The sequence below is a fragment of the Helianthus annuus genome, chromosome 13 (genome assembly GCF_002127325.2).
Source record: "Helianthus annuus cultivar XRQ/B chromosome 13, HanXRQr2.0-SUNRISE, whole genome shotgun sequence".
Taxonomy (NCBI): domain Eukaryota; kingdom Viridiplantae; phylum Streptophyta; class Magnoliopsida; order Asterales; family Asteraceae; genus Helianthus; species Helianthus annuus.
The window spans coordinates 72612733-72684821 of NC_035445.2; the positions used below are offsets into that span (position 1 = coordinate 72612733).

General features: G+C 38.5%; 3 protein-coding genes and 1 long non-coding RNA gene across 9 annotated transcripts; 3 read left to right on the forward strand and 1 right to left on the reverse strand.

Moving 5' to 3' along the window:
- Positions 1 to 21750: 21750 nt before the first annotated feature.
- Positions 21751 to 28319, reverse strand: LOC110898161 (casein kinase 1-like protein HD16). Its single transcript, XM_022144918.2, has 17 exons — positions 28006 to 28319; positions 26844 to 27327; positions 26557 to 26682; positions 26394 to 26467; positions 26208 to 26277; positions 26075 to 26130; positions 25918 to 25989; positions 25740 to 25834; positions 25580 to 25646; positions 25369 to 25498; positions 25047 to 25265; positions 24825 to 24955; positions 23798 to 23972; positions 23619 to 23709; positions 22568 to 22725; positions 22279 to 22467; positions 21751 to 22191 (listed from the first exon to the last, which is right to left on the reverse strand). Exons 2-17 carry the CDS (start codon positions 27255 to 27257, stop codon positions 22132 to 22134), a joined length of 2127 nt encoding a protein of 708 aa, XP_022000610.1. The 5' UTR covers positions 27258 to 27327; positions 28006 to 28319; the 3' UTR covers positions 21751 to 22131.
- A 7513-nt stretch (positions 28320 to 35832) lies between these two features.
- Positions 35833 to 38571, forward strand: LOC110898162. 6 transcript variants are annotated; one of them, XR_004877200.1, is made up of 6 exons: positions 35833 to 36017; positions 36197 to 36291; positions 37092 to 37626; positions 37788 to 37920; positions 38240 to 38337; positions 38429 to 38571. It is a non-coding gene; the product is annotated as an uncharacterized LOC110898162 (long non-coding RNA). The 6 variants fall into 6 exon arrangements; XR_002569250.2 differs by having other exon boundaries at positions 35888 to 36100; XR_002569251.2 differs by lacking the exons at positions 35833 to 36017; positions 36197 to 36291 and adding exons at positions 36706 to 36721; positions 36866 to 36933.
- Positions 38572 to 43139: 4568 nt separating this feature from the next.
- Positions 43140 to 47094, forward strand: LOC110898164 (protein NDH-DEPENDENT CYCLIC ELECTRON FLOW 5). The gene is made up of 3 exons (XM_022144921.2): positions 43140 to 43671; positions 45339 to 45788; positions 46769 to 47094. Exons 1-3 carry the CDS (start codon positions 43168 to 43170, stop codon positions 46961 to 46963), a joined length of 1149 nt encoding a protein of 382 aa, XP_022000613.1. The 5' UTR covers positions 43140 to 43167; the 3' UTR covers positions 46964 to 47094.
- A 114-nt stretch (positions 47095 to 47208) lies between these two features.
- LOC110898163 (cellulose synthase-like protein D4) lies at positions 47209 to 52169 on the forward strand. The gene is made up of 4 exons (XM_022144920.2): positions 47209 to 47523; positions 47599 to 49368; positions 50667 to 51219; positions 51661 to 52169. The coding sequence occupies exons 1-4, from the start codon at positions 47426 to 47428 to the stop codon at positions 52069 to 52071; spliced, it is 2832 nt and encodes a 943-aa protein (XP_022000612.1). The 5' UTR covers positions 47209 to 47425; the 3' UTR covers positions 52072 to 52169.
- The last annotated feature ends 19920 nt before the right edge of the window (positions 52170 to 72089 follow it).

A 72089-nucleotide genomic window follows, 5' to 3' on the forward strand; every position in this document is an offset into this window, starting at 1 on the left:
CCCTTTTTACCCACCTAAACCTTTTTATTTTAACCCTTTCTTTTAGTAACAACGTTCGGTTTTCTTATGACTTAAAAAATATATATATATGTATTTTGATGAAACCAAATAAACAAACAAGTCCATCAAAAATAAATTTGTTTGAAACAAATGGTTCATCAAAATGAAATAAAAATGTGAAAAATAAAAAGTCTTTCAAAAACCGACGTTTGTTACGCTTTTCGCCCTTTTACTAACCACTAACCCAACCACCCACCTTTAGCCCAAGCTTAACCCTTCACCCAAAAAGTCCTCTTGATATTTACAAAGGTATATAGTTAAAAAGGAGGAGGATTGATTGCTTGGCAAGCTTATGGTAGGAGTAAGTTCCATGCCACTCTCGAGTGATTCACTAAAAATACACCTTCGGCCGAGTGTTGAGTGATTCCCCGTGAGGTATGTGAACTTGTATATAAATGAAATTTTAAAAAAGATATGTTATGCCCTAATAAGTAATTTATCTTATGAAACGTTTTTAATAAATCATGACGAATAGGATCGTAAATAAATAAAAATAAAACTTAATTAAAGAATCTTGGAAATCCCGACACTCTATGACAAGCCCAAAACTTCTTTTCTACCCATTCCATTTGGGTGTGTAAGCCACATAATAAAGAGTTTTGCTTGAGGACAAGCAAAGATTCAAGTGTGGGGGTATTTGATGTGCACAAAATGCAACATATAAATTATATCAATTATGGCATAAAACTAACCCTTTTTTAGTACTAATGTTGGAAAAAGTATGCTTTTGTCTTCCTTTTGTATTTTCAAGATTAAATGAGCTCAAATGAACAAAAGAAGCAAAAAGACAGCTAAATCTAACATAAATACAAGAAAAGGATACAAAAGTGGCATGCCCGACCTCCCGGTAGCATCTTCCCAAGCAAAACAAAGAAGACAGGAGACTGAACACGCCCCGTGCTCAGTAAGCACGGGGTCGTGCCCAAGTGGCAGCAGAAAAGACAAAGTCATAGAAGCTTCTGTTGCCCACCACGGGGCCGTGCCCAGCGGACACGGGGGCGTGGTCAACTCCCTGCAGACGCATTTATTGAAATTGCGAATTGCAATTAATGAAGAGAGAGAGTCAGATGGACACGGGGCCGTGCCCAGCGGACACAAGGCCGTGCTCGAGCTTCTGTTCAGCCTATAAATAGGAGTGTTTGGAGCTCTTGCAACTCATCCCTTGGCACACCACCTCTCTCACACTTCACCCACCACCCACCACCATCACAACACCATCATCCACCACCATCATCCATTGTCCATCGTAGAGTGTGTGAGTCATCTCGGGATCCAAGATTGATCATAAGAGTTATTGACAATCAAAGGCCATGTTTGCCTAATTCTCTTACATCACTTGGTGAAGACAAGTGTTTAGTGTAATACTTTTTATTTTTAATTTTTTGCACTTTTTAATTGGTTTTGTATTAATGACTTTAATTACTAGTTTCTTATGTTGAAGGTGATTCTTTCTTATCGTTTATCCGTGGTGTCTTGGCATTATTTTACTGTCTATATAAAATAAAAGATTTTCACCATTCATATCTCCATGGTCTATATGGAGGTATGTTGACTACCTGGTCGGGGGTTAACGGAACGGTTTGGTAAGAGTCTTGCCATTGTTTAGTGTATAGATCCTGCAAAGGACCTGGGTCAAATTTAGTAGGACCTCCTTCAATACCCAAAGGTATTGGATGGCGGGGGTCCAAACTCTTTGATCCCCTCATAAGTTAAACTACTATTAAAACTTTAACCCGTCTACTTAGGACTGTATCCCTGCTGACTCAGACTACTTAGCCGAGGGTAACGTCGCCTTCAAAAGAGGGGCCTACCACATTATGCATTAATAACTTAATTAATTATCTTTCAATAATCTGACCCTTTAGCATTGCATCCTTGCTGACTCAAACTACTGTGTTGAGGATAACGTCGCCTTCAAAAGAGGGGCCTACTACAATAACTAAGATAATCTCTTAAACAAGTGCAAAAGTGCGAAAATAATCAAAGGTTACACTACACACGAGTCGGATCCAAGTTATTCATCTTGTCTATCTGTTTTATTTTTATTTTATTTTTCAGCATTTTAGTTAGTTTTATTTTCTTAGTTTAAAAACCTTTTTCTAACATTTTGATTTGATTAGACGTTGAGGATAAACCGGTACTAAAAGCTCTAAAAGCTCTTGTGTCCTTGGACGACCTCGGTATCTTACCAACACTATACTACATCCACGATGGGTGCACTTGCCCATATGTGTGTTTAGTGTTAGTAAATATCGTGTTTTATAAATTTAAAACTTGGCTAAAAAGTGTAAAAAGTGCTTAAAATATATACCTAAAACATATACACACTTACAAGCATCATTAAGCCAATGAAGGATTTGAGCTAGTCCTTGTCTGAGGTTGTCTGTTCGAATCCCGAGCCCACCGAGGTTCTCGTTCCACCGTGTGTTGAGCTAGGAAGTTCTGCTCTTGTGGAGACATAACAACTGTCAAGTGACAGCCGACTATATGGTTTCTCAGGAGAACGCCCAAGCCAAACTCTGAAATCTTTGTGGGTCCGGTAAGACAACATAGTCTTCCCGAAGTGGGACAACAGGGCTCTCCAATTTTGAAGAGTGAGATAGCCTAAACACTAGAAAGTCGCCATTAAAAAAATTGTAATTGCCATTGTTATCGTTATTATTAGAAATAGACTTATCATTTAAAACTGTCCAGGTAAATCATACGTCATTCAACGCCCATGCATGTAGAACATACTTTTGTTTATGAAAGCCTTATCCAAACCTCGTTATTACGTACTTTTATCTGTTTGAAGGATTTTGCTTCCAAATTAAAAGATGTTAAACGAGGAAAGAAAGTATGGAAATGAGTGAGCCGACGTTCTTTAAATATAGAATTTAATCAGAGTGCTAAAAGCTAAAAAGTGGTCCAGATGACATTAATGTGTGTACTTGTGATCATCTCTCTATGGTGTCCCTCCTTGGTGTACTCTCTCTGTCTGTGTACACTGTCAGTCGACCCACCCAGTGGCGAAGCTTAAGATTTCCGACCGGGGGTTTTCTACATACCTAAAAAATTATAAAACCAGGGAGTCGAAAACGTATATACCTAAAAAAAATTCTATATGAAAATTACATACCGAACACTACTGAACGAAAAAATCAGGAGCCCCCCACACACACACACACAAAGTTGTGCCCAAGGACCCACCTTATATAAATTACGCATTATATACTTGTGGACCTACATACGGACCACACCTTTGATTTCTGAATTTCTGATCATATATCTAACCTTTAATCATCGGAGTAGATTTCACTTGTAGAGCAATATATCCTTATATAAAAATGAAGTAGCTAGAACACTCATTTTAGGTCTAGAAACCAATCGTTTATTTTGTGTTAAATGTGTGTGAGTAGGTATATTATAGGTAGGTTTTACATGGCTTTGCATAAGAACTCATGTACTTCTAGGTTTTTTTTTCTATTAATACGTACAAACAAAGAAACCATTGATCAGACAAACACTTGCATTCAAATGATTGTATTAGTTATATTTTGTGTCTAGTTTTATTGAAATTGTCAACATAAACTACTAAGACCATGTGTACTGGGGCATTATAGGGCAAAAAAAAACGCCCCCTTCCCCATTACATAGGGCATTATAGGGCATTATAGGGCAAAAAAAATGGTTTGGCGTTTTAATATGAAAACGCCTAAAATGGATTGTGGAAGGTTTGACTTTTGACTGGCCAATGAGAAAATAGTTTGCTTTTTTTTTGTTTAATGATTGGAAGGAGCATTATCAGGCATTATTCCCACTACACCACTTTTGCAATAACGCTCCATGCTGACTCGACTGCCATGTGTCGAATAATGCCACATAATGGGGGCATTATTTTGTTTAACCACTACACATGGTCTAATAAAAATTAAAATGATGGAAGACAACCCCCAAAGCAAAATGCCCTTAATTAATCTACAATAATTGCAAAATAGGCCTTACAATGCGCAATAAATTCCTTCATTTCTTCTTCACCACCCACATTATATATACTTTTCTATATACAGTAACTCTACCAGTGATAACGTATAACTTTTTTTAATTTCTATTTCATGTTTTATGCAATAAATAATATTTAGGTTTAAGTTATTTAATTATTTAATGATTTTGTTTTTATAATAACATGGGTTCGTTAACTTTTAAAAAAACTGAATACTTATGTTTAGCTTTCTTTCCTCAATGTTCCGTTATAAAGTTTATTGAAAATGAAGTTGTTTTCAAACTATAATATTTTTTCAATATTGTAAACAACACCCAATGTCGGTACTATGCCAATACAGTGACGAACTAATGAACTGGATGGATGTTGACCGGATAATATCAATACCGATCTCAGAATTATTGGAACAAATTAGTATTTACTTTTATGGATTTTGATCGATGTAAAGCACATATTGGAAGGATTGGTTGTCTGGATGTTTCCAAACTGGTCATATCTTGTATAACTAACTGTATGTTAAGCTTACATTTTTTAATTTGCCTGTAAATTAGGGTTTATTGCTACTTTTCTGTGTACCGCCACTGAAAAGATCTGAAACTCTGATGAACAATGGCTGAACAGGTATGAAACATCACATTTTCCACCTTTTCCTGTATCAATTTTGCAAAACAAATATCACCATGATTCCGGCGTTAGGTTCTAGATTTGATTCTTCAAGAACTTCAAATGAAGTTGTATGTTAGTTATTTAAAAGTTAATTTAACCTAGGTTATGTTTTCATTGAGTCAGTTGTTGTGGGTTACAAATCTGTGAGCAGTGAGCGGATTATGGCGGTCCCGGTGAAGGCGCCCTCAACGAACCTCAAGGAGTGAGTGTTTTCACACTTTTTGTTTCTGGTTTTAATTAATTTGATTAAGTTGTTTTGAGTCCGGTGGATTTCGTTTGTGTAGATCTGATTTATTATGAGGTTTTGATGTGAATCGGTTAGGTTTAAGGTGAAATTTTTGGTGTTTTTGTTAGTTGTGGTGATTTTTGTTTGGAAATTTGGATATATGATGTGAAATTTGTAGTGATTGTTTAGTGTTTTTGGCGGTTGGAACCATTCTTCTTTAGGTGTCGGGGGTGGTCGACGTTCAGTGTCGTCGATTGTTTTGCTTTGGACGATTGCCAGGTAATGTGATTTGATTTTATTTTGTATTTTAGATGTTGCTTTAGGGCTCATGTACTAGAATTTTTTTAATTAGTCTTGGTTAAACAATAAATTAATTCGCTGATAACACTTCACCTTGTATTGTTATCAAGAATAGTACTCAATCTGTTTTGAAACTGTGATCTGATCTCTCCATCTCTCAAGTGTTGGGTCATGTTTTCTTAAAAGTATCAAAGAAAAATGATCTATATCAAATACGAGCTGATAGATTAGCAAAATGCTGAGTGTGAGGTGTAGGTGATGGAACAATATATGGCGGCTGAATCTTGGGGGAACACTGTGTGTTTCACTGTTCATGTGGTAATATAATTCTGAAATGGGTTCCCCTTAAGTAATGAGTTATAATTTCTATCTAGCTTTCTATGATAGAATTGCAGCCATGGTTATTATTATTTATTTTTTTTTTTCAGAAATAGGCATGGAGGACATTATGACAGTGCATTATTTTTAAACACCCTAAAACGTTTTAAGGATAAAAGACGCAGCGGAAATACCGACTCAAAAATTCTTTCTTATATTGTCTATGTGATATACTTGAAGGTTCATTTATAATTTGTCGGACACTTCTTGAAAGGATTTACAACATTCATTCTTGATTAACGCGTTAAATGTAATACATAAATACAAGCTATGAGACCGCTCTTCCCGTACAATCCTTGCTCTTTGACTCGATCTTCAACCTCTTAGTCTCCACAATGATGTCAATTTTGTGCAACCTGCAATCACCACATACATGCACATCATTAATATTTGGTGACATCATTCATAATCTAGACATACGCAATTAAGTGACCATTCCGCATTCTTCTATTCATGCTAATTTTTTCGATTATCTTTCTGAGTACAATCTTGCATCCCAATCATCAAATCTTCATAAGGACACAATAGTATACCTGCATTTTCATTTCATTCTCAAGGCACACTATTAGTAATGTAAATACTCAAACGTATTAAAGCCATGTATACATATATACAAGCCTCGTTCTTTCATGAACAATAAATCCTACTTCATGCATACGTACATTCATACGTATATTCATACACACATACATACATACATACCTACCTACCTACATACATACATACATACACACATACATACATACATACATACATACATACATACATACATACATACATACATACATACATACATACATACATACATACATACATACATACATACATACATACATACATACATACATACATACATACATACATACATACATACATACATACATACATACATACATACATACACACATACACACATACACACACACACACACATACACACATGCACACACACACACACACATACACACATACACACATACACACATACACACATACACACATACATACATACATACATACACACATACATACATACATACATACATACATACACACATACATACATACATACATACATGCATACATACATACATACATACATACATACATACATACATACATACATACATACATACATACATACATACATACATACATACATACATACATACATACATACATACAAGCTCTTACATACCACTTACATTCCCATATGATTATACTAACATATTCTAGTCACAAACATCCATATAAATAAATCTCATACTTATCAACCTATGTGCATACTCATTTCTAACCGTACTTACCTATGGATTCCATTGCTAACATGTAGGTAAATCCATACCCATACTTATACATGCCTCTAGACTTATTTCATTCCCACACATACTTACGTACACGCTCATCACACTTCATAAACACTCTTCAATGAGTTTGGAATACATTTCGGGAGCTTAACAATGAATTCATACTCTCCCGTAGCTCACCAAGCTATTTGATTAGGTTTGGGTACATTATAAAAGTTCAGCGGGTCTTGGGAACAGGTCCATGGGGTCCAGAATCGAAGAAAATGAAGAAAACAACCTTGCTGGTAGAAACCCCACCGTAACCTACGGCAGCCACGTAGCTTAAGGTGGCTAGGAAGTCCCTACGGTGTGGAGATACTGTCTTACGGTGGAAATTGTGGCATCACCACCTACCGTAGATTACGGTGGCTACCGTAAGCTACGGCAGAGCCCAGTTCAAACAACTTTTGTTCTCTTTTACTTTCGTAAACGACCATTAGGCCCTCGAACTTCTTTCTTCCCTGTTTTTCATGCTTACATGACGTAAATTAACCATATTCAAATCCCATATCCTTCTAATTCTTAATCATACGATCAAATTAACTATTACGTCTCACCAGATTACTTTTCGTGTTTTGACTATAAGCAACTTGCTACAACATTCTTTCTCATTTACTTACCTTTCTTAATTATTCCTAGATGACTTCTAACCTTCATACAACAAACATTATTTATGTACTAAGAAGTGAAGTTCCGAAATTCACTTACCTTAGCGTCTGTATTTGCATCCGTTACCTTGCCTACTTTTGATCCGTTAGCCTTCCATGCTTCCATCCATCTTGATATGATCCATATACTTGTATGCCATCGCAATCACATTCTTGTTAACATACATGATTATGCATATTAACGATCATATCTATCACACCCGAACCGATGGCAGAAACATCGGAGTGAGACGAAAACGAGATTGCTCATCACTCATAACACTAAATTGTGACAAGTATTTAAATATTAAATTTCATTTTATTGATAAAAGAATCAATTACATTGTTTGAAATAGAATGCAACAAGTTGAAACAAATGAAATATACTACAATAAGTATTTAAAGTCTAAAATGTGTTTCTAGGCATCCTACTAAGTTCGGTGCATCATCAACATCATCATAAACCTGCAACATGTTTTAAAAGCATAGTTCAATACAAAAGTATTGGTGAGTATACAAGTTTGGTGTACTAGCATATAAGTATAAAATGAACAATCCACATGGCAAACCTAGTTATCAAGATTAATGTATAAACTGGCATGCGATTTACAAGTCAACCCTCTGATTACCGCAAGTATAAAGAATGAATAAACTTAACATGACCTCTCGTTCACGGGCGGTGCATTACTCCTATAGCGCTATACATGTTAAGTGGAGGCACGTACGAAGTTAATGACGAGTTCATCACATAAGAATCACCCAGAAAACACTAATCAAACATAACATAATAGTAAGCATGTATTGGATTGAGTTAGGTGAGTCTTAATTGCAATTTGGTGGAAGAAACACAATTAAAAACACACAGTTGACCAACCTGTGACCAGCATCAAACATTCTGTCGATCCAGAGGGGTGGCGTGGTGCGACCGAGACACCACATCTTCGTCTCGCAGCGCGACGGGTCTTTTCCGAGCACAAGTTTGGTTTTTGTCAGGTTTAGTCCTTGTAGTTTGATAAAAGGTGTGTTATAATGTGTTTTGAGTATAAAAAGCATATTATAAGGTATTAAATACATACGAGAAGTATAGTTGAGGTATTGTAAACATAAAATTAAGTTTTGGCATGTTTAAAGTGTATAAGAGGACTTGTATTTACGATTGTGATATACGAATTTATGTATGTGCATGCGAGAATAACGACCATGTATCATGTGTACATACGAATGAAAAATTAAACGAATACGATTAGTTTAAATAGAAATGTTCACATTTTACTACGAATCAAGTTATGAATTACGAAAACGGAGGTGAATTACGAGTATGATACGGATAGAAGTTTCTAAAAGTAGGCTACAAAGCAAGCTTTCTAAATATGGAAAGTTACGAAAAAGCAAGGCACTACAAAAGTATGTATACGAAAGTATTATCTAGTTCTAAGTATTCATTGTCCATTAGGATCATAAAGGAGAATCTTAGATCATAGATATAATAGCCTAAGTTTGTGATGGTTAATTATAGGTTGATTATCATCACAAATTCAGCCTTGTTTTATATAGTTTATGTATATTCATATGATAATAATATTAACCTAAAACTAAGTCCAATCATAGATAATATGTAGTATCATGTAAGTCAAGCATGGAGGTTGAGACCTCTTTATATGATTCACCACTATACAAACCATCACAAGGATGGTTCTGAGGGTCTTGAATAACAAAAATAAATCTAACTAACATAAGCTCAAGTGACCAAGTACTCTCTAACCCGGGTGTGCCAACACGACATGGAAAGGTAATCCTAAGTGTCGGAGGCTAGACGGGGCTAAGGTACTTTGATTCTAGTAAGTCATTTGAGTGTTTATACACAAAACTCAAATGAAAGAGTGGAACTAGTTTGGAAAGCCTAGGCTCCCATTGTTCACACTTCACAAGTCACAAGTTCATCATATGAAAGATGATGACTTGAGCTTGCTTTCATCATTTGATTTTATCATGTATAAACAGAAATATAATGAGTGTTTGAACTCATAACTTTGATGGTAATCACCTCAACACAAACCCACAACCATAGACTTGATTGTGAGCTTGGTAGGCATAAGATTCCACCAAGTTATTAACAAGAATATGAGGATACAAAAACATATAAACAAAACAGAAAGTTTGATGCACTTTGGGCCTCAAATGTGGTGAGGTTTCACCTTAGATTACCAAGGTAATCTTGTGAAAACATTCCTAGAGGTTATCCAAGTGCTAAGGAAGAAGAAATGAGAAGGAAATAGCTGTAGAAGTGAGCTAGAACTCACTTTGAATCACTTGAACTTTCTGCTCAAGTTCTGGAAATTTAGATGAGATTGAGAGTGTTTAGTAGTTTGTAAAGTGGTAAAAGAGTATGGGAAGTGTTAGTTATATAGTGGAGGGATTAGGGTTTGAGTTATGTGAGTATTAATGAGATTAGGTGAGAGTTATGACCAAAACAAACACAAAATCGCCCAATCAAGAGCTGAAAATAAACTTTATGTGGATCCGACCCCTTGGCGGACCGCGACGGAAGAGTGGTGGGGGAGTCGTGGGGTGTGGTGGCCTCCATCCGAGTAATTTGTTTGTTCTTTGTCAAGTTTGGCCCTTGTGGTTTGTTAATTAGCACATATATTGCATTTTAAGTACACTAAATTACTTAGAATCTTGCATAGATCATGTTCTATATGGTGATTCTAACACATATACATGATTAATTTCATACAATTTTGTGGATTAAACATAAACCTACTTCATACAAGATCACCAAATTATAAATTACAACTTACCACAAGTGTATTAAGGCTGGATGGTGAAGAATCTTCATTCATGCAAGAGATTAGCTTCCAATTTCACCATCAATTTCTTCAATTTATGGGGTATTTGGAGAAGAACCCTTTTTTCTTCATATGTGTGTATATGTCGACACATATACATACATCCATATAAAAATGCAGAATCTTATTAAGTTTTCCACCTTTCACTTTTGGTCCCTCTTGTCACACCCCGAAATATCAGAGCTGGCATGACTGGACCGGTATCTTCATTGCACAGCGGAAGCAAATAAGCTAAGACTTCTAAACAATGAACGCCAGCTAAGTACTCGAAATCCCGTGGGTTCTCCTATTCCAACCGTTCCGTAGTTTTGAAAAATGCAACCTGAGAAAGAACATGCGAAAAAGTCAACATAAAGTTGAGCGAGTTCATAGTTTGTTTTAAAAAGATTTTAAACAAATCTTTTTGTGTACCGATTTAAAAGTTGTTGAGAAAGCATAGTAAAATCATTTTCTCGGCATGATATATGAAATTTGTGAGTCTAGCCCACGAGAGTCTTTGTAAGCAGGACCAACTCGTCCTCTTACTTGTACATAAGTTGAAAACATTATCAAAGTTTGTAAATACATGTATTATGAGTTTGCGTCAAATGAATATTAAAACATTTGAAAGTTATAGTGTTGTAAGTTGGTATGTAAAGCGTCTATGAACATGTTGATCATTAATGTTTCGCAAGGACATTAATATATGCGACGACATAGGAGGTACTCAACCCGCGTAGGAAAATTTTTAGTGTCGAATCACCTCGACTGGGACACAACAGCACTCTAAGTGGTCACCCATGGACCGTGAGTGGGGCTCGCCCGTACCCATTAGATCTAACCTTTGTTCCTTGGTCCTCAAAAGGATTAATGGCACCTCAGTTACAGCCTATGCTCACATGATCTAAGAGTTCATTCCATAACTTAATCATACCTAAGTTTGGCATGTATTTCCCCCGAAAGTTGTAAACCAAAACGTTGAAAGAAAAGGGGGACATGATCTCACTGAGTTGTCTCATTTTTCGTACGCAGGCCAACCCAGTCCCGTTGTTGTAACTAGGACATTCTCGTCACTAGTCATGAAAATCATGCACGTTTGCGAAAATACGCGTTTGTTTTGTAAAACCGGTACGTTTAGTATAAACCTTTCGTAAACCTTTCGAGTTCGATGAAATTCATTTGCAACATAGTTTATAAATATGTGTTTTCGTTCATCGAAATAGTGTTTTCTTTTGCAAAAACTTGCATGTCTTTCCACCCCCAAAAACATTTATAAAAATGTAAAACAGTAAAAAGTGGGGGTTATGAACTCACCTTGATATCCTTGTGCAAAGCTAACTACATGTGTTTCCATGAGGTTGTTCCAAGAACTTGAATTAGCTAGCGTGCAACTATAGGATTCCTAATCAAGGAATAATTATAAGTTTTCTATTTTAAACGTAGCTAAACTACGTGTCCGAGCTCTACCGAATCGTTAGCTAAACGACTCTAAGGTAGTGTTATGATATTGACTTAGAATAACCAATCTACGGTTGTTTGATCCCATTTAATCGAGACAAATACTAAGTATCGAAAACGACTTATTATTCCGAATAGTTTATGATATATATATATATATATATATATATATATATATATATATATATATATATATTCATATATAAATATAAATATGCTTACATAGTCGTATTAGTCGTCGTGAATTAGAAGGCGTAGGTGAATAGTTGTACGACTCTTTGTAGCTTTCGTAGAACGTAATGAAGTAAATATAAACATTATATTTATCTTATAAAAATACATGACGTAACGACGTTTGAAATAAATATAAATCGTTATATTTATTTTATAATGTACTCGGAAGTATCGCCGCTCGAATAAATATAGATAATTATGTTTATCTAAATAAGTGTCGGATTTCGTTAAGTTGTAAATTAAGTTTGTCAGAATATTATAACTTGTTTTGAAATTTGTAATACGTTGCCAAAATAAATATACTTTCGTATTTATTTTATAAGAAAACTCGAACTTTGATATGTGCGTTTATACCATACAAATATATTTGATATTTCGGATTTTTACGGAAAATCGGGCAGAGTTTCCTTCGTTTTTTGGACGATCCCGACAATAAAAGTGTCGATATTTTTATCAAGATTCAACAAATTTTCAACAACAATTTATAATATTCTGACAAACTTTATTTACAACTTAACGAAATCCGACACTTATTTAGATAAACATAATTTTTACGGAAAATCGGGCAGAGTTTCCTTCGTTTTTTGGACGATCCCGACAATAAAAGTGTCGATATTTTTATCAAGATTCAACAAATTTTCAACAACAATTTATAATATTCTGACAAACTTTATTTACAACTTAACGAAATCCGACACTTATTTAGATAAACATAATTATCTATATTTATTCGAGCGTCGATACTTCCGAATACTTTATAAAATAAATATAACGATTTATATTTATTTCAAACGTCGTTACGTCATGTATTTTTATAAGATAAATATAATGTTTATATTTACTTCATTACGTTCTACGAAAGCTACAAAGAGTCGTACAACTATTCACCTACGCCTTCTAATTCACGACGACTAATACGACTATGTAAGCATATTTATATTTATATATGAATATATATATATATATATATCATAAACTATTCGGAATAATAAGTCGTTTTCGATACTTAGTATTTGTCTCGATTAAATGGGATCAAACAACCGTAGATTGGTTATTCTAAGTCAATATCATAACACTACCTTAGAGTCGTTTAGCTAACGATTCGGTAGAGCTCGGACACGTAGTTTAGCTACGTTTAAAATAGAAAACTTATAATTATTCCTTGATTAGGAATCCTATAGTTGCACGCTAGCTAATTCAAGTTCTTGGAACAACCTCATGGAAACACATGTAGTTAGCTTTGCACAAGGATATCAAGGTGAGTTCATAACCCCCACTTTTTACTGTTTTACATTTTTATAAATGTTTTCGGGGGTGGAAAGACATGCAAGTTTTTGCAAAAGAAAACACTATTTCGATGAACGAAAACACATATTTATAAACTATGTTGCAAATGAATTTCATGGAACTCGAAAGGTTTACGAAAGGTTTATACTAAACGTACCGGTTTTACAAAACAAACGCGTATTTTCGCAAACGTGCATGATTTTCATGACTAGTGACGAGAATGTCCTAGTTACAACAACGGGACTGGCTTGGCCTGCGTACGAAAAACGAGACAACTCAGTGAGATCACGTCCCCCTTTTCTTTCAACGTTTTGGTTTACAACTTTCGGGGGAAATACATGTCAAACTTAGGTATGATTAAGTTATGGAATGAACTCTTAGATCATGTGAGCATAGGCTGTAACTGAGGTGCCATTAATCCTTTTGAGGACCAAGGAACAAAGGTTAGATCTAATGGGTACGGGCGAGCCCCACTCACGGTCCATGGGTGACCACTTAGAGTGCTGTTGTGTCCCAGTCGAGGTGATTCGACACTAAAAATTTGCCTACGCGGGTTGAGTACCTCCTATGTCGTCGCATATATTAATGTCCTCGCGAAACATTAATGATCAACATGTTCATAGACGCTTTACATACCAACTTACAACACTATAACTTTCAAATGTTTTAATATTCATTTGACGCAAACTCATAATACATGTATTTACAAACTTTGATAATGTTTTCAACTTATGTACAAGTAAGAGGACGAGTTGGTCCTGCTTACAAAGACTCTCGTGGGCTAGACTCACAACTTTCATATATCATGCCGAGAAAATGATTTTACTATGCTTTCTCAACAACTTTTAAACCGGTACACAAAAAGATTTGTTTAAAAACTTTTTAAAACAAACTATGAACTCGCTCAACTTTATGTTGACTTTTTCGCATGTTCTTTCTCAGGTTGCATTTTTCAAAACTACGGAACGGTTGGAATAGGAGAACCCACGGGATTTCGAGTACTTAGCGGGCGTTCATTGTTTAGAAGTCTTAGCTTATTTGCTTCCGCTGTGCAATGAAGATACCGGTCCAGTCATGCCAGCTCTGATATTTCGGGGTGTGACACCTCTACTTTTGAGCCCTTGGTTATTTACAATCAACACCATCATCTCATTTATACTTAAATCCTTATTTATTTAACTAAGTTAAATAACTTAGTTAGTACATTTCACACCCCAAACTTGAAAGCATTATATTAAATTATAAATTCGAGTTTTGGGGCATTACATATTTGTTTGCTGCAAATTTGAATATTGGTCTTTTTGTATGCAGTGCTGGACTAATTTCTTATGTATAAATTATTATCTTTATAATGCAGAGAAGGTGCTAGGGTGGTCTGGAGCTACGTAGACAGAATATTGGAATAACCATCACTAATTAGGGAATCATATAGAGGGAGATATCCATGGTCGGGTCTTTTTTCACATGGGTTAAGCACTCTTATCAGATGGTGGACAAAACGGGTCAAATTCTCTAAATGAGAATGCATTTGCGATGTGTTTCTCAATCCGTCTCAACAGAAACGAATTCAATTACCTTACAACAATGATGATTAAGGCATATGTTATGTGATCACTTCTTCTCTGCTTAATCATCATATCTTTAAACAAAAGATATCAAATTAGAGCGATGTCTTCAATTCGGTTGAGTTGTGTAGTTTAGGGGTAAAATATTATTTATTTATTGTTATGTTCTATCTACACATATATATTTTCTTAATTTTAATTGTCGTAATTTTGTTTTCCAGAAAATGATATATATCCGGTTACTGGTAATTTTGCGCCCGAAATGTGTGAAATTGACGAGTGTCAGGAACTATGCGTTGAGGATTCGAGAAATGGCCTTGGAGAACCTGAAACGTACTCATGCCAAGGAACTTTTTGTGTTTGTTGTGTGAAATAAATCCTTATATATATATATATATATATATGCTTATACTATATATTAAAGTAAACCTATGGGGTACGCGTATTATTTATTGGAGCTATCTATTTTTTGTTTTCCCGCCCTCCAATATATAAAGATTAATTAATGATAAAGATATTGATCAATGAAGATAAAGAAAATATCAATTTAGATTAAATTTAAATTAATCTTAATCTATTAAATATTATAAATTTATTTACAAAACAAATAAGCTTTACCTTCTATACAATATATAAAATTATGAACTATATATTGACAGGGCCGGCCATGAGCATGTGCCGGGTGTGCCACCGCTCAGGGCCAAAAACGAAAAGGGGCCTGCAAAATTTTTTGTATTTATATATATATATATATATATATATATATATATATGTACATAAAAGGTTGGGCAGTGGCGGAGTGGTGGGTCTCGGGGCCCCTAATTTTATCCGGAATGTTGACCGGAATAATTTTCCGGCAAGAAGTAGTTGCAGGAAAGATTTAAGAGGGCAAAGATGAAGAGGATGGGGGTATTTAAGTAATTTAATAAGGCTAAGTAAGGGTATCAAAGACAATACATAGATAATAGGTAACCTTTTTAGTTCTGGCACACTTATGTCCTTTCAAACTTTGACCTATTTTCTTTTAAATTTATTATATTATGTTAGGTTATACATTTATTAGTTTATTTAATTTTTTGATTTTTTTAATCTAATTTACTAATATTCTATATTTATCTATTTTTACCTTAGTAAAAAAATATATTATAGTAACAAGTATAGAAATATATGTCAATCTGTTTTAATACTAGAAGTTGCAGAAAAGATCTTAAGAGGGCAAAGATGAAAAGGATGGGGGTATTTAACTATATCAATCTGTTTTAATACTAGAAGTTACAACTATTTTAAAATGGCCAAAATTTAAACCCAAGCTAAATAACTAATGACAAAATATCCCACTCAGTTTTAAAAGACCAAAATTTCAAACAACTAAACCCAAATTAAATATTATATAATAATAGATTTAGGGGAGGGCCCGATTTTTTATCTCGCACAGGGCCAAAAAAATTTTAAACATTTTCGGAGACGGCCCTGTATATTGATACGTGGATAAATGTTTTAACTAAACCCATGTGAGACGTTTAATTAACTTCAATGCCTTATGCCCGACATCATTAATCAATTTGATTATATATGACAAGATTTAATCCATCGAAAACCTAATTAATAAAAGATTATTTCATCGAATAATATTAAGTTTGGGATAATTATCTTTAAACCAACTATTAAAAAAATAAGATCAAAACTAATCTATCTATATCTATAACATATTGTTTAGTATAACGGGTTATTTTTTAATACTATTTTCAATGATTATTGATATATAATTATTTTATTTTATGTCTCTAATTTATTTAATATTTCTTTTCTTTAACTATTTCTTTTGTTTTTATGCTTATTAATAAGTATTTAATATTTCATTAATTAAACCACGTGTAACACACAGGTTTCTAATCTTTTAATAAATAAATAAATAAAACATAATAAAATGTTATAAAAACTATATAGTACACCATAGTTATTTTTTACCAAAAACATATATTGTCGATTGTGTGTTAAGCGATTACATTATATGTATTCAAGTCGTGTAATACATGTGTTTATAAAATCCGTGCAATGCACGTGTTTTTAAATATTTAACTTTTTATTAGTTAATGTATAAATTATATTTATTCAACTTGTGTTATATTGAACATTATATTGAACAGCAATCAAACCCTCAAAATACTTTTAGATGTTGTATATATAATTGACATATTACAAAAAAAAAAAAAAAAAAAAAAAAAAAAAAAAAACCCTCAAAATTGGTTTTAACCTTTTGTCAAGATAAAAGTTCAACTTATTATTTTTGTAAAATTTGAACTATATAATAAAACTAGGATTTTGACCCGCCGCCGCAACAAAGTTAAAGTCACTCGTATTTATACTTTATATTTAACCCGACTCTTTACTGAAAAAAATTACGTCGCCATCGAATGAAAATGTATTATATTTGACCAAACCCGCTTTCGAATACAGTTTACGAACGTACATAAAATAAGTATAAAACATATTATTTTTTAGCTGACTCACTTGAGAAAAAAGTTTATGTCAAAACGTGAATTTAAAATGGCAGGTACGTTAAAACTGCGATACACAACACACTACGCCGGCGGCACCTTAGTTGTTTATAGCGGACGACACATTATGTGATGCGTTGACCATATAAAACACGTTTTTGATGTATCCGATCAAACTCAGTGTAACCTATATAAGCATTTGTGGTTACAACGTACAATGATGACAATAACGTTTGATGCACGCACGTGACATTACACTTTTTTACTTTGTTACACACAGTACGTTCGTGACATTAACGCCATTAAAAATATATATATATATATATATATATATATATATATAGTATGGCTCGATCATTGCGGTGTAAAGTTGTAACAATATTTTAGACAATCGTGCAAAGTCGTTAAAGTAATTTAGAAATTAACATGGTTATACATAGATAAAAAATAGTATAACAATGTGTGACGTTATGGTCTAAAGTCGTAAAAGCAATTCAAATAAGATGAGACGTCAAGTTATTAAGTAGAAAAAGTTAGCGGATCAAAGTTGTCAATTACCAAAAGTTAGAAGTGAATGTGTAACTTACTTAATTTGAAAGTGTGAAGTGAAAAAATTAAAAGTATAAGAGGTTAGAAAGTAAAAGTATTAGAGTTAAAATTATAATATATGAAAATTGAAAAAACATAAATGTTCAAGGGCTAAATGTGTATTTTTTATAAATGTTTATGACTTAAAACACAAAAGGACTAAATGGGTACATTTTGTAAATGTTGAGGACTTAAAACACAAAGTCTCCACCGACTTTGTGTTTTAAGATGTTATAGAATTGGTATTATAAATAGGGGGACACTATTTGCATACTTGGTGTGTACATAGTCAGCACACCCTGCAGTGTCGAGCTGTGGCCAAAGCGCGGCGTTTTGGTCCGGTCAACCAGACAAAGACAGAGAAAGACTGGCGGGTGTCTGACAGGTCTTTTGACCGGATCAAAACGCCGAGCTTTGGCCACGTTTTGGTCCTGTCAACCAGACACCTGGTCAGTCTTTTGTATGGTTGACCGGACCAAAACGCCACGCTTTGACCACAGCTTGACACTACAGGGTGTGCATATAGAATAAAAAGCCCCTTTTAATGTGCATATAGACATTTGGGTGTCCAATAGGTAGACCCAAATAATATATTTTTGTTTCTTTTTCACAAGTACAGTTTGTTGTTCTTATATCCAAACACATTTAGGGTGTAAGGGGCACTCCCCTAAAAGGGGAGTCCCCTCTCTTATGCATAACCAATCCTCGTGTGCCACGTCAACTCCCCTCTTAAACTCCCCTAACACCCTAAATTGATGGCGGCACTCCCCTCTTAGGTGACTTGGTTTTTATTTAAAAAAAAAAGGAAATTTCTCATTGATCCAACCCTTCTCTCTCTCCTCCCTCTCTCCTCCCTCTCTTCGGTGAATCCCCACCGATTTCTTCCCTCTCTCTACCTCACCGCATTGATGGCGGTACCACCACTCTTCGGTAGATCCACTCCCCGCATGGGGTTACCGCGAACACCCCCTGCACCCTTATAGACTTTAATGATCCTCTGACATCCTCTTGGTCTAACTGTGTAGCGCCTAGAACTAATTAATCGTTATGCGTTTGTAACTTTCTTGATTTTTAGCACATGACTTTATAGTCTAGTAGTATCTTGTGGTGAGATAAGGTTTTGAGACCAATAGGTTTTGGGTTCGATTCTCACAAGAGGGTTTTGTCCATATTTATTGGGTTTCCTCCTGAATTGGGAGATGGATATGATCGGGTGGTTCCCCTGGTGACACAATGATACTCTAGTGGTCTGTCAATGATCCAAATTTGCCGTTCAAAAAAAAGTGTTGTGTCATTTGTGGCTTACATACTTGGTAAAGACTACCAGCTCATGTGTTCAATTTTATATATAATTAATCTGTTTGGTATGCTTGGTTGAAGACTGCCACCTCTTTTGTATCTTTTATGTCAATCGGATCAAGATTAGTACGTCAAAAATGGTTTGAGTTGAAACGGGTCATTTCTTAGCAACACGCAAGATTGGGTTCTCGCCTTCTCAGTTGACCCACAACCTTTTTTTAGTAATAGTTAATACGTTAGTTATGATTGAAAACAATATTGTCCATTGCAAAAATGAGAGCTGGGACTTTGGGTAACTTTCAGTGCGTTTGACCCATTTGACCTGTGTCTGTTCAATTCAATCTAACTTTTTTAGTTAAACATGTTTGCGATAATACACAACCCGTATATTGTTCAAGATTACGGATTATCATCGTTTTGCTAAGGAAAGAAGGAGAAAAATTCTACTTTCTGGGTGATGGTACTGTGTTCCCCAATGGCGTTAGTGCGTATGTTTGATTTAATGCAAAATCTAATCCCGGGGATGAAAGATGGAACTGTCGGTACAACCATTGATATCGGTTGTATTTACTTTTCTATCAGATGACCAACACTAAATATTATAGTTATTGGAACATCTAAACTTAATGTGTTCACTAAATTGATTACCTTTTAAGCTCACATAAAAGTTTCTTAAGTCGATGTAATGGTCTCTCCATGCATCTATATATAAATAGTATAAGTTCAATATCTAGTTTTAATGCATACAACTCCTAAATTATGGTATTCAAAGACTGTGCAGCTATTTCGTTTTTGTATTCATAATTCACACATTCATTTGTGAACACACTTAATAGAGCAAGATCTGTAATGAATGCGCAAGATTGTCTAAACTCATGCATGCGACAAATGGCTAACGAAAACAACAGATCAATGTATATCTTTTGCAGTTATAGAGAAATAAGAAAGATGATGTTAGGTTGGTTGGTATAATATGGGACTCTTGCTGATTGAAATAAGGTACTAAATTAGATTGCAGATTTTGGCTTTGCCAGGTAAAATAATGCCAGAACTATGTTGTTATATATGCCCAACCCAGCTTTAATAGATTAAAATGTAATTGTATTGTTATTTTCTAAAGAGACATGTATTCAAATGATGTACATCATGCCAATTTTTTCTTCGCTACTAACAATTCTGTTTTTCACTATGCTTGGAAGGTACCATGGAAGCATGGATGCAATTGTTTTATTTTTATTATTATGTATTTATATTTTAATCATAGTTGTCAAAGGCGCAAGGCGCACTCAAGGCGTAAAGGGTGAAACTTGGGACTCAATGCAAGGCACTTAAAAAGCTAGGGATTCTTTAGGCGAGTTGTTTAGCATAAAAATACAACTTGTAGGGATTTTGGACATGTTTAAGGCTTCTTTAGGGCTAGTTTAAGTTGTCTTAGGTTGTTTTCAGACTTGTTTAGGGTTCTTATAGTTGTTTCAAACATGTTTTGTTTGAATTTGGCCTGAAAATACGTCTGAGGGCTTGAAAGTTGGGCTTTTGAAGCGAAACAAGAAGGCTGAGATGGGCCTGAAAAGTGGGTTTAGGTGCTCGCCTAGATGAGCCTTGACAACCGAGATTTTAATTATGTAAAAACAATTATTTTGAAACTTTAAATAAATTGAAAAAAAAAATAGAAGTACGTTGAAAACCCAGGTTACAAATAACAAGATCAATAATTCTTTGTAAAGATAACCAGTATACAAAATAATAATAATTAATTACAAAACAAATTTGACACATCCTTGTACTTATTTGGTTCATTTATAAAATTCATCGGAGTAAACATTTACCCAAAAAACAAACTATATAATAATAATTAATTGGAATAATGGATTTTAATAATCCTAATTATTAGTCGTTTGCTGGCAACAGTCTCAACTTAAAAAATAACCGGTGGTAGCCTCACCTTTTCATATATTATAAACCAATGAACCTTTACTAAACCGAAAATGATAAGGAGACAAAAATAAATTAAGGTTCCACTGGTAAAGATCTATTAGTTTACAATATGTGAAAAGGTGGAACCACCACTGGTTATTTTTAAAGTTGGAAAAGTTGCCGACCAACGGCTAATAGTTATGATTATTAAAATCCATTATTTCTAATTAATTACAGAACAAACTATATAATCATAATTAACTATAAAACAAACTATATAAAAACTCAATTTGATTTGAGTCAAGTAAATGTAGAAACTAATAGTTTGATAGTTTATTAATTGGGTAACACCATAATCGGGTTCATGTTAGTTTTATTCGGGTCAGTTTCCGGGTTTCAGTTAAAGAAGCACCCCTACCGAGACGACGGAGACCAACTCTTTCGTCTGCACACTAACTTAACAAACAACCAATATTCAAAGTTTTATAAAAATTTCATTTTGGCAATTGATAAAATCTTGGAAGGGTACACAGTAGTTATGAACAAGACCTGACGACAAACCAAATGTTCTGTTCATCTGCACCCTAACTTAAATTCATATTTGACACACATTTCTCTTTATAGTTTATACTCTCTTTTTCTTTTTCTTTTTCTTTTTCTTTTTTTTTTTTTTTTTTTGGTTTCTTTCTTATCTTTATCAACTCTGTTATGATCTTACATAGTAATAGAGCACGGCCATCTTTACATTACGCCAAAATTTTCCGTTCACACGGAATCCCAGTTTGTAAAACCCCCCAATGTATTCAACTCCAGTGGGGGTTTTCAGTAAAATGTAGCCTTTGTTACCAACATCAGTCAGCATACGGTTCGACCATAACACATGGATGCAATATAAAGGTTCTTTGACCATTTTTCCTGCAGAATGAACATACAAACAAAAATATTCATAAAAAAAAAAAATATATATCCCAGCAATTACGGGTTTTACTATTACGGTTCTACCTTCACATGGGTACTCGGGAAGGCGGATGTTCTCAAGGTTTCTTGTGTCTCGTCCATTATTTTACGCCTCGGGATACTCAAAATGAACGCTGCTTGATCAGGTGTGGCAGCCATAGATGTTATCCTGTACCCATTCTCCCATCTACGATGTATTCCTTCACTTGGGTAAAGAAAATCAAGTTCTACAACCTGTTGTAAATTGCCAAAATATTAACGATGTACATTCAAATTTGCGGATTTAACATTCTGCTATGACTTTTAGAGGCTCGATGAAAGAACGTAATATTACCTGGTCGGAAAATCCTGCGTTTCTTGACATCACGACACCCCAACGACTGCCAGCTGTAGTCATTGAAGTGACGTGAAACCCTTCTTTCCATTTTTTACTGATCCATTTATACGGAAATGATTCACTCACTTTATACGATTGTTGAGTATAAGGTGTTCCTGAAAAATACATAAATATAAAGATATGTAAAAGAAAGTAGAAAAGTAACCATTTAGTTCTTTCCATAAAAAGGTTCTAAAACACTTAAAAGTACAGTTTATTAGGGATGCAAACGAACCGAACATTCAGCAAAGAGTTCGTGAACCGTTCGGCGGGAAGATCGTTTGTGTTCGTTCGTTTAGTAAATGAACGAGCACGAACAAGAAATTTCATTCGTTTAGTTAAATGAACGAACATGAACAGAGGTCGCGTTCGTTCATTTATGTTCGTTAACGTTCAGTAACGTGTTCGTCAATGTTCGTTTGTTTTCAATAGTTCGTTAGTGTTTTTAATTTTAATTTTTATATTTTATTCAAACACCGAAAATTTAAACAAATATAATACTTAATAAGTATCAATGTATAATATATTTTGTTCATGAACGCTTGTTTGTGTTCGTTTGTTTTCATTTGTGTTCATGACCATTAGTTTGTGTTCTTTTGTGCTCATGAACGTTCACTTGCGTTTGTTGCCTAAATTTAACGAACAAACACAGACGAAAAGAACACGTTCATTTCCTTAGCGAACAAACAAGAACAGAAGATCTCGTTCAATTAGTGTTCATGAACAGTTTGTGAATAAATATATTTCCTTAACTAACGAACATGAACGGTTAGTGTTCAAGAACAGCTCGTGTTCGTTCGGTTCGTTTGCAGTCCTACATAAAACGGTTCTAAAACACTTAAAAAGTACACTTCAGGTAACTTTTAAACTGTTTAGCCCATTCCATTTTAAGCCATTATTTTTATTTTACCTGTTTACATCAAATATAACCTAAATTGACCTATTTCTACACAAGTGGGTTGAAATTGCAAAATAAAACACACTACAATAGAAGCAAATCTAATCTAACCTCTTGACATAACAACCAACGAGCTTCCGTTAGTTGTACCAGCTATTGAACTGATGTAATAGTTTTTCTCCCACTGTTCCATAATCCATTCCTGAAGAACAATTAATATATTCTCGTTAATAATACAAATAAAATTATGAAATTTAAACAGCTAGAAGATTCAACACGATTTGAATAACCTTGTGAAGGAAAACCGGTGAAACCTCATAAACTTGGGAACTAAATCCAGTTCCAGCGTCCATAATTAAAGCCCAAAGATTTGAGGCTGACGCCACACAGCTTATGTATAAACCATCTTCATTACCCTTTTCTACATGCTGACGGAGCCGTGCGTCAGCGACATTGTAGTGATATCTGCAACCGAAATATGTTTTAAGCAGAAATATCAAATGTTCATAATTGCATAGGCCTTTTAACATATTTATTATTTAGTTGATATTAAGTAAGAACTAAAAACAGAGATAAACCGAGAATTGTATTGTATATTGATTGTGTTCATAGGTACATAGGCCTTTATATATAGCGTTAGATGTACACATACCCTCTAGACTATGACAATGATAAAAAAGAACATAAATAGTCTAACATTCATGTGCAAGCTAAGGACGGAGAACAGCTTGTAGCTTGGAACGAAAAGAGATTTTTTTTTTTTTTTTTGTCGTTCTTTTTTTTCTGAACTGTTTTTAGGGTATGATATCGGGTCGGCAACTCGGTCAAACCTCTGCTTGTACATAAAGTGAAAAAGACCGAATTGCTCTTTAAGCTAACAAAAAAAGACGGAAATACCCCTGACTTAACAGGGAAAATGAATGGAGTTAACAAGCCAGATGAAAGTAGCAATATTTCAAACCTTTTGGATCCAGATGCGGAGAAACAAACCTTTGGACGAGACTCAATAAACTGGCCAAACCTCAGGGACAAAAATGGCATTTTACTCTTTATTTTTAATGGTAAGGGTATTTTGGTCATTTCACAAAAATTAACTGAGAAAATCTAACAGAGTTAGTCAGTTGGACTCAAATAGGTGCAATTAGAAAAACCAGGTGCTCAGATACTTAAATATTTAAGAATTAGACTCAAGTACTTAAAACCACCAAAACACAAGGACTCGAATAGTAATTTACTCTTTTTTTTTTGTAAATGTTAATATATACACACGATAACATGTCTTTGTAAATATCATCAAAGTATAATCACAGAAATCACCTTTGCTTCATCGGCCGACGCGCATTATAAACAGAAATCCATTGTGTAGCAGGAGTACCTAATCGTACTTTCTTTTTCGGCTGTTCATCTTCTTCCAAATTAATAAGCAATCTACCTCGTTTCTGTCCAACCTAACGAGACAAGGCCACATAAAAGAAAAGAATTACATTGAACACTCTAGTCTCCAAAACTATATAATAAAAATTAATAAAATGCAAAAACCTTAAGTGCCCCGTCAATTCTGATTGGTCTTAATGACGTAACCGGTTCAATAAGACTCTCAAATAAAGAAATAAGCTTTGAATAATTAGGCTCCTCGTCAAATTTCAAATTTGTAACTGCTTCAAGAAAATGTTTAAACGGAGCAGGACAAAAGCAACACATCAACTCGGGTGACGTTGCCATTTTCTTTTTACTAACAAGAAAACTCTTGTTATCTCCCTGAAATATGGAATTACAAATACACAAGTTAAATAAGACAATGAAAAACTAAAACAAAAGTAATAAAGTGAAAAGGTGAAACAGGTGAAAAGACGAAACTGACCTGATAACCCTGCCATGGCAATCTTCCTTTAATAAGAAATATTAATGTGTATGCGAGTGACTCAAGGTCATCCCGTCTACTTGCTGTTCGACCTAAATGTGCATGTACACTTGCGTATCTTATTGTACCTCTGTCAAATAACGTTTTTAATGATAATTTATATAAAAAGGAACTAATCGTTAAACAATAAATACACACGAAGAAATCTAACCTGAATATATCTGGCCGTTGATCATACTCAACATGCTGACTAGATGTGGACTCTTTCCATTTTGATGCTAAAACATCGACAAATAATGTAATAATGTGTTAGTGACACGACCAAAATTTTAAGGATAGATTTAACAAAGATATAATCATGAAAAGCATACCTAAACCAAGATCAATAAGATATAGTTTCTTTTCATCTACAGATCCTGGTTGACCCAGTAAGAAATTTTCCGGCTTCACATCTCCATGTACAAATCTAAAAGAAAAAACAATGAAATGATCAACCGTCAGCAACAAGTGTTTTTTAATTCGTCGCTATAATGTTTAGAAATGCCTTACCCCTTCAAGTGAAGCTTTTCAAGAATTGATATTGCCTCAACGGCAATGCAAGCCACTATACTTGGTGACATCCTGTACAAAAGAAATAAACAATTAATGAAAATTATGCATGTTGAACAGAAATCCAAAAATATTCAAAAATAAACAATCAACTTACGATTGGCCTAAAGAATTCCAAACATCCCAAAGACTAGGTCCAAGTATATCCATAACCTTGCAAAAAAAAATTATAAATACAAATTATTCAACTACAAACTGAGTAGTTCATGATGTCAAAAGGCGAAACTCACCAGAATGTAAAAATCGCCTTGCCGTCCCTTGTAGTGAACCCACGGAATCCCGTAACAACCATTCAACGAGCTGTGGTAACGGAAATCTATAATTAGATCATAATGTCGAAACTTGAGGTTCATAACCTCATATACGAGATTACTATATTCCTCTAAATATGCTAAAATAAACAGATTATTAAATACCTGTAAACTTGCCACTCGTACGGAGGACCATAGTTGCAACCCTTACTACTACGATGCTCAAACTTTAATGCTACCTAAAAAATAGAATCTCAAGAGGATCCAAATTGTTGATGGTATGAACGAGCAATTGATAGGAAAAACTTCTATTATTGTTTTAGCATACCTCAACTGCATCGGGCCCTGTTCTTTCGGTTCCGCCGCTTACCCTCCGACCAACATAAACTTGTCCAAAACCACCCTTACCCAACTTTCTATCGGTCTTATATATAGGAGAATTACCTACTTGTACCTGCATCAACCCATCAGCACATGTTAATTTACAAATCTTATAAGAAATATACTAAATGATTATCTGATTATTGCGGCTTCAAATCAAAAGAATCCGTTTTTAATGTTTGTACAAAATCTGCTTCTGATTATCCAAAAGTTGAAGAAAAAATGCGTATTTACCCTTTCGGGCACGGCAGGTGTGTTTCCATCTTCTTCAGCTCCGATAACTTTATCACCACTTCCACCGTCCATTGCTATATCTTTATCTGCAACCGCGCCGATTCTATTAAATGCAGGCTCACCAACTCCACGAGCTACAAGTTCAGGAACAACTTCACACGGTGGTTCCTGGTCCAAATCAATCAATCTAACACCTCTGCCTCTACCGCCAGCCGTCGTTCTACCTATCGTTGCCGCCACGAGCCCTTTTCCTACACCTGCAGCATCACCTCGTCCCCTTCCACCACCCGTCTTCCTTCTGGTTCTCGTTGGTGCAGTAACGTTTTCCGTTTGGTCAATCGGTTGAGTAGCAGGCTGGAGATTAAGATTAACTAACCGTTTTGATCTCCTTGCTCCACTTCTCAGCTGTGGCATCGTCACCCATGCAACTTATATCAAACTCGTATCCCCAGACCCCAGTGGCCAGTTTAACGCCTCGAAATATCTATAAAACAAAACAAACCGACGTAAAAACAAGAAACGAACTGAAAGTTCGAAAGTCTGAAAGTTTGAACCCGACAATAATAGCAAACTTTAATAACAACAAAAGCAAATACTAAAAACAATGCAGCTAGTAAAACAGCATGATCTCAAATTCTCAAAATCTACAATCATCACATAATAAAAACAAAACAAATTACCAGAATGAGACTGGAAAAGTTACTCAATCAGGAACCAGCGTGTGTCGTAATCGTACCATTTTCAGCAAAAGCACTTAAAAATATTTATAAAGATTCCACATTTTACTTCAAATTTGATTCTTTTGGGACCAAAAATCTAGTAATCCAACAGCATAAAACACATAGATCCAAAAGCAAACCACTATTTCAAATTCAAATCAATTTTAATCTCTATAAATGCATAAAAACACATATTTATACAGATAAATCCACAACAGTAGTATCAATTTTGAATGAATTAATATCAAATCAATTTTAATCTCTATAAATGCATAAAAACACATATAAAAATACAGATAAATCCACAACAGTAGTATCAATTTTGAATGAATTAATAATCAGATAACAATCTGCAACAGAATCAAACAACTCGATGATCGGAGCTGCAAAATAACAATTATAACAACAATAACTATAAAAATGAAACTGTAGATCGATTATACCTCAGGAGCTGCAAAATTAAGACGATCGGAGCGAAATGTTTGATGAATCGGTGATTTTGAAACATGAAAACCTAATTTTTGTGAATCGATCGGGTGTGAGATCGTTATGGTAAACTTGTATAAGAAGAAAAAGTGTAGTTTGTTTGTGATGAAGAAAAAAAAGAGGTGTGAATTGTTGTGGAAGAAAGAAGAAAAGGTGTTTGTGTGAAATTGGGGAAGAATGAATGAATAATTTGAAATGAAAAAAATGCGATGAGATGTTTGTGTGATTCTTGCTTGCGGCTATCTCTCTTTCTTTGTGGTCTTGCCCTGGTGTCTGTGTCCAAGACCTTTTTATATTTTGTAAGAGATTGTTATTTTTATATTTTTTTATATTTTGTAAGAGATTAATATTTTTATTTTTTTTAACGACGACTTTCTTGTATTAGCTTATTGTAGTCTCTAAAGTATCAGTACCGTTACATGTACCTTAATTGACTGAACCGCTAACATAGGTACCGATATTTATATTAATATTTATTTTTATGGTTTTTGGTCGATACAAAACATATCTATAAGACAATTATTGTACAATTGAATTATTGTAAAAAAAAAATCTTTTTTATTTTACAAATGGGTTTTAACATGAGAAGTGAATAAATTTTTTTTCATCTCCTTAAACATGATGTTTAGTTGCAAATTTAAAAAAAAAAAACGTGTATTTACTGTAGTAGATACTTGTATAAATACATATTTTTTCTAGATTTTTAGAGTAAATATGTGCTTGACAAGATTTGAAAAAAAAATATATCTCCTTCACTTCTTATATTAAGACTCATGTGTAGGGAAGTCTTACTATTCGGTCATAAGGTGTACTCTAACATCTAGAGCGTTAACAATGACATGGCATGTTAACTAAATTGCAAACCACTCCCTCCTTGTGTTAAAGGGCACTAAATGGGTTATATGTTAACATGTTAACCCAATGTTAAGATACTAAATTAATTATTATTTTCTTTTTTAAACCATTAAAAGATAGGGTTGGATGGAGTTTATGGGATTAAATCATTTCCTTGGAGTGAGAGTGAGACAAAGTGAAATGAGGAAAAAAAGTTGATGTGTCACCTAGGTGGAGTTAAGATAGGTTAAAGTATATCCAAATGGCTAAATTATTATTATTATTATTATTATTATTATTATTATTATTATTATTATTATTATTATTATTATTATTATTATTATTATTATTATTATTATTATTATTATTCAAGACCTGTATTACGAAACAAAGGAGATGTAAGGTTGATCAGTATGGGGACCGGCCTAGGGCCGGTGGGCTCCGGCGCCGGGCCAGCACACCGCCCCCTAGGGCCGGCCCCGTCTTCATCGCCGTCTCTTCGTAAATACCTACGTAACGGGAGAACTACCCTCCTCCATACCCATCATTGTAAGGCTGCACGGTATGGCAGCGTCCCCCACCTCCGTCTCGGCCCGGCGCCGGCGTCGACCCATCCCCCCGTCCCCGTCTTCAACGTCAAGATATGGACGTCCAGGACGATCCAAAATGGTGGGCCAGCTTTGTTTGTTTGTTTGTGAATGGGTTTTGTACATTAGGCATTAATACTTGTACATAGTTTTGTGGGGTAGGATCATTTAGGACCATCCTCTCATACCCTTTAGTTTTGTGGGATGGACCATCTTGAGAGGACTATGACGTGACGTTTACATAGCGGATCATCCTTTCTTGAAGGACCATCACCCTAAATAACATGAATCATGCGACATGTGATCTTTAATATGGACCAATTATTATTCTAGTGATTTTGAGATTTGAAAGTTTCTATGATCAATTTTAAATTCATTGGTTGAATCAAAAGGGTCTATTGACCATAAAAATTCGTGAGAATTCCTTTTAAAACAATTTTTTTCTAGACATGGACACTGGGAATTGTATTCCAAAAATAATAAAACTTTATACATCTTTGATCAAGAAGTTATAGACCTGTCAACGATTAATTAAAATTTATTTTTAGAGTACACGGAATCTTGTGATCATCTTTTCCTATATTGTCATTTTGCTAAGACTATATGGTAAAATAACATAATTTGGTATAAATCCCCTCTGTCATATATGGTAAAATAACACAATTTGGTGCAAAATCCCCTCTGTCATAGCTTTGGACATCAAAGATCTTTTGGGGCTCCACGGATTTAGTTCGGGTTGACAAAGAAGAAGAAAACTCTTTTTGCCATCGTCCTTACTGTACTATGGTGTAGTTGGCGAAAGCAAAACGATGTTATTTTTAACCAAGCTCAGCCGGAGGTGTCCAAAGTTTTGGAAGAAACGAAGTCCTTGGCTAACCTTTGGGTGAACAATCGTTCAAAGGAGTCGTCCTTGACTTGGGAAGATAGGAGAAAGTTTAATGTTTTTGTTTAAAGTATAGCATTGTTGTTCCAGTTTTGGTGGATTTAATAAGACTTCGGACTTCCATTAAGTATTATATTTAGACTATATGTGTGGTCATGACCCCCATGGTCATCATGACCCTCCCACATCAGGTCATGTCACCCACTTTTAATTCATCATCAAAAACCACTACCCTAAGGATGTGATCATCCAAAACCACTATCCGGCCTAAGGGTATGGTCATGATCCAAACCACTATTCTCTTATTTTAAATTATTTTTGTGAAAAGCAAAAGGAAATATTAAAAAGGAAAGGAGACTCATGGTTGCCATAGTTTAATCCATGCCAATCATGGTGGATGAGACAAGAAATGGCCACCAAGAGGCGCCCCGTCCTCCCTTGTAATTTAACTATCATCCTCTCTTAATTAAAAAGTTGACAAAGTTGTCATGGGCGCCTGAATTTGCAATGATAGTCAACAAATATGGTTAATGTGGCCTTATATAGAAGCTAGCTAACCTCAATATGGAAATATCTTTAGCATCTCTCCTTCTGTCATCTTAATTTAAACTAAACACATTGTATTAGAGGAAGGTATGTTTAATGACTTCACTACTTTAAAAATTCTGACTCTACCCACCAGAAACCAAAAGTGTCTTTAGTTTGATAATGAGTTAATAGGTTGGGCTACAATGTACAAGTTGGTTTTCAAAATCATAAAAGGTTTCTCACAGCCGATGAGTTATTGAAAAACCCATGTACTTAAGTTGACAATTTTCATATTTTGGACGGATTGTTGAGAGAGTATATTCAAAATTATTTCATACAAAACACAATCACAACCACAAAAACGAAGCATTAGACGGGGTTCGGTATTTGCTTTAGACGAGGTTTAACCGTCTTAAAATCAATAACACATAAAAGATCAAAATAACCTCGTCTTACATTCAAACCGGTATATTAATAAGAATGAAATTGATATTCCAATCACAACAATTTTACGAGCCAAACAAACTAAAAAAATTAAATTTGTGCGAAGTGAGCACACCTTCGTTCTCATATAGACCAGTATCAGAGGGAATGGAGTTGATCTCCTGTCTAGTTCGGCCCCGAGTGGTAGGACACGAAAACACCGCCTCATGTCTTGCATGTTACACACCAAACAAGATAACTCAGCCCAAAAGACTAGTCTGGTGGGTGAGAGAGCCCATTTGGTATATAAATCTCACATCAATTGCACATACAACCAATGTGGTACAAGTCTCATACCTTGCAAAGGTTTTGGTCCATAACAATCGACCCTCCTTAAGGGCCAACGTTCTCATTGGTCACGACTGGCTATTTCCAGGCCACCACTCCGAGCCTCGTTGGTCATGGTTGGTTCTTTCCAGGCCACCACTCTGAGTTTTGGCTCCGATATCAATGTTACATACCAAACAATAGAACTCAATCCAAAAGACTAGTCTGGTAGATGAGAGAGTCCATTTGGTATATAAACCTCACATCAGTTGCCCATACAACCGATGTGGTACAAGTCCTATACCTTGCAATTGTTTCAGTCCATAACATGGGGTCCGACAAAAAAATGCCGAGCGGCTACTCTCCCCGTGATGTCCTGAATTGAATTCAAGCATATGACCGTATGGGCCGGTGTTGGGCTTTGTAACTGGGCTGCAATGGTTAGAAAAGAAAGTTAGAAGCAACATGGAAGATTGGAAGGGCTGGAGATTAAGTGGAAATGTGAAATCTTTGCCTATAGGTTTGGAATTTTGGATTTTGGAAGGGATGAAGATGATGGGCCTTAAATAAACATGAAATTATGTTTTATTATCATTATTTATCTTTTAAAAGTGTTTAAGATGGGGTGGGGCTTTGTGGGATGTAATCTTTTTTCTTTGAACTAGTATGGAATTCGTGCTTCGTGACGAGATCGTAGAAGAGTGCTGACAAGAGTATGTATTTGTTATATGATACATTGATGGGTTATTATAGACCATGTAGGCTTTAATATAATCGATGGTAAAAATTAAATAATCAACATGGTTAAGTAAATATGTATAGAGTTAAAAGTTAGCTTTACTTATAATAAAGTAAACATGAAAATAATTAAATTTGTTACCTGACATATTGAAAGGTTTATTTAGACTTTGTAGACTTTTAATCTATATGATGGTAAAAATAAGCAAGCAACACAATTAAATGACATATATATAGTCAAAAGCTAGCTTTAATTATAATAAGTTAAATAAATAGTAAAAAATAATAAACTTATAAAAAAGACAAAAAAAAAATATTTGTTAAAAAAAGAAAAAAAAACTTTATTAAACTCAAGGGCCATATAGTTTCTTTATTAAAGTTCGGGGGTCAAACCATAAATCATTTATAGAAAATAATTATTATTAAGTTTCCGTATGATTAATCTATTAAAGTTCAGACTATAAAATCGTTTATAAAAAGAATTATTAGAGTTTAGGGGTCGTATATTATTCTATTCTATTATAATCCAGATTTAAAATGTAAATTAATTAAAAGAGAAAAAGAAATCATTAATATTGCATACCTACTTAGGCCAATAGTGACCAACATTGGATTATTTACTGTTCACGATTCAAAATGTTATTTGTATAGAACTAGCAATAAGACCCGCGCACGTTGTGGCGCGTGTACGTCGTAAAAATCGAATGAATTAATTCAAACGTTATGCGATGCGTTAATCATATGAAAATGTGTGTTTCGACGTATCCGATTAAACTCCATGTAACCTATATAAGCATTGTGATTGGATCAAAACGTAAAGTAAATCGAGTTTATATCGTATAATCGTAACGTATTATATGTAATCCAACTCATACATAGAAAACATAACGGGTATAAAGGAAAAACTGACATGTTTAATCAAAAGGGATTAATTAAAGCTTTTGAAAAAAAAATAAGAAACCACAATTTGACTCCACTCAGTTGGAAACAAAATTTACGAAACATCCATAAAATAAGAACGACAACATATTATATTTGACCTAACTCATTTCCCAAAAAAATTAACGTCCAATCGTAGACCAACTCGAATTTATACCAAAACGTACATAAAATATGCACGTAACAATGTTTTTTTAAACAAAAAATATATTGTATTTGACCTGACTCGTTTCCAGAAAAAGTTTACGTCGAAATGTAGAACAAATCGATTTTATACCGACACATACATAAATATATGCACGTAAAAAGTTAGTTTTTTTAAGTAAAGGAAGTACAGGGTAAACTCAAAACAAACTATTAGTAAAAAACTTAATACGTTAAAAACGTTTGTAAAACCGTGCCAAGTTGCACCAATGCCACACACTGCCAGCGACCACCAACAGCGCAAAAGCTTGTAAAAAATAACAAAAAGAAAGTAAAACCAGACGAAAAAACGTTGAACCCCACACGCACGTTGTGGCGTGTTAACTCGCAAAATTTAAAACGAAACGTAAAACGAAAAACTTGCTAAAGATGAAAAGTGTGGGGACAAAAGTTGAAAATAAAAAGTGCTGGGGTTAAAATTAATAAGATGAAAACCTTTGTGTTAAAAGTAAAAAATCAATGGGTTAAAATACAAAAATAAAAACCTTTGGTTTAGAAATGTAAAATCAACTTTATTTTTGAAAAACTCCCGATGCATAAAATATAACACCATATAGCATACACATGTTACTAAATGATAGTATGGAAATTTTTGAAAAACTCCCAATGCATAAAATACAACACCATATAGCATACACATGTTACTAAATTATAGTATGGAAATTAGGTGATGCTCAGCCCGTGTTGTGAGGTGATGGTCGAATAATTCTCAGCCAATTAAAAAAAACAGTACTGTAGTTTTGCTAGAAATAAAAAGTAAAAGGAGTGTTAGGCAGCTCTTTGACACGATTTTTAGCTGCGAGCAAAGTCATATTTTTATTTTTACTTGGGGGGAAAAATCAATTTTTTCCCGAGGGTAAAATCCTAATTTTTAGCTAGGGGAAAACCATACTTTTATTTTGCACTGGGGGCAAAAACGTAATTTTGAATTGAGGGTGATATTGTAATTTTGAACCGAGGGGTAATTCGTAAATTTTAGTTGGGGGCGAAAGAATTAATTTATTTTGAATTGAGAGCAAATACGTAATTTTAAACTGTGGGAAAAACCGTAATGTTAAAGTAGGTATAAAATAATAAACTGGTGTAAATTCGTAATTTTAAGTCGGGGGAAAAAGAAAATTTTATTTTGAACTGGGGCGAAAACGTAATTTTGGTTGAAGGTAAAAGCGTAATTTTTTTTCCGAGGTCGAAATCGTATTTTTTAGCTCGGGGCAAAAGGGTAAATGTATTTTGAAGTTGAGACAAAACCGTATTTTTTAACTAGGGGCAAAAACGTAATTTTAATGTGGATATAAAATAATAAAGGGAAATTGGTCTGTAATAATCCCACCTAGACCTTATTGGCCATTAATAATCCCACCTCACAATATTCCCCCCACCAGTCCCACCTTTCACCTATTTTTCCTACAATGGTCCCCCGTTAAAAAAACTTAACAGAGTTTAGTTTTTTTCCAAATTACAAACAGATTTTTTAGGACTTTTGATTAGAAGGATGATACAAGTCCATTGATATAAAACTTGCCTTGAAACGGTGCTCCAAACGATGGAAACGGCGCTTCAATTCGGGTGTGTAAATTTCCAATTAACCAAAATTAAGTCATTTGGAGCACCATTTCGAAGTAAGTTTTACATCAATGGACTCGTATTATCGTTCTGATCAAAAGCCCTAAAAAATCTGTTTGTAATTTGGAAAAAAAGCTTAACTCCGTTAAGTTTTTCTGACGGGGGACCATTGTAGGAAAAATAGGTGAAAGGTGGGACTGGTGGGAGGAATATTCTGAGGTGTGATTATTAATGGCCAATAAGGTCTAGATGGGATTATTACAGGCCAATTCCCCAATAATAAACTGGGTGGTCCAAATGTCCAATAGGTATTGCTTGCCGATCATTTGATCCAATGGGAGAAAAACACTATTGCAGGGCAAAAACGTAATTTTAAAGTGTGTATAAAATAATAAGCTGGTTGATCCAATAAGAGAAAGGCGACCACCCATTTAAACCAATAGCAGCAAAAAAAATAAAAAATAAATAAAGCTAGCCGCCATTTTGGCCAATCATTTGGTTTCTCTATTCCTGTGGACAGATTCCAACTTGTGTTTGTATGTATTGGAAATGGAAATGGAAATGGAAATGAAAATAGCATAATAATTTTTAAGTCTAAATTCCATATATTTTAACAGTGAAATCGAAAATCTATTATGTATATTAAAACAAAACATTTTAGTGCCACTTGGCATTTGCTTAGGCTGGTTGATGCCACGTGGCATCTCATCCTCTCCATTTTTTTTCCTTTGAGCGGCAATATTTCTTCCTTCCTAAGCTTTTTTTTGTTTTTGAAACCGCCTGAATTTTGGAAACTAATCAATTCTCTCAATCAATTGAAATCATTCTCCACTCAAACCCTAAATCATTCTTTCAGCCGTTTCTCTCTGGCTTCACTCTACATCCTCTTCAAATCAAACTTGGATCCATGGATTATTTTCAATGAAGAATCTAACTGATGTTGGTAATACTGATTCGTTTTATAGTGAATCGGGGATTCTTCCATCATTTTCTTGATTTGATTATCCTTAACTTGATATGCTTTAGGTTGTTTTCGTGATTTATATGTTACAATATTTATGAACTAAACCCTAGATCTGTTTGTTGAAAGTGAAATATAATTTTAATCTATGTTTTTTGAAGCTGAATGTTTGATATCCCTCTCTAATTGCGAAGCATTGATACGACTCCATCATACATCGATTTTGTCTTCATCATCCTTCGAAACTGAAGCATCAGTAAGTGGATTCCATCTCTGTTTGTGATTTTGTAGATGTAATAAGAAAACCCTAATTTTTTTGTATCAATTGTTATGTTGTTGCTCATGATTAGTCCGTTAATTGTTTTTATATATGTGGTTTTTAGGACTTCATTGTTCTAATTTGAATATAACTTTGTGTGTTTTTTTTGATGTTATTATAAACCCTAATATTTTTTTTGTCTCAGTAAATAATGACGATATGTTTAATTTGCAGTGATGTGTGTGGAGTTTAATCCTGTGGATGATAATTATTTCATTAGCGATTCCATAGACGGCAAAGTACGCATATGGGATGTGTATGAAAAGTTTGTTATCTTATTTATAGGTGAGAGTTTAACTAGGTTAGGATCTACAGGTCGTCTCACAAAGCTATATTGAAGCACGACGAAATTGGTGCCTTCCATATGGTTTGCTCTCTTCATGGTCCTTTAGTTTTGAATTGGTTAACAAGTGTATTCAATTTTAGAGTTAAATTGAATTTCTTTATGCATGTGATGGATTATTTTACGAAACTGCAAGTAACTTTTAATTTTCTAATTACTTACATTCAGTGATCTTTTTTGTTGCTTACAATGACGATGAATGGTGGGGGGGGGGGTGTTCTTGCTCTTGATGAGAAGTAAGCACCCGAAACTTGTGGATAATACGTTTTTTATTGAAATGAACTGTTTGTTTATGGGTTTGCTTGTGGTTTGGATAATCAATCGCATAAGTGTAATTCACATATATTTATGAGATTTTGAAATCCTTATTATCGTAATTATTGATCGATTGTAGCATCAGTGGTCGTATTCTGACAAAAGGCTTCCGGCTACAAGTGGCAGCTCCCGGTGCATAAAGGCAGCATTGAGTGTTTGTTTAATGGTGGAAATGGAGAATCTGGCAACCCAGACAGCAGAGCCGACTGATTTAGGGACCAGCTATGTTAATCCAGCAAGCACGGTTATCATGTTCTTTGTTCCAATTTGCTAGATCCAGAGTTTAAACATTGGCTGATATTTATTATTCTTGTGTTTAGAGGCGTTGGTGTTGATTAAGATAAGATAATTTTTATTGTGTCTAACTGTATTAACCATATAAAAACTTTATATATATACAGTAAGTTACTACTTGTTTGATTCCGCTTGATGAATAATGTTGTATGTTGCTTGACTAGGTTGCTGGACACTTCACGTATGGTGTAATGGCAATTTCGGCTACCACATTTGTGTTTTGGAGTACTGTTGGTACACGTATATTACCGGTCGCTTTTCAGCAAGGAAGTGCCATGTCATTAGCATTGCAGCTCTCATGCATCTGATGAGCATTTCGAGTGAGTATTGATCTGTATATTTACCGAAAAAAATATATCAGGATCCTATATGATATTTTGTTGCATCAGAACTTAGAAGTTTTCTACATATTATAAACTTGAATATAATTGAACCATGTATAAGATGCTATTGAGATAATGGGGAAGTAACTATGATGCAGGCTAAATTCAAATGAGAAATGGTCTGAAACCGATGTACTGAAGCTAGCTGCTGCAGTAGAATCCAACACACTTCATCCAATTGGGAAAGCTATTCTGGAAGCTGCCCGGGCTGCTAAATGTTCTAACGTAAAGGTATTTACAAAAAATGGAGTTTTAGGGCCAACTCATATAATCTTACGGAAAAATCTAAGTGAAGTATGAAAGTTTATAAACTTGCTCATTTGAAGTCATCATTCTGTTCCGTTTTGCAGTAAACAAGACACCATTGCTATTTGTTATTTCGTGTTAGGTTTGAATAAAATGCACCTCTATTCTATTGAGATGGTTACCTATAATAATTATGAATGATTTTGTGTATATAGTTCACTGCATTTAGATAATTGACTAACATAGTTACGTCGCTTTTAACTATGTTAGTGTCAGCAGTTCATAAGTTGGTGATTATATGCAGGCTGATGATGGAACATTTATGGAAGAACCTGGATCTGGTGCCGTAGCCTCTTGTGGGAAGAAGATGGTTTCTGTCGGTACATTGGAATGGGTTAGAAGGTACTTATTATGTTGCAACTTGTAACCACTCTGCTATACGAAGCTTTGCATATAATTGCAGTCGTCATTAGACACCGAATCTATAATGCAGGCATGGAGTTGCTGAGAATCCGTTTATAGAAACTGAAGAATTTAAAAATCAATCAGTTGTGTATGTCGGGATAGATGGTGTGCTTGCAGGTCTTATTTATGTTGAGGATCAGATAAGAGAAGATGCTGCAAAATCATTCTTGCGTTCAAAAGATTCCAACCCATGACCTCCATATATTAGTATATGTTATATGTTTGTGTTAAGTCACCCGCGAAGCTCGCGGGATCTTAGGCTAGTGAAATATGTATAAAATCAACTTTTTCATTAGTTATTGTGTTTGTATATATTGGAAATAGCATAATCATTTTTAAGTCTAAATTCCATATATTTTAACAGTGAAATCGAAAATGAAATATGTATAAAATCAACTTTTTCATTAGTTATTAACTATTTACATTATATTAATTTATGCTTATTATGTTATAAACTAAAATATATGCTATTTATCTTAACTAATTAATTTAAATCAATTGTTCAGGAAAAAAGTTTAGGGAAGTTTAAGAAACTCCACCTCACCTTGTTTAGGGAGTGCAACAAAGTTTAAGAAAAAAATAATTGAGTTGATATTCTTTGATCGGTTAATGAAGAGAGTTGAAATATAGACTTCTATCTCATAACTTTTTTTGAAAGGTATAATGATGAAACAATGGTTAATCGGGCAGAGTTAATTCACTGGTCTCGTCAAGAAGGGTTAATCCCTTCCTCTCGAGTATCGCTGGCTGGATTATCCGCCGGTTGATCTCCTGCGCGACCCCTGTTTCGGTTGGGAAACCGACTGTAGAATGGGGTACGTACGTAATCATGTTAAAGTCGCCTTGGGATTCTCTCTCGAGGAGCACGTCATATTTGGAAGTGTGAGGTAAAACCATGAAGTTCACCTCTTCTGTTCGTGTGTGCCTTCCGTTAGTGAGGCGCACAGGAAAAGTAATTTGCCCAGGGAAAAACAGTTTCCCCTGCGAACCCGGACAACGGGTAATCCACCGTTTCCAACCGATCTTTGTCCTCCTGATCGAATTGGTTGAAGCACTGCTTGTATATGATATAAGAAGTACTGCCCAGGTCGATTAATAATCGCTCGGTGCAGTAATGAGCCAGGTAGCCTGTAATAACGACGGCGCGCCTGTCGCGCGGGCCGCCTCAGACTTTTGGAAAGACGACTTGCTCGTCTTTCCAGTCATTGTCCGGTCTTCTCGCCGCCTTTCGCGGCCTTCCTTTGCCTCCGTTGATCATATGGGTTGAGGCCACATACATGGTCCTCTTCCCTGTGGAGGTGCCCTCGCCGTGGGGGGTGATGCGCTTGGTGGGTTTTTGCCCACCTGGAAACAGATGTTGCAGCTTCCCCTTCTTTGGGGCTCGTTCAATCTCCAGCCGGAGACTGATGCAGTTATTTGTTGCGTGGCCCGAGTCCTTGTGATAGTCACAATAGAGTGTGAGGTCCTGGTTTTTCTTGAACTTCATCGGCTGGGCTGGTCGCAGAAAATGTGCGTCCATAAGGAGGACGTCGCTTGGTGATTGAGTAATCTCGGTCCAGGTACGGTCCCGAGATTGTTTTTTCGACGCCCGGTTCTCACGTTGGGCGTTGATGGTTGCCCTTGCGTCGGGCTGGCTGTTACGCGGGACGTACGGCTTGGGCTCGCTGCCGCGATTCCAAGTGTTCATGTTGTGCTTATTATTGCGCTTAGGCTCTTGGTGGGAGGATTGGCTTTCCACTCGAGGCGGTGCCTTGCCAACATGCGGTTTGAGAGACCGCTGAGTCTGGGCGTATGTCTTGACCGCAGGCATGGCATCTTCCCATTTCTTTGGCAAGCCGTCCTTGCCGGAGATAGTCATAATCATCTGTTCGTCTCTGACGGCTACGATGAAGTGGTTACGTGCCATTTGGTCTGTCACGTCACCTATCTCCAGACATTCTTTGTTGTATCGGACGACGAACGCTTCAAGCGATTCGTCGTCCCTGCGCCAGATGTTAATGATGTCCATGGAATCACGTTCATGGCGTCGCTGCTAGCTAAAATGCGCGAGAAACTTGGCTTCCAAGTCCTCAAATGAGGCCAGTGATCCTACTGGCAAAGAATCGAACCAAGCTCTTGCCGTTGCTCATCAACGCCCTTACGGGTCTGAGGGAAAAAATGACACCAGGTGGGCTCATCCCACTTGCCGTTGCACCCCGCGCCAATGAATATATTTATGTGGTCGTCCGTATCGGACGAACCATTGTATTTCTCAATGTTCAATGGGAATTTTGTGGTGTTGACGTCGGCGTGGGCGATTCTTGGGACGAACTTGGAGTTTTCGGCCACAGATTTGGGCCTGTAGGGTTGGCTCTCGGAGAGCTTTGCAGCGCGGAGGTATGCGTTGCGGGGGTGAGTGAGAGGAACATAGTGGCGTCCTCCCAGTCTGTTGCTGGTAGCGTGGGACTACCCGCGGTATGTATCGTCGTCCGGATCGGTACGACCATACCCTTCGTTCTGGGACTGCGGTCCCAACCGGCTATGGATGCCGGAGCCGTGTCGGGCTGTGGACTGTCGCCTTTCCTCACCGTGATGGCCTAGGCGACTATGTATTGGGCCCCTACTGCGGGACCTGTATGAGGAATCATACCCATCAATTGTGCGGACGTCACAGTAAGAGGATCCGCGGTCCTCACGTCTACTTTGAGAGGTTGGTCGTGAGGGTGCCCTGCCGTCGTATTGCAAAGTACGATCCGCAGGTGTATATGGGCCCGGGGTAGGCCCGACCGGTATTTGCGCTTCTGCGCAAGCTCGGTTGTATGCTGGGGGTAGCAGGGTTGCCTGCTGGTCGTACCAGGCATGAGGATTCATCTCTGAAGGGATCATAGATGCATACTGTGAAAGATCGTGTCCAAACGTAAGGGATGCGCCCCCTTGCGTTGATGTGCCAATGTGGCCAGGATTTAGGGTTGGAGGAGTAGTCCCAACAGGCCCTGGGTTTGCGGGGTTTAGGCTATCCCCAGTGGTGTTGTTTAGACGAACAAACATGATATTTTGAGAGGGAGAGGGATGGTTGAAAAAGTGCTAAGAGTAGCGGTGGGCGCCAATGATGAAACAATGGTTAACCGGGCAGGGTTAACTCACTGGTCTCGTCAAGAAGGGTTAATCCCTTCCTCTCGAGGATCGCTGGCTGGATCGTCCGCCGGTTGATCTCCTGCACAAGGAAACAAGCCGTGACTCGTAACAAGGAGGATGGGGTGGGGGTGCTCCTTGTTACCACTCTCCGGCGTGAGAATTAGTAATTTGCTTCGGAAGCAAAGTGTGGTAGTAGTAGTAGTGAGAGAGTTGTGAAGAGATACCTCAAACCTGGTTTGGGGTTGGTATTTATAGCCGAGAAGTGAAGGAGCTGAAGGGACGGACTGACGACGTGCTACCTCTTTGCAGGTGTGGCAGGCTTGTCGGTTGTGGAGGTGAAGCCACGTCCTACTGCAGTGTCAGTCCGTTGCTTACGTATGGCCTGACAGACGACTGCCAGTGGTGCCACTTGCTATGTGGTGTCAGTCCCACTTGCCTAGTGGGCAGGATGCGGTGCGGGCCGCATCGCTGCCTGCGGTAACCTTTAATGTTCCCGCGCTCTATGCTTTGACAAAGACATATGCGGGATGCGGTGCCAAGCCGTATCGCCGTCTGTGGTGACTGTTGCTGTTGCCCAGATCCCTTGTCGTGACGAAAATGTCCATATGATGCGGTGCCAGCCGCATCGCTATGCACGCCCGCTTTCATACACAAGATAAGGCTTCTTCTTATCCTTTGACCTATTGGATTCGAAGGATGCGTCCGCGTGGACGCAGTTCTTTGCTGGTGGGGGTTTTTTGATAAGGGTAATGGTCACTCGCGGTCAGCTGGCGCGAGATTTAAGACCATACCCCTTCATATACTTTATTAAAACAACCTCTCACCTAAACCAACAAAAGAACACAATTACATGTACAAAAGAAATTTACATCAATCCTCCTGATGAGAAAATTTAAAGAAATACTTATTTTTCAACCAAAGAAAACCTCTAGACTTTCCGCGATAACATCTTGCGGCCTACCTCATAACTAAAAGAGATAAAGCGTGTAAGCCGCACAAAAAAAGTGAAATTGATAACCTTAATCGTTTTATGTCCGTATGATTGTATCCATCCAATCAAAGCACTTATAACAATTAAAACTTTTAACAACGAAATACAATCAACTAATCAAAAATAATGCCATTAAGTTATCAATTGATTTAGGAGGAGTTAACCTCATGACCTTCCAATGTTCATGGATTGTAGTCCCACTTAATGCAATTTGCTTGCAATTTTTTCACTTGGCTAATGGTTTTACCATAGTCGGCCTTTAGACAATAAATTTCCTCTAAAATGGTGGATGAACTGCTCACCAGCAATGAATTTGCCCATATGACATGTTAGTACAGTATTCGCTTACCGTTTAAAAAAAATCAAACATAATTCTTATTTTTTAGGGCATGTTTGGCTAAGCTTTTTGAAAACAACTTATTGACTTATTGGCTTTTTAAAAAAGTCAGTATGAAGTGACTTTTTGAAAAAGTCACTTTTCCTCTCACATACACCCTGGTTGCCAAACATCATTTTGAAGCTTATGACTTTTTAAAAATCCAATAAAACAATAAATTGTTTCAAAAAGCTTAGGCAAATTATTCCATAAAAACTAAAATATCTCATGAATGAATATCAATAAATGTAAAGGAGTAATTAAAAAAAAAAAACAAAAACAAACAATGGCTATGGTTCACACTTCTTCCATCTTCTCAACAAACTTGATCCATCTCCAACCTTCAACAAACCCAAACCCCATCACCAAATTCACCTCCCCCCACACAAGAAACAACAACTTCCGACCGCCACGTGTCGCATCCATTCCTTACCCTCCAATCAACGTCGACTATCTCCAAACAGAGTTCAGCGGCCATGGCGCCTCCTTCACGCGCCTCGGCGAAACCTGTGTCGTCAGGATGGGATTGGACAACGGCAGCGTCGCCACTCTCATGCTGCCAAGTGGACTGATTACGTCATACAAGGCGCCTATGTGGCATGGTGGGTTATTAGAGTTGCTGCATACGTCCGTGTCTGAGGCGGATGACGGTAGTGGTGCGGTTGTTCGTGGTGGTGTTTCGTTAGCTTTTAAATGTGACGGTGACGGTAACGGTAACGGAGGGGTTTTGTGGTCTCCGAGTGTGTGGAATCTTCGTAGTGTTGGTGGGAGTCCTGATGAGTCTATTCAGGTGAATGTGTTATATGTTTGAACTCTCATGCAAGTTTAATCCAAAAAGTTAATGGTCGTTAACTTTAATCCAAAAAGTTAATGGTCGTTAACTTTGACTGTTAAATGAGGCATAAAAAAGTAATTTTTCATTTTTATTTTCTTTTTCTATTTTTTACATGTCTTTAAAATGATATATATACGGATAAAACAAATTAGAAAAAAATTAAATTGCCTTTTTTACCCCTCATTTAACGGTCAAAGTTAACGACCGTTAACGGAAATGGTACAAATTTCAAATTTGATCTGGACCGCTGGACCAGCATAATTGAACAAACTAAAGGGATGAAAATGACAGTTAACGCTTGAAACTTTTGTATGTTTTAAAGCGTAAATCGTGTTTCACCTTGACCCGTTATATGTTTACTTATGGATATAAATAATACCTAATAACTTAGCATTTTCCATATGTAAAATCTAATTATTAACTTTTGCAAAAACCCTTAAAATGGTTTAACATGTCATCTCACTTATTAAACGAGTCGTGATCAGGTTGGCATGTTTAATAAACTGGTTGCGTCAGACGACCCAAAACCTGTTTTTTTTTTTTTTTTTTTTTTTTTTTTTTCCGTGTAGTGTTCTAGTCGTGTTAGGAATTGCTGCCCCAGTCAGGGGCGGACCCAATGATATAGTAGCCGTAGCACGGGCTACGGCTCAAGTGCGTATTCGTAGTATATTTTTATTTATTTTTTTTCGGTTTTATATCAAGGATACCCTAAAAATAATACAAGGATACCCCTAACCAACCCAAAATAATATAAGGATACCTCTAAACAACCCAAATTGGGTTCATCGGAATTTCATTCTATCTTTGCCGAAGTTGCAGGGTAGGCAAGTGATGTGAGGTGAGGAAGACAATTGGTAAGATGGTAAATATATTAGTAAGCGAGGGGTATTTTTGTAATTAGCCATGTCCAATAAGAGAGAGATGCTACTATAGTCAATGACCTACTGACATTTCTTGTCAAATTTAATAATAGTTTAAATAGTTTTTCATTTACTAATTACTTATTATTTATTTTTAGTTGTTAGTTTAATTAATTTATTAATTTAGCTTACAAAATACAACCAGCTTTTATTTTATTTAATTTAATTTAGTAGACTTACATAAATAATTAACTATATATAATTTTATTTAATTTAGTAGGCTTACATAAATAATTAGCTATATATAATTTAATAATAGTTTAAATAGCTCTTTTTATTTTCTAACGTTTTTACTTATTATTTATTTTTAGTTGTGAGTTTAAGTTTTTTTTTTGAACGGTGTCTTTCTTTTTTAGTGACCCAATGTAACACCGCCTAAACGGCGGCCCTAGCCAAGATCTGCTCAGACTACGTTGTCTTAACCGGGCCCGTGCTAGGTTGGTCAGACTTGGTTATGGCACTGTTAATAATATAACTGAAATTGTGGCCCAATTAGTTAGGTATTTGTTTTATTTTATTTATTTATTGTCGTTTTTTATATTGTATGATTGCACGGTAAAAAAAAATTTTTGGGATACCCCTGATTTAATGGGCTAGTTCCGCCACTGGCCCCAGTGTACAAGTATATTATGTTGTTACAACGGTTGTTTTACTTGAAATTGGAGTTTTGCCCATGCTAAAATTGATTTGATTATATACTAGGTTGAGTTGATCAGTAGCAATTCAGAAGACAAAATTGAATTCAAACACATTGTAACACTGCAACAAGATGCCATAAGCTCAGAGGTTGTGATTACCAACTCAAGATCATCATCACTCAAATTAATGGGCTCGATCATTGGTCACTTAGCGATAAGCACGCCAGAAGCAGCCTATGCAATCGGGCTTGAGAGCTCCAATTACTTTGTCAAGCCACCAATTTTCTCAAACTTCAGCATCGTTCCTCCGGATTTCGACAAAAATGAGTCGGGTTGGTTTAAACAACTTCTATCAGGATGGGGACTTGGAAGCCAGCAAGATAGTTTGAGTGATAATAACAGGCAAGAAGATGAAGAGATTGAAGGTGAAGAAGAGGATAACTACAAGCATTTAACTGAGAAAATGAGCATGATTTACACCAGTGCTCCTAGAAATTTCACCATCATGGACAGGGTAATTCTCTTAAATCCTATCTGGTATTTTTATCCTTAAAATAGAAAGTATAACTCACAAAGCCATAGTAAAAATAACTTATTTGGTACTAATAAGAACCATGTTTTATAATTGGACTCCAAAACCAATCGAACCGGTTTCAAAAACCAGATGGTGTCGTAAATAATATAAAAAATAATATATGGAACCTTTATCTTAGATCTACACCGTTATCATTCCACACCGTTATCATTCCACACCGTTATCTTTGGGTGTTGATTTGCAATGTTAACAAAATATGAAGCCTAAAACTAAAAAAAAAAAAGAAGAATTACGGAGCACAAAGTAGTAAATAATTAGGGGTGCAAACGAGCCGAGCTCGAGCTCGTTTAACTTATGAAGGCTCGAGCTCGGCTCGTAGATAGTTTTTCAAGCTTGAGCTCGGCTCGCTTAATACTTATAAATTAATTTATATTAAATATAATTATTATTTTATATATAATTTAGTTATTTTTTCATAATATTATAAATAGTATTTATTTATTATTGTTTAGATATATGTTTAATATATATTAATTAAAAATTGTATAATTAGTGGGCTTGTGAGCCGGCTCGAGCTCGATAAGTGAAGCTAGGGCCAGGCTCGTTTCCTAAACGAGCTTGTTTTTAGGCTCGGGCTCATGCTCAGGCTCGAGCTCGTTTAAGCTCCGCTCGTTTCGAGCTTTTTTACGAGCCGTGTTCAAGTAGCTCTCGAGCTCATTTGCACTTGCACCCCTATAAATAAATCAGGAGATATTGGAAGGTTAAAAAACTTGAAAATACGTTTCTGCCACCGGTCTGGTCGACAATTTTACCCGGTTGGTGATAATTGGGCGGGATCAAATGGAGGCGGTTCAAGAATACTCGACCGGACCAATTGTGTAGGTAGTTCCTGGTTCGACCGGCTGGTCCGGTCCGGATCTGAAAATAGCGTAAAAACTCATAAGCATTGTACCTTGCAGGGTAAAAGGAACTCAGTGGGGGTGGGTAGAGAAGGTTTTAATGAGTTGTACATTTTCAGCCCCGGCTCGAGCCACAAACCATATGGCAAGTACTCATATCTATGCGTCGGTCAAGCCGCATTGCTCAAACCAGTGACCATAGGTCCCGGTTCTGAATGGAGAGGTGCACAGCACTTGCACAACCCAAATCTTTAAGCATGTATACATTTTATATTACATGTGATGTATAAAAACAGTTGCTTGTTTTAGAGTTTAGAGACTGTTGAATGTTGATAAATGTTTTCAACCCTTCATTTTGTTCCTAAAAGGTTTCTGTTAAGTTACTATTTATAGAAAGCAACAATAACCAACCAATTGTTTTGGATTAAATCACTAAACGAAACAATAATCGACAAAACCGGATCAATTTGATCAAAGTAAAATTTGCGCGGCGGACTGCAAGTGGGCGTTATGTCAGCTCATCAAAAGACAAGGTTGATAAGTCCGGTGAGGCATCGGAGGATTACACAAATTACACGGTTCATATCGCGGACAATCGACCTGAGACATCAGTGGCTACAAAAGCCGAAGAACAACAATACGTTTCTATTTCACTTTTACCGGAGGTTTCAATAGAGCATAGATAAAGCCACTGATTCGGAAGTGACCCACCCGCAAATGGCGGGACCCAAGGGCCCATCGTGTGCCAGGCCGGCTTGTGATCGCGAGGTTATGAAGGATGAGTGGGGCGTTGATATCTATCCTTGCGAATGCCGGTTCGTAACTCGTTTATGTCTTGTACATGGCGTAATGAAAACCATTTGATAACTCGTTTTTTGTTGTGTTTACAGGTTTAAGATCTGTAGAGATTGTTTTTTAGATGCACAGAACGAGACGGGATTGTGTCCGGGATGTAATCAACCATATAAAACGAACGATGGCGTTGGGAAGAGCGGCCGCGGCGGTGGTTTTGAAGATCCGGCTGATAAACCATGGCAGCCGCTCACCCAGAGAATACCGATTCCATCGAATATCATCACTCCGTATAGATTATTAATAGTGGTTCGTTTAGTTGTGTTGGGTTTCTTTTTGACATGGCGAGTTACGCACGTGAATGATGATGCGGTATGGTTATGGTTCATGTCAATCGTATGCGAGATATGGTTCGCGTTTTCTTGGATCCTTGATCAAATCCCGAAACTTTGTCCAGTAAATCGGTCAACGGACCTCGAGCTTCTTCGTGAAAAGTTCGAAACACCCGATAAAACAAAAAACCCCGAGGGTCGTTCTGACCTCCCGGGTCTTGATTTTTTTGTATCAACCGCTGACCCGGAAAAAGAGCCGCCGTTGGTCACCGCCAACACCATTCTCTCGATCTTGGCTGCTGAATACCCGGTTGAGAAGCTTGCTTGCTACATATCCGATGACGGTGGTGCACTTCTGACGTTCGAGGCAATGGCCGAGGCGTGTGGGTTAGCCGATCTATGGGTCCCGTTTTGCCGAAAACACGACATCGAACCACGGAATCCCGATACTTATTTCTCGTTAAAAGGTGATCCGACGAAGAACAAGAGACGGAAGGATTTTGTTAAAGATCGGAGGAGGGTGAAACGGGAGTATGACGAGTTCAAGGTGCGGATTAACAACCTGCCGGATACGATAAGGAGAAGATCGGATGCTTATAACACGAAGGAGGAGATGAAGATGCTACACACCATTCGGGAAAGTGGTATTGACCCGACCGAGCCAATAAAGATCAAACGGGCCACATGGATGGCCGACGGCAGTCATTGGCCCGGTACATGGTCTAACCCTATACGTGATCACGCCAAAGGGGACCACGCTGGCATCTTACAAGTAATGTTGAAACCTCCGTCCCCGGATCCATTATACGGGTCAGGGGACGGTCTTGTCGACTACTCAGATGTCGATATAAGATTACCGATGTTTGTATACATGTCACGAGAGAAACGTCCCGGCTATGACCATAACAAGAAAGCCGGGGCGATGAATGCACTTGTACGTTCTTCCGCGGTCCTATCAAACGGTCCGTTTATCTTGAACTTAGATTGTGATCATTATGTAAACAATTGCATGGCGGTTCGCGAAGGGATTTGTTTCATGATGGATGGTGGTGGTGAAGACATTTGCTACATTCAGTTCCCGCAACGGTTTGAAGGAATCGATCCTTCTGACCGTTACGCCAATCATAATACGGTCTTCTTTGATGGAAACATGCGTGCACTTGACGGGATACAAGGCCCGTTTTACGTGGGAACCGGATGTATGTTTAGACGATTTGCATTGTATGGATTTGATCCACCGAATCTCGGCTTGTTAGCGTCTGGAAAGAAGGGTGGTGATGGTACCGAATCGGCTTCGGAGACACAAGCATTGAAGGCTACGGACTTTGATCCAGACCTTAACGTTAATGAGCTACCAAGACGGTTTGGAAACTCGATACCTTTGTCGAATTCGATACCTGTAGCCGAGTTTCAAGGTCGACCGCTTGCTGACCACCCAACGGTCCAGTATGGTCGACCTCCTGGCGTCCTTCGGGATGCTCGTGAACCGCTTGATGCCACTGCAGTTGCCGAAGCTGTCTCCGTAATTTCTTGTTGGTAATGTCAAATTTCGAAGTTTGAAATCTTGTCATTTTCATCCAAAAAGTTTGAAATCTTGTCATTTTCATCCATGAGGACCAAATTTCAAGGGATGAAAGTCGCAATAAATTGTTAAACTCAAGGATAAAAATGACATAAAACGTAAATCTAAAGAACTCAAATGCACAAAAAAGTCATTTTGGATGAAAATGCATAAAACCTAAATCATTGATTATCCTTGTCACTTCAAATATTCTAAGAAAAACTAATACTTTTCTGAAAAATTAAAAATCGATCCAAAGCAAACTTCAACCCTCAAAACCACTAAAGTTGGCCTACCCAGCAACAATGACGGACCCAGAAAATATTTTTAAGTGGTGCAAACGAGGGGTTTAACCAAATTTTCAAGGGATGCGATTGGGATTTTTTTCCCTAGAAAACGCATCCCTTGAAAATTTGGTTAAACCCCCTAGAAAATTTACTAATCTTTTTTTTTCAAGGGGTGCGCCTGCCCACCCAGACCTCTACCTAGGTCTGTCCCTGCCCAACAAACCCGACTGGTTTGATTATGTCATTCCTCAAAACCATAATTAATAGTTTGGCTCATAACTTTCATCAAAACCGCTCGAGTCAAACAATATAAGGGTGAAGGGGGTGCTCACCTAATAGGTGAGTCCCCTCTCTTACGTCAAACCAATCCCCGTGTGCCACGTCAACTCCCCTCTTAAACTCCCCTAACACCCCCATTTGATGGCGCCACTCCCCTCTTAACTCCCCTTATTTTTTTATTCAAAAAAAAAAAAAAAAAAACAAAGAAAAGCTTTGATTGGTTGAAAGTGGGCTGGCCCCACCACCTTTCCCCTCTCCTCCTTCGGTGAGCCGCCACCGGTTTCATCCCTCTCTCTCACTCACCGATTGAACGGCGCCACCCTACCGCTCGGCAAAACCAGTCCCCGAAATGGGTTGCCGCTTACGCCCCGTCCCCCCTAACCGAGTACTATGTATATAATGTATAAGAACCAAAAGAATATTAAAAATAATAGAGCAATTTGCAATTTTCATCCACGAGGTTTGGCCTTTTGCGACTTTCATCCAACTGCTTGTTTTTTCGCATGCGAGTCCTTGTCGTTTCAAAATCTTGCCATTTTCATCCTTGAGGTTGGCAATTTATTACGACTTTTGTCCGTTGAAATTTAGCCCTCAGGGATGAAAATTACAATATTTCAAACTTTTTGGATAAAAACAAACATTTAGACAAAGTGGCAAAAGTAATATATATAATTTATAGACTCATGTTGTTGGTTTAAACAACACAGGTACGAGGACAAAACGGAGTGGGGTGATCGAGTGGGTTGGATTTACGGATCAGTAACCGAAGACGTGGTAACCGGATACCGAATGCACAACCGCGGGTGGCGATCAATCTACTGCCTAACAAAACGAGACGCTTTTCGCGGGTCTGCACCCATCAACCTAACCGATAGACTCCACCAAGTCCTCCGCTGGGCCACGGGCTCGGTCGAAATATTCTTCTCAAGAAACAACGCATTTCTAGCATCAAAACGCCTAAACTGGCTACAACGTTTAGCATACCTCAATGTTGGCATTTACCCATTCACATCACTCTTTCTCATTGTTTATTGTTTTCTCCCAGCACTCTCATTGTTTTCGGGTCAATTCATTGTTAAAAATGTCAATGCCACTTTCCTTATATACTTATTGTTGATGACATTGTGCTTGATCGGTCTCGCGGTGTTGGAAGTCCGGTGGTCCGAGGTGTTGTTGGAAGATTGGTGGCGCAACGAGCAGTTTTGGTTGATTTCTGGTACGAGTTCCCATTTAGCGGCCGTCATTCAAGGACTTTTGAAGGTGACGTAGGGATACCCTTCACAGTTTTCTCTATATTAATTATCAAAACATTTTTCATTTTTCATTTTTGACCACAACACTTTTTCAGTTTCAACTTTGCTCCCCTATACTTTTCATCTTTTATAAATTTGTCATTTTACGTTTTTGTCTAAAATTTTCCAATAAACACGTTGCAATGCACATGTGTCAACGTCTATTTTTGGCGGTTTAACGACCCCGTCACAAATTGCCGGTCCTGAGCTAACTTAGTTAATTTTTTATGTTTTACGGTTCGGTCTAATTTTTACGAGTTAACACGCCGCAACGAGAGTGCGTTGTTCAACGTTTTTACGTTTGTTCGATTTAATGGTCGAGCCACAAAGTGCTAGCTTTAAATACTAGTTTTATAATTATTTGTATTTAAAGTTAGTGAAAAATCATTTCCAATATTCTTTGCAACAGGTGATTGCGGGAATCGAGATCTCGTTTACTTTGACGGCGAAAGCGGTTGAGGATGCTGACGATATTTACGCGGAGTTATATTTGGTGAAATGGACGTCTCTCATGATTCCTCCGATTGTTATCGGGATGGTTAATGTACTCGCGATGGTGGTGGCGTTCTCGAGGACGATTTATAGTGTAGCGCCACAATGGGGGAAGTTTGTTGGTGGCGCGTTTTTTAGTTTTTGGGTGTTGGCTCATTTGTACCCATTTTTTAAAGGGTTGATGGGGAGGAGACGGAAGACACCCACGATTGTGTTTGTGTGGTCCGGGCTCATCGCCATCACCCTCTCGTTGTTGTGGGTTGCTATCAACCCTAGCTCCGGCCCAGCTGATTCCGTTGCAGGAGGATCTAATTTTGAATTTCCATAAATGACTAAAATGTTTGTTTGTAGCCTATGACTTCCAACCGGTAGAGATGTTGGAAGTTTTTAGGATCATGTTTAGTTTTCCTTTATGGTATTATAGTAGTGGTGTATTTTTTGTAACAATTTATATACACTAATGTAAACATTTATTTTGGGTAAACATTTATTTTAAGAAAACAAAAAATGAAAACATAATATCATGTACTTTAAATTTAATTTAGCTTAGTGTAAAGTAATTTAGATTTTCATCACAATAAACGGTCTCTAAACAATCTCAATAAATATATATGCATAATTTTGCTAGAGAAATTTGACATTTCTTTCCTTTCTTTTACACACAATCACATAAGCTTATTTAACAAAATAAATAAATAAATAAATAAATTCGTGAAAAACTTGGTGAATGTGTGAATTTAATCATAATCCAATATTTTTTTTCATGAAATTATTCGTCAATAATCAATTTTTTTAGAAAATCTTTCAAAAAAATGTTGTGTGATAAAAGTATAATTAAAGAGCATAAAGATATGATATTTAATAGAAAGTTTTTATGTGTAAAGTAATATAAATTAAATAAAAATATCCATTTTGACCTAGTATATTTAACAAATAAACTTCACTTTATAAAATAACTAAAACTATGTAACACCTCGTGTTTCGAAAGTCAAAGTCAAAGTCAACATGAAAGTCAAAGGAAGAAAAGATTGCTAATTGCGATCTGTCACTCCTTGCTCAACTGTTGTTTTGACTTGTAGATAGCCTATTTACTTTGTGACGTTAGTTGTATTATGTGAAGTACTTATTAATAATCGAGGTTTAATCGATGTTTATCACTTGTTTTATCGCTTATCGAAATCGCATTCGCAACTCGAAGAATGTGTTCTGGATATTGTTTTACGTGTGTGTGCTACTTATGTGTTACCTGTGCATGTTTATTTATGTTTATGTTGTGGTGATTAATCGAAGCGCAATCGCAACGCTATCGCAATCGAATCGCAAACGCTAAACGCGAGATATTTAGGATGATTGTATGTTAGATATAGTAGTTGGGATTAAAAGTAATTTGAAAGGGGAAACTCTATCGCATCGCAACACTCAACACGCAAATCAAAACAGCAAAACTCGTCACGCCAAACACTCGAATCGAGTGGCCGACCGATCGAGTGGCCAACCGATCAGGTTGCCACCCGATCGAGCTGCCACCCGATCGACCAACACTTTCCCCACTTTCCATTTTGGGAAACCCTATAAATACCCCTCATATGTCACATCACTTGATGTGACAGCTCTCACTCGATCCAGCTCGCTCCAGCCCACTTTTCTTCCGATTTCTCGCGATTCTCGTAAGTTTCCGACATAAATCTTGTACTTTCTTAATCTACACGCACTCCTACACCTTTCTATCTTTTGAATCTTAACTTTTAACCATGAAATCACTAGATTTGAGGTGTTCTATGATGATGTCACCATGGAGTTCTTATGAACTTCATGTTTTGGCTTCAATCCACCAAGAACAACTCAGATCTGAACGATCTCCACATGAATAAGCAAAGATCTTGCATAGATCTAAACATATTTAAAGTGTAAAGGATTGAAAGATGGTTTTCTAACTTTCTTTCAACTCTTTTACACTCAATGCACTCAAACCGATAGAATCGAAACTTGTTTTGATCTTCTGCTCCTTCTTAGTGATGTGTTGGTTCAAGATCTAGATTCTATCCAAGAGATTTCTAAATTCGGGTTAAACATGAAACACCGTCTCGAACAGTTAAACTGGTCGGACTAGGGTGATTCCTGTCCGATCGGGTCACTAAGTCTTGGAGAGGTTTCTGCTGTTTGGCACGCTATCAAACCGTCTCGAGAAAATCGTAAACTATCAAAACAACCAAGTGAAAGGACGATCAGGTCGACTGGGACGGATTGTCGTCCGATCGAATTGCCACCCGATCGAACAGCCACCGATCGGCTTGTACCTTGGTCCCACCTTTAACCTTTATTTTCAACTTTTTAGGTTTTGAACATCGAACGGATTGCCGTCCGATCGGATTACCACCCGATCATGTGAGGTTTGGACTTCAACACTTAAACAATTTTCAACATGTTCAAAGCATTACCAGTTCTAACGGATTGCCACCCGATCGGATTGCAATCCGATCGAGTGACAAACTGATGTGAACTTGTTCTCACTAAAGTGTCCTACCAATCAGATCGTCGCCCGATCGGACCGCCGTCCGATCGATCGACCTGAAGGGTAGAGATACTTCTCTGTTTTCAAAATGCTACAACGAAAACTTCAAAAGACAAGCCATCATACACAAACACATCCATCCCAAACGAGGTAACAATCCAATCGAATGGTCACCCGATCGGATGGCCATCCGAACAGATTGTCACCCAATAGACTGGCCATCCGATCGGATTGTCATCCAATCGGATTACCGTCCGATCCATTGACACTTTACACCTTTTTACGCGCTGGTTATTGTTTATGCTATCGTTCTGATCAGGCTAAACTCACCCTAGCGCTCCCTTCAATCCATCATCGCTGTGAGTATACTCGAACCCTTTTTGTTTTACGCACTTTTGGGTGTTACATACGTTACTTATTCTAAATCACATCGAACACACTACGCAATACTTTAACACTAACCGCTACTGCATGTTATACGTGACTCAATGAATGCTTGTTTGTTATGTTTACACATGGATTGCTGTCTACCTACCTTAGCAACGATAGTACTATAGTTTGGACTCAGCACCTGTTCACTCAGGGGTTGTTAAGGACAATTAATCACATGATTCATAGTGATGAACATGCATTACGAACTGCCTTGCGCAGTCAACCCGCAGTCATTGGTATTGATAGGATCATGTCGATAACTTACGTGCTTCATTTCACGCATTGTACGTGCTGGTTATGCGTAAACGATTTCGAACTCTATTATATCTACTAAACTTGTATGCTCACCTTTACATTATGTATGTTGACTTTTACTTTAACGTATATGACAGGTGCTTAAGATGATTAAATGCTTGGCTTGCTGTGAAATCGAGGCTAGGAAAGAGTCTAGAAACAAAGACAATTTATTTTTATTTATTTAAATCTGAGTTGTCGGAACATGCTTTTGTTTGAAGAATATCTATGTCTGTAATAACTATATTATCTTATGGGTCATGGTATGGGACATGATATTTAAACTATTCAGTAATTTAGTCGTTTTGGAATTTCTTTGAACAATCTGTTTCGCTCAGTGCCGCGCCCCGAGGTTTCCGCCTTCGGTTGGGGTGTGACAGATTGGTATCAGAGCCATAACTATAGGGAATTAGGCAAGACTCGACCTAGTCCGGGTCGATGTCTTAGAGACGACCTAGTCTATTGTAAGTACCAACAGACCGACTTGTGCATATCCTTAGGGGATTTGTATGAGCTTACTTGCTATATCTCGCTATTCTCGCCCGCACTACACTATTTTCAAAAATGAACAAGTGATTGGGTCGAGATTAGGTGTAAAAACCGCAAACTCTCGACTAAGTTGCTCGTTCGACTCGCATTATTATCTATAAACACGAGAATTTGCGTTGAATCAGGAGTGAAATCCATACTTTAACGCAAATTTTCTTCTCTATTTTATCAAAACAGGAACGGAGTTGTTAAGTCAGGGGTGAAACCCGAACCTTGACGACTTATTCCGATCTCTATTTTTGTTTTACAAAACTCTTACCAAAGACTCGATGGATTCCAAGGACTCGAGTGCTTGAATAGCCGAAAGGATGGGTACCGTTCACCGCACGTCGGTGATAGAGCACAGTCTATTAGGTCAACAAGGACTTTTGAGTACATCCTTGTGAATAGTCGAACCACTTTGGGTAGTCGATGTCTATCAGCCGCAGACAATCTATTCTCGATTTTTATGCGTTTCGATTCTGAGGTCGCAACTGCCGACTCTGATATTTGTCGATTTTATGTGAAATTTTATGTGTTTTATATGGTTTTATCTGCTTATGTGTTTCGATTTTTGGTGAATTTATTCGCTTTTAGTTTCACTCTATCTCAAAACCCCAACAAATCGCTACTATTTGGGGAATGACTTTACGCTATGTTGATCGCTGTGTACTCGCTAATCGCAATCGCTATTCTCGAACGCGTGCGAACTGTGAATGATAGGTTTCTGTATTCTGACTGCTTCTATGTGCCTCTATGTGCCCTACGTGTCCTATGTGCCTTACGTGCTTATGTGAATCTGTGCTTATGTGCCTACGTGTTTATGTGTACATGATTGTGTTCCTGAGCTTTAGTAGTATTAGGTGTGTGAGGTGAGATTCGATTATGTTGTGTTTGAGTCCTGTGGCGAGGTCTGTTGCAGACAATGTTGTCATCTGGATCCCTCTACTCTCGAACTGCTCGCCAAAACCAGAAAGACAAACGCCTTGCTGCTCTCGTCGCCAAATAGATCGCGAAAGTGATCCCTCAAATCGTTAGCGACCTGCAAGAGAATACCAGCAAGTCTTTTGAAGAGTCCATGACAGATTCGCCAAAGTCTGTTTTTAGCTTCAAGCAATTCAAAGCTTGCGGTCCGAAAGAATTTACTGGCGAAGATGGCCCTACGGCTTTGTTTCAATGGTTTGATTCGATCGAGGTCACCCTGCGCCAGAGTGGCTGTCCTGATAATCTCCGTACTCTGAATGCTACCGGCGTCTTCCAGTCCCGCGCTTTAGACTGGTGGACGGCCGAGAGAAACAAACGCGGAAATGATGCAGCTTACGGTTTGACATGGGATGAGTTGAAGAACGTCATGATGGAAGAGTTCTGCCCTCCCCATGAGCGCCAAAAGTTGGAGGACGAATTCTGGCATATCAAGCAGAAGGATGGTGACAATGCTGCTCTAACTGCTCGCTTCAAACAGCTCAGCATTATCTGTCCTGATCAAGTCAAGACTCCTGATGTGACAATCAAGAAGTATATCCGAGCTCTGCCGGATTGTGTTGCGGATTTTGTGCAAGCTGCAAAACCAGCAACCATCGAGGAAACTTATCTGCTCGCCGCTGAAATCAATGACAAGCGCGTCAAGGCTGGTGTCTGGGACAAAGCCTCGAAGAATCTGCATCAAGCTACCACCTCCGCATCTGCTGAAACCGCCACCGCTGCTCCGCAATCATCCAAGTCCTCTCGTCGCAAGAGGAAGAATGCTAACAAGAATTGTGCTGTTACTACTGCTACCCCACTTCAAGCCGTACCGGCTCAACAACAACAAAACCGCCAAGCTGCACCAGTTACCTATGCGCCGCTTGCAAAGCGTGCGTATACTGGTCCTCACCCTGCCTGGCCGACATGCACTTATCACCACCCGGTGGGTATAGCCTGCATATATTGCATGCATTGCAATATGTATGACCACTTCACCGCCAATTGTCGAACCGGTCCCCGCAACGCCGCAACACCAGCTCCTGCTCTGCAAGCTCTTCTCACTGCCCCTCAGGGTCAACAACAAGCAGCTCCAGCACCCGCGGTCCATGCTAGAGCGTGCTTCGCATATGGTGAGCCCAACCACTTTACGAACATGTATCCCAACAGGGTGGTCAAACAAGAGCCTCAACAGCAGCAGCCCCAGCAACAACAGCAATAACAGCAGCAATAGTAGCAACAAGCAGCACGCGCCCGAACCTTCAACATCAACGCGCGCCAGGCCTAGGCTGACAACAACGTGGTCAATGGTACGTTCCTTGTGAATGGTATATATGCTTCGTGTTTGTTTGATACTGGAGCCGATAACTGTTTTGTGTCGTTCGAATTCGAGAAGCTCCTTAATCGTAAGCGCGCCCATCTCCCCTCGTCGTTCGATGTCGAAGTTGCCACCGGAAGAACCGTCGCCGTCAATTCTGTTCTTCGTGATTGTACTCTCAAACTCAGCAATCACATCTTTCCGATCGACCTTATACCGATGCAGCTCGGAAGTTTTGACATCATAGTAGGCATGGATTTTCTTCGTGAGAATCGTTCTGAGTTGTGTGTTTCGATAAGATGATTCGCTTCTCGCTCGCTAATGGTGATTTACATGTGTTTATGGTGAAACTGCTTCGAAGGGTCTCAAACTCATGTCATATGTTCAAGCTAGCAAGTATCTCCGCAAGGAATACAGAGCTTTCTTGGCCAACATTGTAGTAGCAGAGAAGGAAAAGAAAGGAATGAAAGACGTTCCCGTTGTTTGTGAATTCCCCAACGTCTTTCCTGATGAACTTCCATGTTTGCCGCCAAGTCGTGATATCGACTTTCGTATCGACCTCATTCCTGGAGCAAATCCTGTTGCTAGAGCTCCTTATCGACTCGCTCCGTCCGAAATGCGTGAACTCTCGAGTCAGCTCCAGGAATTACTTGATAAAGGCTTCATTCGCCCGAGCACCTCTCCTTAGGGCGCACCAGTCCTTTTCGTCAAAAAGAAGGATGGGTCGTTTCGAATGTGCATCGACTACTGGGAATTGAATAAGCTAACAATCAAGAATCGCTATCCCCTGCCTCGAATCGATGATTTGTTTGATCAGCTACAAGGTGCTTCGTGTTTCTCGAAGATCGATCTATGCTCAGGCTATCACCAATTACGCATCCAAGAGGAGGATATACCCAAAACCGCTTTCCGCACCCGATACGACCACTATGAGTTCGTTGTTATGCCTTTTGGTTTAACCAACGCACCCACGGTTTTCATGGATCTGATGAATCGCGTGTGTAAACCATTTCTCGACCGCTTCGTCATCGTGTTCATCGACGATATCCTGATTTATTCCACGTCGAAAGCCGAACACGCGCAACATCTACGTTTGGTTCTCGAGCTATTCCAAGGGAATCGACTCCATGCCAAGTTCTCCAAGTGTGAATTCTGGCTGGAGGAGGTTCAATTCCTCGGTCACATTGTCAATAGTCAAGGTATTCATGTCGATCCCGCGAAGATTAAAGCTGTTAAGAGTTGGGTTACGCCTAAGAACCCGTCTGAAGTCCGTTCTTTTCTCGTACTAGCGGGCTACTATCGTCGATTTATCGAAGGATTCTCTAAAATCGCCGTGTCGCTTACTTCCCTCACGCATAAAGACAGAGCCTTTGTTTGGGGAACTGAACAGGAGCCTGCCTTCCAAACCCTCAAGCATATGTTTGCATTGCTCCCGTCCTTGCTTTACCCAACGGAAACGATGACTTCGTTGTCTATTGCGATGCCTCGAACCTTGGTCTTGGTTGTGTTCTCATGCAACGGGACAAGGTTATCGCTTACGCGTCTCGTCTCGTCAGCTCAAGATCCACGAGAAGAACTATACAACCCACGACCTCGAGCTAGGCGCAATTGTTTTTGCGTTGAAGATTTGGCGACACTACCTGTATGGTACAAAGTGTACGGTCTTCACTGACCATAGGAGCCTACAACACATATTCAGCCAGAAAGAACTTAATATGCGTCAACGCCGATGGGTAGAACTTCTCAATGATTACGAATGTGAGATTCATTACCATCCTGGCAAAGCAAATGTCGTTGCCGACGCTTTAAGCCGACGAAGCTATTTGCATAGCGCCCATAATGTTCAAGCCCAGCATCATCTCGAGTCTCTCATCCGCAAATCCCAACATGCTTGCTTTACCGAACGAACCTTGAAGATGGAAATGATCTATCACGATGGAGCCCATCTAGTGAATAAGTCAAATGGGATATTCCATTATCTGGACCGAATCTGGATCCCTAAATGGACCGATTTACGACAGATTCTGATGGACGAAGCCCACAAATCTCGATATTCTGTACATCCCGGTGTCGATAAATGTACCAGGACCTTTGCTACAAGTACTGGTGGCCAAGCATGAAGAGAGATATCGCTCTGTATGTTTCGAAGTGCCTGACTTGCTCGAAAGTCAAGGCCGAGCATCAAAGACCCTCTGGCTTACTTGAACAACCCGTGATCCCTATGTGGAAGTGGGAAAGTATAGCTATGGACTTCATAACGAAACTCCCGCGCACGCCCTCAGGTCACGACAACATCTGGGTTGTCGTTCACCGTTTGACCAAATCTGCTCATTTTCTGCCAATATGAGAAGACTTTAAGGTGGAAAGATTAGCCCGAATCTACACCAACGAGATCATTTGTCGACATGGCACACCTCGCGACATCATCTCTGACATCGATGGTCGGTTTACCTCGCGTCTGTGGGAAACGTTTCAAGCTGCTCTCGGTACTACGCTTAATCTAAGTACCGCATTCCATCCCCAAACCGACGGTCAGACTGAAAGAACGATTCGTACCCTTGAAGACATGCTCCGTTCGTGTGTCATCGACTTCGGTGGTAATTGGGACGCGTACCTACCTTTAGTCGAATTCTCTTACAATAACAGTTATCATTCCAGCATTCAAATGGCACCGTTTGAGGCATTAAACGGAAGAAGACGTCGGTCGCCTATTGTTTGGCATGAGATCGGTCACTTGCAACTAACCGGTCCCGAGCTACTGTAAGAAATAACTGACAAAATCCTCCAAATAAGAGACAATTTGCTGAAAGCTCGGAGTCATCAGAAAAGTTACGCCGATAGACGACGCAAGCCCCTTGAATTTGACGTTGGCGACCACGTACTCGTAAAGGTATCACCTTGGAAGGGTGTGGTCAGATTCGGCAAAAGAGGGAAACTCGCGCCTCGATATGTTGGACCCTTTAAGATTCTGGAAAGGATCGGAAAAGTGGCCTACAGACTCGAACTACCGGAGGAACTTAGCAACGTCCACCCAACTTTCCATGTGTCTAACCTCAGAAAGTGCCTGGCTGAGCATGATTTGTACGTACCTCTAGAAGATCTTCAAGTAAACGAAATACTACACTTCGTGGAGAAGTCTGTCGAGATCATAGACCACCAAACCAAGCAGCTCAGACGCTCGCACATTCCCATTGTGAAGGTTCGATGGGAAGGCAAACGAGGCACAGAGTTCACTTGGGAACTCGAAAGCGACATGAAGGCGAAGTACCCGTAGTTGTTTGTTACGGCTGAAGCCTAAATTCGGGACATCATTCCCTTAATAGGGGGAGGCTGTAACACCCTGTGTTTTGAAAGTCAAAGTCAAAGTCAACATTGAAGTCAAAGGAAGAAATGATTGCTAATTGCGATCTGTCTCTGTAACACCCCCAAAATTCCACCTGCGGAAACCCCGCGAGGCGTGTTACGCATCAGAGTTCGAGCCACCAATCACATTGAACCAATGGTAAATACTTAAATAAAACATACCATTAATTACCAATAGAAAATGTCTAACATGATATCAATTCTCAAAATGTTGTATAGTGGAAGCATGTAATAAATCGTTTAGCAACTGTTTCATAATAATACTTAAAACCAATGTATCAAATGTGAGTTAATCCAAGAGTCTCGATCCATGACCACTCCAGCACTCCCAGATAGCAAGTCCATGTTCCAAATGTTAACGACCTACAAGCATGCAGACAAGTGTGTCAGACGACGCTGGTGAGTTCAAAGTTTTCTTAACGTGTTTTGTTACCAGATGTATGTTAATGCGATTCAATGTTGCGATACGATGTTGCCCATGCTAGATACCCTAGGGAGTGTGCCCATATGTATCCGGGGAGTGTGCCCCTTAACAACCCCAATGCTCCTAACCAAGCATTGGTAATGATGCCCAGATAATTATTGATTCCATGTTCAATAATCAAAACCCAATTTAAATGTTTACCCAAGGTTCCCTTCCAAATGTTTACTAGTTGTCCCAAACCACCGGGACGCATGCTTGAGAAGTGCAGTGAACTCACCTTGGTTTGCTCGGTATGATACACAAAAGGTTCTTGAATTAAAGATGGTCAACCACGTCCTAACAGGGTTACCATACGAGTCAGGTTTTGGTTTCAAGTAATGCACATAGGTTTCACACAAATTAACACGTTACGAACACGTATAGATCATGGCAACACTTAACAGTCAAACGACACATTCAACTTGTGCGATTAAAATAAGTCCAAAAGTAATCGGCCCAACATGTTGTGCGATCCACAACATGTTGTGCGATCCAACAAATCCCGGCCCAATTATAATTAAGCCCATCATAAAAATACTCGGTCTAACTAATAACATGTAAATGCTTTGTGCGATCCAACAGCCTTGTACGATACAAACAGTTGTGCGATCCGAACAGTTGTGTGATTATGATTTGGGCTGTTCGGCCCAAATAACGTATCAAGTTCAATATCAGTGTGTGGCCCAACATCTTGTGCGATCAGCACCCGCTTGTGCGATCCACAAGATGTTGTGCGATCATGCTTAACTACATCATCTTGTGCGTCCGGCTTGTGCGACCAGATCAGGTCTTGTGTGATTGGGGCTCTTGTGCGATCAAAGCCCCTTGTGCGATCCGTTTAAACATCCGATAATCTTGTTATTCGGTTACAATTACAATCAATTCGTTTGACCCAATTGACAGTTTCCAAACTTATCATTTATCAATTAACAACTTCTATTCTAGCAATGATCGATCAAAACAGATTGTTACAACCAATTCACATAAACCCTAATCAAAGCATGAACACTAAGCTATCGATTCACATGAACATGTGGCCGATTATATCAACATAACCCGATACACTAGCACATCAACAAGCTAACAATCCGAATCATAGAACATCACAATGGATTGACATCTACATCAAACCGATTCACATCATAGCCGAGTAACATCATATCACAGCCGATTACTATGTGTTCGGTTCTAACTCTAAATCATGCAATCCAAATTGTATGAACATTATCAACAATCATGTATCATTCAAGCAAATCATAATAATATATCATCATGTGAGCGTATAAAACATAAAATCATGGAAGCAACTAGTTACACACTAACCGGTTAGAGGATGAACAAGGCTTTTGATCTGAATAAGGGATGATCTTCAGTTGCCTTGCCGTCGGGTTTGAACGAGAGAGAGAGAGAGAGACAAAGAGCTAGGGTTTTGTGAGTGTGTGGGTGTTTTGTAACAAATGAGAGGACAACTACCTCATGTGTTTTGTACGTATAAGAGAGGTGGGCCGGACCCCTCAATGGGCCGCTCTTAAGATCCGATTACAAGGATGTGGCCCAAATGGCCTTGTGCGTTCAGGTTTGTGTTGTGCGTTCGTGAGTCTTGTGCGGTCGGATCACTTGTATAAACACACATTCACATATAATAAAACATAACATTCATACATTCATTCAATTAACATAGTTCACGTAAGCACGTAACGTTACACAAAGTAGGTTCGAATTACGAGTTGTCACAGTATCCCCAACTAAAAAGAAATTTCGTCCCGAAATTTGGTACGCACTCACTGAGAAAGCTAGGTAAGTTATATCGTTCACTGGTTTTCCTGGGGTGTCACATCCTCCCCAACTTGAATGGGAATTTCGTCCTGAAATTCACTAGTTGCATCAACATTAGGTTTGCTAGGTTTTGACTTGTCTTTGGGGAACAAATGTGGATACTTAAGTTCCATCTGACCCTCGCGTTCCCACGTGAACTCTGGGCCACGTTTTGAGTTCCAACGAACTCTCACAATCGGTATACGGCTGTGTTTACGAACTTTAACTTCCCGATCCATAATCTCAATTGGTTCTTCGACAAATTGCAATTTGTCGTCTATCTTCAGCTCTTGAAATGGTACAACTAGTGTTTCATCAACCAAACACTTCTTTAGCTGTGATACGTGAAACACATCATGGACATTACCCAACTCAGCAGGTAATTCCAACCTGTAGGCCGCTTTTCCAATTCGTTCCAGAATCTTGAATGGCCCCACATAACGAGGGTTTAGTTTGCCACGTTTCCCAAAATGCACCACACCCTTCCAGGGTGAGACCTTTAACATGACGCAGTCATCAACTTCGAATTCCAATGGTTTACTACGCTGGTCAGCGTAGCTTTTCTGGCGATCGCGAGCTGCTGCCATCCGGTTTCGAATCTACACAATGTTTTCCGATGTTTCAAGCACAAGCTCAGGACCTGTGATCTGACTATCACCCACCTCAAACCAACAGAGGGGTGAACGGCATTTTCGTCCGTACAGTGCTTCGAACGGAGCTGTCTTTATACTAGTGTGGTAGCTGTTGTTGTAGGAGAATTCTATCAACGGCAAGTGTTTCTCCCACCCTTTCCCAAAATCGAGTACGCATGCCCGAAGCATATCTTCAAATGTCTGGATGGTGCGCTCGCTTTGACCATCAGTCTGCGGGTGATAAGCGGTACTCATGTCGAGTCGTGAACCGAACGACTTATGCATTGATTGCCAAAGATCAGAAGTGAAACGCGGATCTCGATCTGAGATGATAGAAGTTGGCACCCCATGCCTAGTAACTACTTCCTTAAGGTAGATTGCTGCCAATTGCGAAAACTTGTCTGTTTCCTTGATTGCCAGAAAAATGTGTTGATTTCGTGAGGCGATCAACAATCACCCAAATGGTGTCGTTTCCAGCCTGAGTTCTGGGTAGTCCTGTCACGAAATCCATGGTGATCTGTTCCCACTTCCATGTGGGTATTTCTGGTTGCTGCAGTAGACCTGAGGGCTTTTGATGTTCCGCTTTGACTTTAGCACAAGTCAAACATTTGCTGACGTAGGTTGCTATGTGAGCTTTCATGCTAGGCCACCAGTACGTAGTTTTTAGGTCGTGGTACATCTTATCTGATCCAGGATGTACGGAGTAACGTGACTTATGTGCCTCTTCCATTACAAGTTCTCGTAAGTTGCCATAGAATGGGACCCAAATGCGTCTGGTTACGTAGTAACCACCGTCTCCCTTTCATTCTAGTCATTGCCTTGAGCCACGTAAAGCTTCAGCTCGGACGTTCTCTGGCTTCAACGCTTCTAGCTGAGCGTCTCGTATCTGGGAAGGAAGATTGGACTGAATCGTGAGTTGCAATGCTCGTACACGCCTAGGTGCATTATCCTTTCTGCTGAGGGCGTCAGCTACAACGTTCGCCTTGCCCGGATGATACTTGATGGCACATTCATAATCGTTCAATAATTCCACCTATCGTCGTTGTCGCATATTCAATTCTTTCTGGTCGAAGATATGCTGAAGACTCCTATGGTCGGTGTAGATGGTGCATTTGGTACCGTACAGATAGTGCCTCCAGATCTTCAACACAAATACCATCGCTCCTAACTCCAAGTCGTGTGTCGTGTAGTTTTTCTCATGAATCTTCAACTGCCGCGAGGCATAGGCTATCACCTTCTCGCGTTGCATCAACACACAACCGAGACCCTGAATCGACGCATCACAATATACCACAAAATCTTCGGTGCCTTCTGGTAGGGACAAGATTGGTGCACTGCAAAGTTTCTATTTTAACAACTGGAAAGCCTCTTCCTGCTTCGTTCCCCAAGAGTATACCGTGTTCTTCTGTGTCAGCGAGGTGAGGGGTTGCGCGATTTTTGAGAAATCTTTAATGAACCTTCAATAATATCCGGTGAGACCAAGAAATTGTCGCACCTCAGAAGGAGTCTTTGGTGCCGCCCAATTCTTAACCTCATCTACTTTTGCAGGATCCACATGTATCCCTTTTTCATTAACAACGTGGCCAAGGAAATGCACTTCTCGAATCCAAAAGTCGCATTTAGAAAATTTTGCATACAGCTGCTCCTTTCTCAAAAGTTCCAAGATGAGACGCAGGTGGCGCTCGTGATCTTCCTTGTTCTTGGAATAGACTAAGATGTTGTCAATAAACACTATAACAAACTCGTCGAGGTATGGCTTACATACGCGGTTCATGAGATCCATGAAAACCGCTGGTGCATTGGTCAATCCAAACGGCATGACCAAAAACTCATAGTGTCCGTAGCGCGTTCGAAAAGCCATCTTGGGAACATCTTCCTCCCTAACTCTTACCTGATGATACCCCGATCTTAAATCGATCTTGGAATAGAAACTTGACCCTTGTAACTGGTCAAACAGGTCGTCGATCCGGGGTAACGGATAACGGTTCTTAATGGTTACCTTGTTGAGCTCCCGATAATCGATACACATACGGAATGACCCGTCTTTCTTCTTCACAAACAGAACTGGGGCTCCCCAGGGCGAAGAACTGGGTCGAATAAAGCCCCTATCCAACAATTCTTGTAGCTGATTAGATAATTCCTGTAACTCTCCAGGTGCTAACCGGTATGGAGCTCGAGCAATCGGAGCCGCCATCGGCACAAGATCAATCTGGAATTCTACTTGACGATGAGGAGGTAACCCTGGTAGCTCCTCTGGGAACACATCAGCGAATTCTCGCACCACTGGTAGATCCTCAATCTTACTCTCTTCAGACTGAGCGTTGGTAACTAACGCTAACATTGCAGGATACCCCTTTTGTAGATATTGCTGTGCACGCATGGCCGAGATAATACCAACCATCGTCCCACTACGATGCCCTTGAACTAATAATGACTCCCCATCAGGGAGAGGAATACGCACAATCTTCTCCTTACACAAAATTTCTGCTTGGTGCTTAGACAGCCAATCCATGCCTACCACTATGTCAAAGCTACCGAGTGTAACGGGAAGGAGGTCAATATCAAACACCTGACCCACGAGATCTAGTTTGCACCCGAAAAGGACATTCGAGGCTTCTATCGTCTTACCATCTGCTAGTTCTACTACTTGTTTAACTTTTAAAGGTGTTGGGGTTATCCCTAATCGTTGACTAAACTCTAGGGACACATAACTCCAATCGGCACCCGAATCAAATAATACAGAAGCAATACGATTGTTAACAGGAAACGTACCAGTTACAACGTTGCCGTCATTCCTGGCATCCCCTGCTCCAAGCTGGAACACTCTGCCTCGAGCACCATTTCCCCCGTTGTTGCCGTTGTTGTTGTTGTTGTTGTTGTTCCCAGCATTGTTATTATTCGGGCGGTTGTTGTCGTTGGCGTTCTGGTTTAGCTGAGGGCAATCCCGCTTAAAGTGACCCTCGTCACCACACTGATAGCACCCCTTCCTGAAACCCTGGTTCTGCTGGGGTGGTTGTCCCTGTTGTCTCTGGTTTTGCTGGTTCTGTTGCTGCTGGTGTTTGGGCTGGGAGGCCCTACAATCCCTGGACTCATGGCCCGACTTACCACACCTGTTACACATCCGACCACACGGCCCAAAATGATGATAGCCACACTTGTTACACCGTGGCTTCCTCCCTGCATACGAACCCTGACTTTGGCTACCCCCTTGGCCTTGATTGACGGAAGACGACTGGCTGATGCTACGGTTGCTTTTGTTGTCTGGCCTTTTCTGAGCCTGGCCAGCACTGGATGCTTTGTCGTAGTCGTTCCACTTCCGTTTGTTATCATTAGCAAACGCAGTAGCAGTGGGTGCAGCAGCAGTAGTGGCCGAAACACGCGGCGGTAACGAGTTACTCTCTACCTCTTGATCCACAATCTTGTGGGTCAATCGAACAATCTGTGTCAAATCATTCAGATTCGCTGCAGTAACCAAGCTCTTCACACGTGGAGGCAGCCCCTTGATAAACAACTCAATCCTCCGTGGCATGGGCCGTGACAAGTTCGGGCACATATCAGCCAATTCATACGATCGTTTCACATAAGCTTCGACCTCAGAACCTACCATCTTCAAGTCATAGTATTCGTTTTCCAGCTTCTGGATCTCATCTCGAGGACAATACTCCTCCCTGATCCGTTCCTTGAAGTCATCCCAAGTTATGGCATTCGCTGCCTCGAGGCCCAACAACTGAACTTGGGCGTTCCACCATGTTAGGGCACCATCCGCCAAGGTACCCGCAGCGTATTTCACCCTGTCCCCAGCGGGACAGTTACAGATAGCAAACACGGACTCTGCTTTCTCAAACCATCTCAGAAGCCCCACAGCCCCTTCAGTTCCGGTGAAGGTCTGTGGCTTACAGTCCATAAACATTTTGAACGTACACGCAGGCTGGTTGGGTTGAGGTTGCACTTGCTGACCTAAAGGGTGAAAGGAAGCACATTATAGAAGTGAAAAGACGTGTACGCGATATAAGGGTAAGGAGTACTTGGTACATTCCGTACCAGCTTGATAGGCTGCTAAAGCCTCAGCCACACGGGTGTTGATTAGGTTAGTCAACTCAGCCTAAGTCATGTTGATGTTGCCACATCCGTGTCCCCGTCCACTCATGATTCTATAGTTGGAAATGAACCGATTCAGGAAACCGAAACGAGATGGAAGTCAAGTATCATACTAATATCTACGTACTACCAAGCTCACACATAGTAAGGCAGAACCCTTCTCACGCTCGATAAGCCTCACTGGGACTTGCATGCACCCCGCGTTATTATTAAGTGTGCACCCCTAATAATAAGGCAATTTGCATGCTTATCTCAGTGCCTCTTAGCTTGCGCTCAAAGTTTCCCCCGTTCAAACAACACAACGGATGGTATCACAGTCTATGATTCACATGAGTCGAAGAGTAGTGTCACACTATCAAGTCACTATGGTGTTTAAATGTTTCATTTCATATATGTTGTGAGTGTGTGACTGCTAAGCAAGTAATGTATAAAGTGAGAGAGAGACGAACCTTGCAATCTGGAGCTGAGTGTCATGATCGATTTTCGAAGGTGTTTGGTTATAGTCTGGTTTTACAAAACGTTTTAAAACCTAGTTCACTATAACCAGTGGCTCTGATACCAAACTGTAACACCCCCAAAATTCCACCTGCGGAAACCCCGCGAGGCGTGTTATGCATCAGAGTTCGAGCCACCAATCACATTGAACCAATGGTAAATACTTAAATAAAACATACCATTAATTACCAATAGAAAATGTCTAACATGATATCAATTCTCAAAATGTTGTATAGCGGAAGCATGTAATAAATCGTTTAGCAACTGTTTCATAATAATACTTAAAACCAATGTATCAAATGTGAGTTAATCCAAGAGTCTCGATCCATGACCACTCCAGCACTCCCAGATAGCAAGTCCATGTTCCAAATGTTAACGACCTACAAGCATGCAGACAAGTGTGTCAGACGACGCTGGTGAGTTCAAAGTTTTGTTAACGTGTTTTGTTACCAGATGTATGTTAATGCGATTCAACGTTGCGATACGATGTTGCCCATGCTAGATACCCTAGGGAGTGTGCCCATATGTATCCGGGGAGTGTGCCCCTTAACAACCCCAATGCTCCTAACCAAGCATTGGTAATGATGCCCAGATAATTATTGATTCCATGATCAATAATCAAAACCCAATTTAAATGTTTACCCAAGGTTCCCTTCCAAATGTTTACTAGTTGTCCCAAACCACCGGGACGCATGCTTGAGAAGTGCAGTGAACTCACCTTGGTTTGCTCGGTAAGATACACAAAAGGTTCTTGAATTAAAGATGGTCAACCACGTCCTAACAGGGTTACCATACGAGTCAGGTTTTGGTTTCAAGTAATGCACATAGGTTTCACACAAATTAACACGTTACGAACACGTATAGATCATGGAAACACTTAACAGTCAAACGACACATTCAACTTGTGCGATTAAAATAAGTCCAAAAGTAATCGGCCCAACATGTTGTGCGATCCACAACATGTTGTGCGATCCAACAAATCCCGGCCCAATTATAATTAAGCCCATCATAAAAATACTCGGTCCAACTAATAACATGTAAATGCTTTGTGCGATCCAACAACCTTGTACGATACAAACAGTTGTGCGATCCGAACAGTTGTGTGATTATGATTTGGGCTGTTCGGCCCAAATAACGTATCAAGTTCAATATCAGTGTGTGGCCCAACATCTTGTGCGATCAGCACCCGCTTGTGCGATCCACAAGATGATGTGCGATCATGCTTAACTACATCATCTTGTGCGTCCGGCTTGTGCGACCAGATCAGGTCTTGTGTGATTAGGGCTCTTGTGCGATCAAAGCCCCTTGTGCGATCCGTTTAAACATCCGATAATCTTGTTATTCGGTTACAATTACAATCAATTCGTTTGACCCAATTGACAGTTTCCAAACTTATCATTTATCAATTAACAACTTCTATTCTAGCAATGATCGATCAAAACAGATTGTTACAACCAATTCACATAAACCCTAATCAAAGCATGAACACTAAGCTATCGATTCACATGAACATGTGGCCGATTATATCAACATAACCCGATACACTAGCACATCAACAAGCTAACAATCCGAATCATAGAACATCACAATGGATTGACATCTACATCAAACCGATTCACATCATAGCCGATTAACATCAAATCACAGCCGATTACTATATGTTCGGTTCTAACTCTAAATCATGCAATCCAAATTGTATGAACATTATCAACAATCATGTATCATTCAAGCAAATCATAATAATATATCATCATGTGAGCGTATAAAACATAAAATCATGGAAGCAACTAGTTACACACTAACCGGTTAGAGGATGAACAAGGCTTTTGATCTGAATAAGGGATGATCTTCGGTTGCCTTGCCGTCGGGTTTGAACGAGAGAGAGAGAGAAAGAGCTAGGGTTTTGTGAGTGTGTGGGTGTTTTGTAACAAATGAGAGGACAACTACCTCATGTGTGTTGTACGTATAAGAGAGGTGGGCCGGACCCCTCAATGGGCCGCCCTTAAGATCCGATTACAAGGATGTGGCCCAAATGGCCTTGTGCGTTCAGGTTTGTGTTGTGCGTTCGTGAGTCTTGTGCGGTCGGATCACTTGTATAAACACACATTCACATATAATAAAACATAACATTCATACATTCATTCAATTAACATAGTTCACGTAAGCACGTAACGTTACACAAAGTAGGTTCGAATTACGAGTTGTCACAGTCTCTCCTTGCTCAACTGCCGTTTTGACTTGTAGATAGCCTATTTACTTTGTGACATTAGTTGTATTATGTGGAGTACTTATTAATAATCGAGGTTTAATCGATGTTTATCGCTTGTTTTATCGCTTATCGCTTATCGAAATCGCATTCGCAACTCGAAGAATGTGTTCTGGATATTGTTTTACGTGTGTGTGCTACTTATGTGTTACCTGCGCATTTTTATTTATGTTTAACTTGTGGTGATTAATCGAAACGCAATCGCAACGCTATCGCAAACGCTAAACGCGAGATATTTAGGATGATTGTATGTTAGATATAGTAGTTGGGAATAAAAGAAATTTGAAAGTGGAAACTATATTGCATCGCAACACTCAACACAAATCAAAACAGCAAAACTCGTCGCGCCAAACACTCGAATCGAGTGGCCGGCCGATCGAGTGGCCAACCGATCGAGTTGCCACCCGATCGAGCTGCCACCCGATCGACCAGCCACTTTCCCTACTTTCCATTTTTGGAAACCCTATAAATACCCCTCATATGTCACATCACTTGATGTGACAGCTCTCACTCGATCCAGCTTGCTCCAGCCCACTTTTTGTAACACCTCGAATTTTTGTGTCCAATGATGTGTTAACACGTGTCATTTGATTACACGTGGCATCTATAATAAATAAAGGACTGATTTTGATAAACCTTGAAAGTATATAAATTCGAGGGTAATAAATGTCAACAAGGGTAAATATACTGTATAGTAACCCTAAATAACGCTTGAACCTTCAAACGAATAAATCATAGATCGTACAGAAGCGAAACGCGAAAGAAAGTGAGAGATTACAAGCTACAGGGGTTAACTGTGTCAACATGTTTAATTATACCTCTGAGTGACCCTTTGACGTTCCCAAGGCTTTGTAACGGTATTACATACTCACTAAAATATAATATATAAATTTCGCGAAGTTTCGTTATGAAACGAGAAAGTTATGATCGAATTCGTAGGAGAAGGGTTAAAAGCGTCAATAATGAAAGTTAAGGCTTTCTGAATAATTAATAAACTAATCGGGGACTTAACAACGCGGGTAAATAACACGAGGTCCTTAGTTGTAATTAACCGAGGGCCAAACCGCAAAGTTACCCCTTCAAACCCGAAAGGTCAGGTAAATCATTACGAAAGATTTCGTTATTAATTACCAGGATTTCGTAATCATTTCAAAAGATTTAAAATTTCTG

Excerpts from the sequence above, each read along its gene's own strand:
- LOC110898161 (XM_022144918.2), bottom strand. The coding sequence starts at position 27,257 with ATGCCACAGCTGAGAAGTGGAGCAAGGAGATCAAAACGGTTAGTTAAT. Across the intron at positions 26,131-26,207 it reads AAGGCGATTTTTACATTCTG|GTTATGGATATACTTGGACC; the intron begins GTGAGTTTCGCC and ends TTTTTTTGCAAG. Across the intron at positions 23,973-24,824 it reads CGTCGGCCGATGAAGCAAAG|ATATCACTACAATGTCGCTG; the intron begins GTGATTTCTGTG and ends TTTCGGTTGCAG.
- LOC110898164 (XM_022144921.2), top strand. The coding sequence starts at position 43,168 with ATGGCTATGGTTCACACTTCTTCCATCTTCTCAACAAACTTGATCCAT. Across the intron at positions 43,672-45,338 it reads GTCCTGATGAGTCTATTCAG|GTTGAGTTGATCAGTAGCAA; the intron begins GTGAATGTGTTA and ends ATTATATACTAG. Across the intron at positions 45,789-46,768 it reads ATTTCACCATCATGGACAGG|GGTAAAAGGAACTCAGTGGG; the intron begins GTAATTCTCTTA and ends TGTACCTTGCAG.
- LOC110898163 (XM_022144920.2), top strand. The coding sequence starts at position 47,426 with ATGGCGGGACCCAAGGGCCCATCGTGTGCCAGGCCGGCTTGTGATCGC. Across the intron at positions 47,524-47,598 it reads ATCTATCCTTGCGAATGCCG|GTTTAAGATCTGTAGAGATT; the intron begins GTTCGTAACTCG and ends TTGTGTTTACAG. Across the intron at positions 51,220-51,660 it reads TCATTCAAGGACTTTTGAAG|GTGATTGCGGGAATCGAGAT; the intron begins GTGACGTAGGGA and ends TCTTTGCAACAG.